Below are 72089 nucleotides of genomic sequence, written 5' to 3' on the forward strand. Positions count from 1 at the left end.
TACATGTGCCATAATTCATATCAGATGCCATTTCGGGCAATCAAAATACAAAACCCATAGGTTTTAAAACTCTGATGTGACCAGGAAATTAAACAGTCTAAGTCCATTTACATCATGACAAAACAGATAGCGTAATATGATTGATACAGTTCTTGTAAAGATGAAAGACAGAAAATGCATTTTTCAACAGGAATTATCTGTGGAATAGATATGCATCTTTGGTGCTGAATTGATGTATTGCATCAATATTGATGTAAAATTGTTTCTCCTGCGGGAGAGACCTGTAGCATCTGAGAGCCCTGTAGCATTTGAAAGAAAAATCAATGGGATCATCTTTTTCAGTACAATGCATCCCGGTCAAAAGAGAAATAGAAACTTTATATTGCACCATCTAATGAAGAAGCTAATAAAAAGTCCCTCGTAGAGGGCACTGTTTATACCCAGTGGCCAAGCAAACAAGTTAAAATTACACAAAGGAGAAATATGTAGTCATGCAATACTGCCACAAAAAAATAATCACAATTGTTTAACCTTTGAAGGATCTATCTGAGTGTTAGTTCACCCAAATTTGATGGCATATGAAGGGTCTGTACATATTGAAACTATATTATGAAATTTATAAGCCTATATAACAAAAATTTACAAAAACACTGTGAAACACATGCATAGAGGAAGTTTAACCCGGATTTGGAAGGTCCTCCATATCAAAAGTGTTCTGCTCCCATGTGATCTCTAGATACCATCTGTCAATGCGACCCTGCGAACCTTTTTTTGATATTATGTCTGCTTCGTTGTTAAGACACATTCCAATATGTTGGATTGTATATCTATCTTGACATTTCCATTAGAGTTCGATTCTTTCCATCCATCCTTGAAGTCTGGGATTGCTGATGGATGCCCTCCCCAATACTTGATCAATTATGATATTTGAATCACCATATATGTGTAAAGTAGGGTTCCCAAGGAAGCTGTTGAACCGTAGGAGACCCCAGAGAGCCACTGCTTCAACTTTTGTGTTTGTACCAACACCACAGTTCCAGTTCATCCTGTATGTCAAGTCAACATTTATGGCAATCAAAAAACCACAAGCACAGGTGTTCCCTTGTGCAGCCCCATCAAAAAACCCCATAGGGTAAGTGAATTGAATATCATCCTTCATTTTAGGACCATCTTTAGAGCATATTGGTTGAGTGGAAAAGAAAGAAAGATTCGAGGCAATTTTTTCAATTATCATAGAGAACTCCTCCCTAAAGTTCTGGAAGATGCTTCTATTCTTGCAATTCCAGATTGCCCAGAAGAGGAAAAGAGGAATAATTTTCCAGGTAGACTTTTGCGTGCTCCACCATTTCAATGAATATCTAATGCAAGTGTGTTGAATATATGGAAAGCCAAATAGGGAAGAAATATTTTTCCAAACCTGAGTAGTGAAGAGACATTTTAGAAAGATTTGGTCATTATCTTCTGAATGATTTTTGCATAAGCAGCATATGCTAGGGCCATACCAATTCCATTTTTGCAGGTTTTCCCAAACAAGATTTCTGTTATGATAAACAAGCCAAATGAAAATTATAATTTTGATTGGAACTTTAGTTTTCTAGAAGGCATAAAGGGTATGGTGCTCCCCTTTCCTGGCAACCTTGTTTGATAATGCCTGGTAGGTGTCTGCCACAATAATGTTATCTGAAAACATTTTGCCTTACCATATAATTTTATCCTAGGTTCCAGATCGACAGATGCCTAGTTGTTTCATTTTTGAGGTGGTTTGAATCTATTCCTCTTCCAAGTGGCCAGTTAGCCCCAGTTCATAGGCATTTTTTCACATGGGGAACGTACCCTGCCAACCATTTATGACTTGGCCCTAGAAAAAGAAACCATGGTCGTTCAGGTGCTGAGTGATAATGTCAGAAATGGAGAAGTTCAGTTTAGCACCCAATATTGGGTTAGTGCTAATAAGAATGTTATTTCCAGTCTGGAATTTCCATGCTAGGCGCTGAATGAAGCATTTCTCAATTTTTAAGAAACTTAACCAGATTGCAGAGCCATGTTTATACCAATTGAACCAAAATGGTACCAAAAAATGAAGCCTTTGTTCTTTCAATATTTATGTTGTATAATCTTACTCCATGTGCTTACTCCAAATAAACCCCTCCATAGTGATTTGATAAGTAATGCCTCACCAAAACGACTAAGATCCAAAATTCCCCATCCACCCATGTCCTTTGGAAGAATTATGTTTGATAATTTGGTCAGATGGAAATTTTTTTACGGTGTGTGCCCGTCCAGGTGAGATTTGCCATAAGTCGATTAATGTCCGTGGCGGGAATATGAAAAGATGTGCCCAATAGACACCTAGTTGTGATAGAACAACTTGATTCAGGATGGCTCTACCCCCTATGGACAAACATCTAAATTCCCATCCAGAAATTCTTTTATAGATCTTTTTAATAAGCCATTTCCAATCAAAAATTCTATAACATGATGGTTTAAGTCTATGACCAAGATATTTCAATCCATTTTGCATAGGTTTAGCCTCAATTCCAAATAAGTCTTTAATATATGTAATAGTTACCATATCAGATTGACTATAATAAAGAACAAATTTATTGGAATTCATGCACAGACCCGAGGCATTTGTAAATCTATTGAAAATATGAAAAAGATAATACCAGGAGAAACGACAAAGCATACCCATTATGAGGATGTCATCAACAAAGAGGTTATGAGAGATACATATGTTGTTCCCCAGCTTCAGTGATTTGAATTGATCCTCCAGGACCGCTTTTTTGATATTCAAACTCAGGCAGTCCATTTACAGGATGAATAATAAAGGAGATAACGAGCATCCCTGATGAAGACCTCTACCAGCCCGAAAGAATCTTGTTGGAATTCCATTAATAATGATGGCATAATTTACATTGTCCACATAGGCCATGATCCAGTTAATACATCTAGGCTGTAAACCAATCTTGTTAAGAATTAGTCTGAGAAAACCCCAATCCAAACAGTCATATGCTTTATGGAGATCAACTTGAAGAATAGCCGCGTCCATGTTTTTTGTGTGGATGGAGTGCATGCTTTCCTGTGCATTTGCCACATGATTCTACCCGAAAGGAATCCATGCTATTCAGGAGATATGAAAAGAGAAAGAGTCCTACGCAACCGCCTTGCAATAGTCTTCGATATGATTTTATAGATGACATTGCACAGAGAAATAGGCTTGTAGTCCGAGAAGCTCTTAGCAGATTTGTTTTTCGGAATGAGAGTGATGTATGTGGAGATTATGATGAATGTAGCCCATATTTACGGATTCCTCGATCATACCCAACATATCCAACTTGATAATTTCAAAGAAATGAGAGAACAGTTCGATAGTCTATCCATCACGACCGAGACTTTTGTCACTCTTAAAAGACTTGAGAACCCCCAATAGCTCATCCTCGGAAACTTCCTTGAAAATATCATCATTTTTCTCCAGATCAAACATGATAGTGTATGGATCAATTCCCCAAATCATATCTTCCACAGAAGAATTTTCATTGCTTCTATAAGCACTTTGAAAGTAGTTTACAACAACATCACTTATTTCTTCTTGAGTTTGGGATATTCGTCCATCTAAGTTAGTGATTTGCCACATGGAATTTATATTTCGGTGGAAGTTTGCATATTTGTGGAAAAATTTTGTGATTCGGTCACCTAATTTTAACCAGAGTGCCTTGCTCTTTAGTCTCCAAGTAGATTCTTCCATCAATAGAATTTGCTTCTTCCTATGTTCTAGTGCTTGAATGTTGGCTCCGATGTGATCAGGGAAGAAATGAGTGGACATGGAGGCCTGAAGAGAGTCCAGATGTTTTTTAATTTTCACGAGCTTCTTTCTGCTGTCTCTAATTTTATCCTTCTACCACATTTTTACAGTTCCCTGGAGGGAGTCTAGTTTCTCTAGGATATTGTGCATAGGAGAGGATCCAGAGACATTTATACCTCCCCAAGTGTCGTGCACCAGTTTATTAAAATCAGGATCCTCTAATATTGTTCTATTAAATTTGAAGGGGAAGCCCGGGCGAAGTTGCCTTTTCCTCCATTGTAGAGTGATGGGCCTATGATCTGATATAAAGTTGTTGATGGTGTTAACTCGAACATCTCCCATGCGATCCAGCAAATGCTCATGAATCAGGAAACGATCCAATGTTTTGGCAACATAGGTAGAACCAGAGCGTCTGTTGTCCCATGTTGGGGCAATTTTGGAGGGAAAAAAATCCACGAAATTGTTCATGATGATGGCATTATAGATTTTCCCAGCCAGAGGGTCAGCTTTCCTGAAGCAACCCAAAATTTCATCAAGATTGATAGTACAGTTTAGATCCCCTGCTATAATGAGCGTCTCTAGGTCCATCAAACCAGATGATATGAATTGATCCAAAAAGTTCCCTCTATCTCTGTATGGGGCATATATGTTTAAGATATGTGCATGACCCGGCAGGCCACGAATGCTACCTTTCAGAAGTATACCAACGAAACATTCTAAAGCTTTAAGGTTGATCCATCTCAGGTCCCATAAGGCCACCAAACCACCCGAGAGACCTATAATAGCGGTTGCAGATATGTGCCAGGTTGGAAACATTTTTCGAAAATATTGAATAGTGTCAGGAACATTATGCATCATTTCTTGAATGATGATGTAGAGATAACAACAGGTTTTTGAGGGCTAAATATTTAGGGGCAGTCCCCAGACGCCAAATATTAAGGGAGATGATGCACATCATGATAGGTATTTCTCAAGCATCCATGCTCTAAGGGCCCGTGAGGGGGAGATGTCAGCTATGGGAATGTCAACAAGAAACCTATCCAAAGGGGAAGAAAATGGATTTTTATTGGATCGTCCCCAAAAGTGGCCACTGCCATGATTTTGCTTCCTGCGCACTGTAATATTTCCTGCTGAGGTTGGGCTGATGTGGGAGGATGAGCTGCCTGTCGGTTTATGGATAGTGAGAGTATGGAGATCAAGGGTATTCCTATGTAGGAGGAGGTCCGAATCACTCCCGATTGAATTTGTCAGCGAAGCAGCGGGAGAATTTGGTGGAGTAATATTGAGACAAGGGCCTTTATCTTTTGATTGTCGGCGGGGTGGAGCTAGAGGTGCAACATATGCAATTTGCGACGTGGATGGGATATCCAGGTAAGGATGAGGAATGTAAAGGGAATTGGAATATCCTGGAATGTTGCAGGCTCGGGAGGTGGATGATACATAAAAGCTGGTGGGCTGTCAGACGAAGGAAACTCCGATTTGGCTGAATTTATTAGTGATGATGGAATGGTAATGGGCGAAGAGACAATTGATCCAAAAGCATGTGGAAGATGGGATTTCTGGCGAGAGTGTATTTTTGATTGATGAGGAGGATGCTTATGTGTCATGTTCTCTTTGCCTTTTAGACTCTGACGACCCTGATGACCCACATCCGAGAGAGGTCCCGAGGCTCTGTTATATCATCTTCTGCCATGGAATCGTCCGCCCGGATGGAAGGGGCATTGTTCACGCATGTGACCAGTTATGTGACAGAATGAGCATCTAAAAAGTACCCCCCAATAATCCAATCTTTGTTGGAGGAAGGTGTCCCCCCAATGCAGTTCAATGTGATCAGGGAATCCCCCTCTATAATCCTTTTCAATGAGGATCCAAGCTACCCTTTTGTCCTGTGCACCCAGACAACGAGGGTCCATGTAGGCATTGCCGATGTCAGCAAGTGCCTATTTTGTCCATAATTCAAGAGGGAGACCTGGTAATTTAACCCATACCAACTTGTTGGAGGGAGTATTACGAAGGGGATTGTACCCAATGTACCACTTATGGAGGGCAAGGAAATTTTTTCCATGAATCCATGGGATAACTATAATTTCTCCAGATCTTCCTGACTGAGGAATTGAAATTTGTACCACCCCTTCAAAAGCCTAACAACCGTTGGCATGTACCCTAACATCGATTTCCATTTCTTATCAATCCATTTACTTGTTTCAGAGTCTTCCATCTCTCATCTCTGATAAATACCATCTACCAACTAAGGCACGTTTTTGTAAACTAGTAATGCGGTCCACCAGGGTATCACTGTCCAAAGTCAACGCTGGAGGAGGTGGAGCGGTTAATGGAGCGATGTTTATAACGACGATGTTGATATACAAGTCCGCCACCCAAAAGATCAGGAGGCCTCTCAGCGACATCTGACACATTTCCATCTCCTCAGATACTGCACCACGCATCAAGTGAGCGTGGGCTGCTTTGGCTGACATGGATATCAACACCAATCCGACGGGATTCAACTCCTATAGTGGCACGAATGAGTGCAGAGGTGGCAGAGACGTCAGAGGGATAATCCGCCACGAGATGAGTCTTTTCACCAACGATGTGGTTCTTGCCAGAAATCCTCAGTGCATGAGTAGCTAAGGTGTTGAGAACACCTAACTTTTGAGCAGGGAAATGATGAGACCTAACATGAAGATACTACTCGGTATGAGTTTTCTTCCGAAATACCTGGTGTGAGAAAGAACCATCATCCTTCTTAGAAATAAGAACATCAAGGAAAGATAAGTTGTCATCGAATTCACAGTCCATAGTAAACTTTATGGAGTTGGACTAATTGTTGAGATGCTGGAAAAAGAGATCCAACTTTTTACGACCATAAGGCTAGATAACACATGTAGGTATCATCCACGAATCTCTTCCAAAGCTTTGGTTTGAATTGAGCAGAGGCCAAAGCCTCAGATTCAAAGTCCTCCATAAACAAATTCGCTGCTATATGGAAAGGGGAGAACCCATGGAAACATCACATGTTTGTTCATAGAATTCTCCTTCAAAGTTGAAGAAAGTACAAGTAAGACAAATCTCAAATAATTTAGCCGTATCAGGATCCATTTTGCGATTAACAACTCCAATGGCCTCATTGATAGGGATATTAGTATAAAGGGAGACTATGCCAAAAATTACGAGAATATATTCGGGACCAAAATTAATACCCTTTAACTCATTGAAAAACGATGATAAGTCTTTAATAAAGGACTTAAGGCCAAAAAGGGGTTTTAGATTTTGGGCTAAATATTTTGCAAGAAGATATGTTGGCCCTCCTATAGTGTTGACAATGGGTCTTAGGGTAGCCCCCTCCTTATGGATCTTGGGAAGCCCATAGATCGTGGGAGTGATAGGGCTACTTTTGATGAGTTTATGGCTAAAAGAGCCAAAAATGATGCTGGATTTTATAGCAAGGGAAATTGTTCTAGAGATCCTCTTTAGGGGGTTCTTACTAAGATTCATGTAGTTCCCATTGTTGCAGAGGTGATCTAAAATCTTTCTCCTGTAATCCTCCTTGTTAAGGATAACTACAACCCCAACTTTGTCATCTTTGAGAACAACAATGTCTAGATCCTTGTTCAATGATCTGAGTGCATCAAACTCATGCTTGTTAATGTTGTTCTTGGGGGGCTTCGCCTTCCTAAGGATCACAACAGAGTCCTGTCTAATGATATCTTAGTGTTGTCGGGTAAATCCTTGATCCCATATTCAATGTCACAAATAATCTCTTTCACCGGGATTTTTATTTTATTTATTATTATTATTAAACTTAAATAATATTATTTATATTTGTGTCAATATTATGATTAGACATAAATGAATAAGAATTATAATTACGCTGTAAGGCGTTTCCTCTAGGAAGAACTCCCCTCCCATGCCACCTATCTTTTTGTGTGCCATTGATTTAGGTCTTAAACAATAGAAATAGATTGGACCATCAAATTGTTTTGACCGGTATTATTAGTTATGAAATCCATCGACCGATATTAGTTAGTTATGAGCAAACCTCCCCTGCACAACATGACGCAAACGACTCTAAAAATGAGCAACTTGGTTAATTATGGGTAGGGTTCGAGTTCAAGGCTGTTAAACCTGAGATTCTGGTTTGGGGTTCTTCTCCAAAGAGTTCTGCACTTGGATAATCTAAGGCGATGATGTTTCGATTATCCAAGGGGATGATGTTACCATGGAAGGCTTTTTTATGAAATGTGGATTCCATACCAATCTCTTGACGAGGAAGAATGTTCATTTACCCTATGCCTGGGTAGGGAACTCCGAAACTCAATGCCCGGGGTAGTGCGCATCGACGGGATGATGATTAACATCCCCACTGTTGTTGTTGGAGAAGTGACCAATCCCTTTAAGACCGGCTACTTCCCAAACGACACTGTTGCACCTATGGAGGCTATGTCTGCGTGCTCGGGAATATATGGAAAAGGGGCTTATCCGGGGTTCCCTAGGGAGTTATTGGTGGATAAAACGATCTGGGGAAGCTACAATTCTCAAATAGATGATGGGGGATTTTCTCCTTCCAGCTATGTGGGATCCTATTACCCGTTCCGACAAAATATTAGTATTAATACTATATTAGTTATATATATATATTTATATATATATAGTGTAATTGGATTGGTTCCAAATGGCCCTAGACAGGTAGATGGAAGGGGTAAAAGTAGCTTTATGCGCGGCACAACTTCTACTATATATGCGCTTCTATATGACATATTCTTTTGATTTTTCCGGAGTTTAAAACATGCTATTTTATAGCGATGTTTTCCAAACTAGCCCAATCCTCTTGTTGTTTGTTTCATTGTGCTTTAAAATTTGATTGATTTGCCACTGTCATATAAGCTTGTAAACAATTTGATAAAATAAATGAAAACAAATAGTCACAGTAATATCACTTAACGCTTGCAATTGCACGAATATTTTCTTACTCTACGCGAAGTCTTTCGTTTCCAAACCTATCATGTAGACTGACAATTTTTACTCGACGTGAAGTCTTTTGTTTCCAAACATATATGTTGATTGACGGACAAGGAAACGTGGTATCATGATGTCATTCTTCTTTTGGACAAATTGTATACTAAATTAATTTAACTAATTTCTTTATTTAAATAATATATTTAAAATTTATGTTTTCAAAACTATTTTGAAGTTAATATGATGTTTTATAAGACATTTCCAATTACAAATTAAATAGGTAGCTGAGTGATATAATAAGAGAATGTCTAAAAATGATAATTTTGGAGTTTTGTTTTTTTAAATCTTGATTTTTGTTGTTTAAAATTAGTTTTGACTGTATATAAAAATTTAGCATTGTGGAAAATCTCTATAATATTTAGAATGTGGATAGTTCACAACTTAAATTTGTGATTCCAATCAGTCCTTGCTAGGTTTTAGAAAAATCAAATTAAAAAGTAGACCGAAAACCCTCCAAAACTTATAACCAATAAACCCTCCAAAACTTAACCAATAAAATACTAAGATTATTATAGATTAAACTACTAATATTTATATGCTAGATGAATTACAATTCTTAAAATTTTTGCAAGAAGCTTAATCATGAGAATTTTCCCACCAAGCTACTTTTATTTAAAAATGCCAAAATTATTAAAAATTTTGCAAAGATTTTTTATCCACTTAGTGTTGTCAGTTTCAATATATCTAAATTTGTTTACCAAGCTTCCAAGTATTTCTACTTCTTTAAATTTGTTTACCAAGCTCTCGAGTTTGGTTTTCTGCTTTCTGTGAATACATGTTCTTGCCACTCCCCTGATTTGTGTAACTTCCATCACTATCATTACTTTTAGTAGTTATTTCTTGTTAATTCTACCTAAACAATTAGAATGAGATATGTCTACGCAATAATAAATTTGGGTCTGTTATTTTTCTCTTTAATCGTTCTTTGATTATAACTGCAATTAGGTTATTTGTGGAAAATCAAATACCAGAAAATTGTTGTAGAACTGGGGGTGGTGATACCAATTTCTTGATGATTAATCAACAATCTTTCTATTCATAGTGATCATGTAACATATGCTATGTAATTTCCATAATTCTTAGGATGAGATATGTCTATTCAATAATAAATTTAGGTTTGTTGTTTTTTTCCTTAATGGTTTTTTGGTTATAACTTCAATTAGGTTATTTGTAGAAAATCAAATACCAAAGAATTGTTGCAGACCTGACGGTGGCAGTACCAATTTCCTGATGATCAATCAACAATATTTCTATCCGCAGTGCACATTTGATCATGTAACATATGCTTTAGAATTTTTTTTATTTCTCTTTCACTTCCGAATCCCTTTGCTTCTCTTTCTCATTAACAAATTGAAGTTATAGCTGTTGTTTTACATGATTGGAGGAGCGTTGTGTTTTTATTTATTTATTTCATATCTGGTTTTTATTTGCGGCGATCTCCATTCCAATTATGCAGATGATGAACAATGGAAAAGAGGGGGCCACACCCTCGATTTCCGTCCACTGCTTTTCATGATCATTCTAAGCTGGAGAAAAAGGAATGTTTTGATAATTGCGAGATCCTTTACCGTTTCGTCTCAAATGATCTTCAAAAATTCTTGATGTAATAACATACTTAACCTTATACTTGGAGACGTTTATTGACTGACCACTGACCGAGGACTAACGAGGATACGACAAAGATGAAATATAAGTGTTATATATAATGTGCTAAAAGGGAAAGGGAAATACAGTTGTTAGATCATTTTCATTGTATATAATATATGTTTATCAAACTAGGTTTGCAGTTTTCTATTTGATTGAAAAGCATTGAGCTACAACCTGGCTCCGAAATTAGAGTCTCCTCCTATCAGGTAGGTAAAAAGTATAATTAACTCGCCTAAAAGCATTGAGCTACAACCTGGCTCCGAAATTAGAGTCTCCTCCTATCAGGTAGGTAAAAAGTATAATTAACTCGCCTAGGGAGAGATTTCGCAAGCTTTTTGTGTTATATTTATGTGTTTATTTTGAAATTAATCCTTTATTGATTTGCTAATTTGAAAGATTTATTTCCTTGAAATAGTTAGTCAACGGTTTCAAAAAGAGTGTTTCGGGCATGTAAGGTCGTGAAATTGATTCAAAGTCTACCACTATTTAACGAAAGGTTTTCCAATTCTAAAATAACTAACACAATCACATTTATCAATGTGGTTGATATACGCCGATAGGTGTAAATCAAATACATCTACAACCACATTTATCAATGTGGTTGATACACGCCAATATGCTTATCTCCACCACCCATCACATTAATAAGCCGATATGCTTATATCCACCACCCATCACATTAATCACTGTTATGTGTATTTTGTTGAACTTTAATCTGATTAGTAATGACTATATAAATAATAATAGCCATATAAGCCCCAAGAGTTAGTTCAATCGATCAAATCAAGTGCCCATTGCTTTGGAGAGAGGATGAGTCAGCTAGTGATCTGACTATTGTCCTCTCTCTGTCAGTTCTTGCTTCCACTTAGAGACTAAGAGCCTCTTACTCATCACTTAGTCGAACTCAGCAAGGCAAGTGTCATGGAGGAAGATTCTGGAAGCTTCCACAGTCTTTACACCTCGCACAAGAGACCCTGCCATTTGTCATTTCCCGCTCAACGCACCCTGGTAGTGCAGTTGGGTGCGTTGCAACGCACCTAGCTAGTGTACTGGGGTGCTTTGCAACGCAGGTGGCCAGTGTAGCCACTGAAATGATCCTGATTTGACTTGTTTTTGAGCAGTTTCTGGTGGAGAACTTCTGTGAATTGCTGTGGTTTGCTGACCTTGCTCCTCTAGGGGTAGGAACAACATGTTTAGGGACTTTGGATCCCTTGGATTATGGACATTTCATGCTTAGAGCTGTAAGGCACAAAAATGTCTATAACAGTTGCCCCCTAAAGTATGAGGCCGTTTATCGGGTGAAATGCTTTATTAGGAGGATCTGAAGTTCTTTCAATGCTGGGAGGAGACCTGTAATACAATACAATACAATACATTATTTTTATACTTTTTTCATGATCTAGTTGAGGCGGGCATTCCCATGCTCAGCTTTATAAATTCATTTTCATGTACATATAACAGACAATCGTCTGATGATAGACTGATGATTCTGATAGAGCCATCATCCTTTTGGTAGGATGATTATCTGTGCTGCAAAGCTGTACATTTCCATGTCTTTATTTTCTGAATACATATCGCAGCCCGAATGGATGAAACTAGATCCGGGGTCTTCAATCTCGTCCGATCTTCACTCTAAGTACAAGTCGATCCATGTGAGAATTGCTCTGAAGTCGAACATGGAAAGACATCGCTTGATTACCAGTCAATAATGTAAACTGTTAACAAGCACGAGAGGAATCACCGATAATGATGATGACCCTCAAGGTACTGCAGTACAATTCACGTGGTGTGAATAGAGGACTTGGCGTCGAACACCACGCAAAATCTTTCGGTCGAAGGTCATTGATGTATACCTGTCGCCAGAAGTGAGAAACTTGCCATTGAGGCATGCAAGCTTCAAAGTACTGACGGGGGTGTTCCTAGATCAACTTCTCGGATAATGAGCTGATGTCGACAAGAAGCGATCCGTCAAAGGAGGGCCTTAATGAATCCCACATCGATGACACGGAACGGAGCTAATGATTTTGATGGAGGTGAAAACGATCTGATGATATATGATTCAGGGTGGCGATCATGAAAGAGTATAATGTATGGTAGTGGATGGGACACAGGTGACTTCTCTGAATGACTTCTCTTGAACATATGGCGACACTTATGCGATGGATTGGTAGCATTACCCCAAATATGGATGGTATGGCGAGACCATGGTGATGTGGCCAGTGAATGAAACAACCCAACCCGATTGTGGTACGGAGGAAAAGTGTCATGTTCAAGAGCGACTTGCTACCATCAAAGTTTCTTTGAGTTTCTCCCAATTTTTCCCCAGTCATTGCTGACCAGTACCTCTTTATTTTTGTCAAGCTTGAGGAGGATAACATATGCTTGTTCTATAACTTTCCCTTCGGGCAAGCCCATCGCTATGTTTTAACGAGCCTAGCGATAGTGAAACTCGTTCTCGTCTAAAGACAAGTTTGTCGCTATTTAATGCATTTAACGAGTCTAACGACAAGGATAACTCGGTCCTTTTCATTTTTAGAGAGTCTGAAAAGGTACATAAAGTTAACTCCAAAAGTCCTTTTTCGTCATCTAATCCCTCAAGTCCGAAAAAGTATAAAACAATACAGAAGGGATGAATTTTCGATCTCTTTAACGAGCCGAACAAGACAAGCGCTCGATCTTTTTGTGCAATAATCCCTCAGGTCCAAAAAGATTAAAATCTAGAGGAGGGATAGCTCTTCCGGTCACTTTAGCAAGCTGGAAGGCCAAAACTCGGCAATATTTTCATATTTTACGAGTCAGATGAAAAGAGCTTAAAGAAGACTCGTCTTTTGAGGAACGAGTGATAAAATGGGTAGCAGCTGATTCCAGGGAAGGATTGGAATTTCCAAATCACGGCAGTGTCACAAGGATGGCTAGTGAAATCACTCTTCGCAGCTGTTCCTCAAAATGGGTAAACAATCATATGGAGGTGAATGATCGGCCAATGGAAAAGTGGAGGTGATGGGCAAACACGACCAAGGCTTTAATGGCTGAAGTACTACATTCACGGTGGTTATTTACCGGAGGATAGTTCATTTTTTAACGAGCTTAAACGCGGGTGGGAATATTTGCTCGATCTTATGTTTATTTTTTAACGAGCATGAACTATGTGTTAAAACTGCTCGGATCTTGCGTTTATTTTTTAACGAGCATGAACTGTGTGCTAAAACTGCTCGAATCTTGCGTTTATTTTTTAACGAGCATGAACTGTGTGCTAAAACTGCTCGATTCTTGCATTTATTTTTTAACGAGCATGAACTGTGTGCTAAAACTGCTCGATTATCCAGTCATATGATAAGAAAGTCTCATTAAAGATGCTATTTTTTATGGAGCTTAGATCTTACAAAGCTTTGCTCCGGATCCTTTCTTTATGCAAGCTCGGAAACGACTAATCCTACAAGTTTAAAGGGTTAGCCTACAGGTTTAAAGGGAAGACCTAAAAATTTAAAAAATAAATAGCCGCCCCTTGCTTGCACTCCAAAAGGTTTGCATGCCCCCAGGTATAAAATATGATTTCAATGTTACCCCTCAATTTGCAGATAAAACATTTGTTCTACCAGGAAAGGCCTACCTCTTTCAGGTTACCCAAAGATTGTCTCACTTGCGCAGCAAACAAAACACTTCTTCGGCGATGTCTACCGAGATAGACAAAGGTGAGTGGCAACGAGCACCAAACACATAACTTTGACAAAAGAATCTTATTCTAGAATAACCCCTCTTCCAAGACGGACGGGGTACAGACTAGTCATATTCTCCCGCGGAAACCTACCCTATACCCAAATTTTTCCTGCCGAAGCAGGCCAGGACGCATGCCCCTTGGGTTCCAGTCATATCCTTCCGAATCACTCGCGCTCATCGGGAAGACGGACCGTGGGTCGAGACATTTCTTGCGTGAAGAGACCATTTAGGGATGGTATATGACTATTTGCGATGCGTGATCCGGGAAATGAAAGCTGGTCCACGAGCTTGACCACTCTTCCTTCGTGCGGAAAACACATTACTCTAAAGAGTGAGGAGACGATGGCTCCCATGCAATATATATAGTCTCATCCAAGGAGTAGGTTATAATCCAAGGGTCCTTGAACGACCATCACGTTCATTTGAACAGTCTTCTCTTTCAATGTGATAGGCACATTTGGGAGGATCCCTAAAGGTCGGCTGGTTCCTTTATCGAAGCCTGTCAGATTTCTCATTTCAGGCAAAAGCGTTGGCGAACCAAGCGCTTTCCAAGCAATAGAGGAAAGGATACTCACAGACGCCCCCTCATCAATGATGGTACCAGCCATAACCATTCTATATATTTGGACGATAATTCTGAATGGTATGCTTGCTGGTAAGCGGGGTCTGCCTAGTTGATTCCAGTCGAAGGATACAACTAGGTTGCTTGGAGGAGGGACCGAGTAGATGGCCGGGTATGGCTCTGACGAAGTTCCTTCCTGCGATAAAGGAATGGGCAAATTGCCCCTTGTTCGTCGGAGTCTGTGTTGATGAAGAGAATTTGGACGGTGTCGTCTTTATTCTCTTCTGTGATGGTATCATTCGAAGATGGAACCTCTGAAGGAAAGACGGGGTCAACTGCCGCCTCGACCTTTTGACTTTTGTCAGGTATGGATTCAGACGGTTCATCTTCAATGATAGGTGCTTCGGCTGACCACCTGAGCGGGCCAGCCGGGTTCTCAACTGGTGAAGGACTTGGCAGGAGTTTTTGATATCCAGGAGGAAGTCGCGCTGGTAAAACCGGACGATCTTCTAAAACTCTTTTAGCCTCGTCTAAGAAGGGACAACGGTGGATGGCATGGTCGCCTTCACACAGTTTGCATGGAAATCTAGCTTTCCCTCTCTGTTTTGTGGCTTCACTTTCACTAGTTGACCATGTGCTGTCAACATGGCTATCAGAGGTTGACACCACCGAATTGTGCAAGCGGGGAGACCAGTCCCTTAGTATCCGAGGGATGCAAGGACAATCTCTGTGAAAGTGGTCTCCCTTGCATATGACACATGGCGATTTAGGCCTGGTCAGTGCAGTGTGTGGATTTTCATTAGATGCCATTCGTTTGCCCCCAGCCGCCTTTGGTTCCTTCTTCTTCTTCTCTTTCTTCTTCTTCTCCTTTTTCTCCTTAGGAGCTTGGCTTTTGGCTTTGCCAGCTCCGTTAAGCGAAGGGGAAGGAGGAGAGGAAGAATTAGAGGAAGTGGAAGGTTGGTGGGCAATTCTAGACTAGTCTAACTGCTGATTCGATTATTCAAGAGTAGTGGTGTTTTGAACAACATTAGTTGAGAAGAGCCAGACAGGCAAGCCGATTGTTAGTCTTGGAAGCGACAATGTGGCCATATGGGGCGCTCTAACATCTCCCCAAGAGGAGAAGGGACTAGGATTTCCTCCAAGGGGAATTCCTTGGTTGGAGGGCCCCATTTTCTCAACTGAAAGATCAACGCGGGAATAAGGGTGATTAGTATTCCGTTTAAAATAATTTTTAATGACGCTTTAGACACAACTTGTTTTTTCAGTTTTAAAGAGTCGAGAAAAAACAAAAGATGACTCTAGTCGCCTTCGATGTTTTAACGAGCCCGAAGTGACAAATGCTCGGATGGACTTTTTCCGTTATAGAGTCTGAAAAATACCAAAAGGAACTGCTCTAGAGATCTAGGTAGAGGGTGTGCCAAAACAATCACAAAACTACAGAATACGTTTTACGGTACGGTAGTCAATCTTCCCGAATGCTGTGTTCGGTGCATTGCGATCAGTAGGGCGGTCGACACGGCTTCCTAAGGATAAAGGTTTTAAGCCTATAGGGGTCTCCCAATATATACGTGACGGTACGTGGGAGCACAATCCGTACTAGCACTTTTGGTCCCTCAGGAGGAATCACCCAACCATCAGCGAGGCCAACAGATACCAGGTTTTACGACGCCGGAACACGTCTCTAGCCTAGACCTCTATGTTGTGCGTTATGTTACAAAGCGTTATTAAGTTCATTCAGTTTATTTTATGTTGATCTTTCTTAGAAGTTTGCCTTTTGAGGTTCACCACGAGATGTAGATACAACTCCTAAATGCAATCTAAAAGATGATAAGCAAATTTTATCTCTTTTTCAACAATGAAAATCCTAGCTACAAAGGGAAAAGAAAGACACCATCTTTTCTCAAAGAGCAATCAGCACACTCTAAATGCACTTTTCCTAAATCAAGCATGCAAACTATCAAGATGCAAATGCACAATGCAAGTGTTTGTTTTCCGCTTTCTCAATATTGATGCCTAAAAAGAAAGCTTTTTGCACAACTTTGAATTTGCTTTTAAATGACAAATATAAACAAGTTTGCTTTTTCGAAATCAAAAGGGTAGAAGAGATTACAACACTTAACGATTTTCGAAATGGACACTTGTTTCGACACTTAAAAGAGACAAACTCAAACCAAAAGCAAAAATGAACGTATAATCAACTGTGAACAGCCAATGAACTCTCTCCTAAGATCACAATCAACAGATCTGAATCAAGGGCTACAGGATGACTATTTCACTCTTGCAATGAAAAACTGTAAATGACGCCACAAACACATAAAAACACTCACAGTCTTTTTGTACAAAAGGAGGCGAAATTAAAGCAGAGAAAAGGGGTTATCAGACAGGTATCTATGCTGGTTACAGGCTGTAGAAATCAGAGATCAAAACAAGGCAAAACAGAGCAGAGAACCCCAGCTGCACAAGGCCTAAGCTGGATCAGCGCACCTGTATAATAGAGAAACTGAATTGCAACACAGGTAGCCTTCATGGGAACTGCGTTGAAATGCAGAGTCTCTTCACAGAGCCTGCGCTGGAGTAGAAACAAGAGTTCTTCTCTGGGTTCTGGGTCATGGTTTGCTGATTAATCTACGGTTTCAAGCCAAATAAAAGAAACAAGCAAGGTACAATCAAAGGGATGATTTGAAGGAGAGCTAAGATCTATCACAAAGGATCATCAAATCATTTGTGAGTCCATCGTTCAGATCATAGACAAATCTAGTGATTGGATCAAAGCAGCAGTTGTCTACTTTGCATCTGAAAATAGCAGATGCAGTTCGAGTGCTGCTCTTGAGTCTATGAAACAAACAACGATAGAGACACAAATAAAATGACTAAACAGATCTCCCCAGTGGAGTCGCCAATTTGTTGTGGGGAAAAATGCCTATGCAGGACGATCCTATCCACCTAAGGTGTGACAGTGCCTTAGCAACAAACAGAGACAGCTATTCTAATATTCTTCCTTTATGAATTGAGAATGAAGAGATATGGATGGAATAACCGGTGTCTTCCATTTGTCCCTCGATCCGGTTTCTCTTCTCTTTGGGAGCTCCCAGCTACTTGCCTTCTCACTCGCCCAGCTTCAACAGGTTCCTGCAAGATCACAACAAGGGAACACTACACAAAGACATAGATTCATATTCATAACTAGTTCAGGATTAGAAATAAACTAAACATACTAATGCAATCATACATCAAAGACACATCAGCATGTAGGAGAAACCAAAATAACTTTATTGATGAAATAACAAGGTTCAGGAGGAGATACAACCAAGAGAGTTCCAATCCAGCATCTACCTCCCAGCGAATGAAATCCTTTCTTCACCTCCCTTCAAAGCATTAAGCACCCAATGATCTCAATCTCAAACCAGCAACAATTCTTTGCAATAACAAAATTCCAGCCTCCAGATCTCATGGAGAAGAGATCCATATATAGATGTTTGGAGAGAGGATGAGTCAGCTAGTGATCTGACTAGTGTCCTCTCTCTCTGTCAGTTCTTGCTTCCACTTGGAGAATAAGAGCCTCTTACTCATCACTTAGTCGAACTCAGCAAGGCAAGTGTCATGGAGGAAGATTCTGGAAGCTTCCACAGTCTTTACACCTCGCACAAGAGACCCTGCCATTTGTCATTTTCCGCTCAACGTACCCTGGTAGTGCAGTTGGGTGCGTTACAATGCACCTAGCTAGTGTACTGGGGTGCTTTGCAACGCAGGTGGCCGGTGTAGCCACTGAAATGATCCTGATTTGACTTGTTTTTGAGCAGTTTCTGGTGGAGAACTTCTGTGAATTGCTGTGGTTTGCTGACCTTGCTCCTCTAGGGGTAGGAACAACATGTTTAGGGACTTTGGATCCCTTGGATTATGGACATTTCATGCTTAGAGCTATAAGGCACAAAAATGTCTATAACACTCAGGGCATTATCAATATTATAAACTCAAAGGATCAAGAAAATCCAAGAAACTAATATTACAAATAGAAAGGATTAATAAACCCTAGGAATCAATATTTTAAACCCAAATAATGAATAAACCCAAGGGATTAAATTATAAACCGAACCAATTATCAATATTGTAAACTCAAGGCACAAATAAACCCAAGGGTTTAATATTATAAACCCAAAGAATTAGTAAACACAAGATACTAAAATTATAAACCCAAGGGATCAACAAACCCAACATATCAATATTAAAAATAGAAGAGATTAATAAACCCTAGGAATTAATTAAACCCAAGAGATTAATAAACACACTTGACTATTAATATTATAAACCGAAGCAACTAATAAACCCAAGAGTTTAATATTATAAACCCAATGAGTTAGTAAACCCAAGGAATAAATATTATAAACACAAAGGATCGAAAAAGCTAAGGAACCAATATTACAAACACATCATATGAGTAAACCATAGGAATTAACATTTTAAACCCAAGGGATTAATAAACCAATCAGATTATTAATATTATAAACCCAACGAATTAGTAAACCCAAGGGATAAATATTATAAAACTAAGGGATCAACAAACCCAAGACATTAATATTAAAAATCCAATGGATTAATAAACCCTAGGAATTAGTATTTTAAAATCAAGAGATTAATAAACCCAAGAGATTAAATTATAAACCTAAGGAATTATTAATATTATAAACCCAAGGGACTAATAAACCCAAGGGTTTAATATTATAAACCCAAGGGGTAAATATTATAAACTTAAGGGATAAATATTATAAACCTAAAGGATCAACAAACTCAAGGGATCAATATTAAAAACCCAAGGGATTAATAAACCCTATCAATTAATATTTTAAACTCTAGGGATTAATAAACCCATAGGATTATAAATACTAAAACTCAAGGGATTAAATTATAAACCCAAGGAGTTATTAATATTATAAATGTAAAGGACTAATAAACCCAAGAGTTATTATTATAAACCCGAGGGATTACAAAATCTAAGGGATAAATATTATAAACATAAGGGATCAACAAACCCAAGGGATCAATATTAAAAACACAAAGGATTAATAAAACCTAAGAATTAATATTTTAAACCCAAAGGATTGATAAACACACATGAATATTAATATTATAAACCTAAGAGTTCAATATTATAAACCCAATCAATTAATAAAGGCAAGTGATAAATATTATGAACATAAATGATCAACAAACCCAAGGAATCAATATTAAAAGCACACCAGATTAATAAGCCTTAGGAATTAAAATTTTAAACCCAAGGGATTAATAAACCCATGGGATTATAAATATTATAAACCTAGTGGATTAGTAAACCCAATGGATAAATATTATAAATCTAAGGGATCAACAAAGCCAAGGGATCAATATTAAAAGCCCAAGGGATTGATAAACCCTATGACTTAATATTTTAAACTAAAGGGATTATTAAACCCAAGGGATTATTAATATTATAAATCCAAGGGATTTAATTATAAACCAAATGAATTATTAATATTATAAACCCAATGGATTAAATATTATAAATGTAAAGGATCAACAAACCCAAGAGATCAATATTAAAAACCCCAAGGGATTAGTAAACCCTAGGGATTTATATTTTAAACTCAAGGGATTAATAAACCCTAGGGATTATTAATATTATAAAACCAATGGAATTATACATATTATAAAGTAAAGGGACTAATAAACCCAAGGGTTTAATATTATAAACCTAAGGAATGAGTAAACCAAAAGGATAAATGCTATAAACCCAAGGGATAAATATTATAAACCTAAGGGATAAATATACCTTAGGATAAATACTATAAACCTCAGGGATCAATAAACCCAAGTGATGAATATAAAAAACCCAAGGGATTAATAAACCCTAGGAATTGAGAGGGGGAGGCTGAGTGATGGCGGGTGCTCGAATGATTAGGGTTACAGAAGGATCGGTTTGTGCCGCCGCCGCTCCCAGAGATTAGCTATGTTCTGGAACACCTTGGAGCCTGGCAGCCGGGATCACAGAGCTCGATTCTCCATTTTGGATTTGGCCCAGATCTTTTGCTGGAAAGGAGTCCCATGGAACGAATCAAAGCAAACAGGGGCCGGAGGAATTTTCTCCCTTCTTGGCTCAGGACGGTTTTCTCAGGGCGGATCTGGGCACCATTCCTCAATGCCTTGGGCATTTTGTTTCAAATCAACTAGACCCTACCCTATTTTGGGTAGCTGTGCTCTCCTACACAGGTGATTTAGTCTGGCTTAGAAGCAATGTCTGTGTCATTTGGAAGGAGATGTGGCTGTTTGTTCCTCTGCCTCACCTCGGACTGTCGCGGGAAGACCGAACTGCTGCTCTCTGGCATTTTTTTAAAGGTATGGTCGACGAACAAGAAAGGGGCGGGAGCTTGGGACCGTGTTTCTTGCAGTTAGAGGCTCCCCTGTTCACCTCCGGATAGATGTGGGCGGTTGACATCACGGCAGCGAAGAAATTTATGCCCTGGACAACCCTTTTCAAGAATACCATACGTAGAGAGGTCAGGGTTTCCCTGATTCTCACAGGTCCTCTAGATATTTTAAATGAGCACCGGAGAATTGACCTTGGCAAGCCAGCACCCCTTCCTGCTTTGGAGAACCAATTAGCAGAAGAATCCAGGCAAAAAACAAATCTAGCAATCAAGGACCCTGGCCATGAAATGATACAAATCTTCATCAGAACCCTGTCAGGGAATACGATTTGCAAGCAAACCAGAACAGGGATGCTGATAAAAAATTTAAAGGATGAAATACAAGAATTTTTAGGCATATCAGCAAACCTGCTGAGCTTGGTATATGCAGGACACATTTTACAGGAAAAATTTACAGTGCAGCACTATGGAATAGTGAGAGATTCAACCATCTTTCTGAGCACGAGGCTGAGAGGTGGAAGCTTTGGATCTAGCTCAAAGGGCACAGGTTCTTTCAAGGATGTTGTCAAAGGGAAGGGGGAAGCCATCAACAAGCTAGCACCAACACAAGATCTACCTGGTCCCTATATAGTGGAGCAAAGAAAGCAGACACCAGTTTTGACAATCGATTTGCTTGAGGTAAACAATTTTCATACTGATTTCTCTTCCTTGGCTGTCATTTTTAGATTCAATGGATTTTGGCCTAAAACAGATGCTTTACGACAATGGATCTTTTCCACATGGTCAACAAACTGTGACATCCATTTATGCTCCAAAGGATTTTTTATTGTCAAATTCGACACAGTCAAGGAAAAAGAATATGTCCTCCATGAGGGGCCATGGTTCTGGGGCAATGCAGGACTCTTCATGACCCCCTGGTTCCCGGGTTTTGACCCCTCCTCTATGGTGGTTTCCAAAATGCCGGTTTGGGTCAGGCTACACAACCTCCCGTTACACTTCTGGCTTCCCAAAGTTTTCGAAGCAATGGGGAATGCAATAGGCAAATACATCAAGCAAGATGTGGAAAGAATTGCTAGATGCATACATACTTTTGCCAGAATCTGTGTCGAGGTTGATCTCAGTCAAGGGCTACCTGATAGCATTATTCTGATCCATAACAACACACAGTGGAAACAACCACTAGATTATGAAAACACGACCTTCAGGTGTCGAGGTTGTCAACAAACAGGTCATCTCTGTAATAACTGTCCTCAAGTCAAAAGAGAAAGCAGAAGGAACAAGAAACAAGCACAAAAACCAAGAGGCTGGCAACACATAGTGAATCCAGAAGAAGAAACAGAAGATGAGGAGGCAGCTAACCCTCCACCTGAACATGATGATGATCCAATTGGGGACGAAGCCATGGCAACCACCCCCATAGCAAACAATCAGACACATAAGTCGCCAGAATCTGAGAAATTGGCAGCTCAGGGAATGATGGCCTCTTTGCCGAAGAAAATTCCAGTTCTTGAGGACACTAGCGGGGCCAAAAGACATCATTCTCCAGAACACTCCGATACAGATAAGGACAATCCTTGCATTGTGGAGGACTCTTCTCTTGTTCTTTTTTCATCCTCACCAACTCAAGGGGAGTGGCGAAAGGTTGAGAAGAAAAAGGGGAGAAAATCATAATTTCCTCCCTTTTTTGTACATTACTTCTTCTGGTTTCTTTTTCTGTTTTTGTTTCATGTCCTCCAGTTGAGGCTGATGCGCTGGTTCTATGTCAACCAGTTGAGACTGTTGCGCTGGTTTTTGTCAACCAGTTGAGACTCTTTTCTTCTCCCTTTTATAAGGCAAAGAACGAGTCTTTCCGAAATGCTCTGCATATGCTCTGTAACTCTCTATTTTTTATTAATAGATGGTTCACTTTTTTCTGTGGAAAAAAAATAAACCCTAGGAATTAATATTTTAAACTCAAGGGGTTAATAAAGCCAAGGGTTTAATATTATAAACCCCACAAAATTAGTAAACTTGAGGGATAAATATTATAAACATAAGGGTTTAATATTATAAACTCAATGGATTAATAAACACACATGATCATTAATATTATAAACCCAACAGATTATTAAACCCAAGGGATAAATTTTATAAACCTAAGGTATCAACAAACCCAAGGGATTGAATATTATAAACCTAAGGGATGAAAAATCGAAGGGATCAATATTAAAAACCCAAGGGATTAATAAAACCTAAGAATTAATATTTCAAACTCAAGGGAATAATAAACCCAAGGTATTATTAATGTTATAAACCTAAGGGATTAAGTTATAAAGCCATGGAATTATAAATATTATAAACCCAAGGGTTAAATATTATAAAACCAAGGAGTTAATAAACCCAAAGGATAAATACTATAAACCTAAGGGATAAATATTATAAACCTAAGGGATAAACAAACCAAAGCAATCAATACTGTCAGACCAGGAGGTAACTCCTCGAAAACTGAGACTGCATTATTCATTTAGGTAGTTCATTATTATATACAAGAGGGGAGACTGTTCAGTTTCATCTCCCAATGACTCTCCATTTCCTTTATTATTTATTCACACTAATTACAGTTGTTCACCCAATCCCTATGATTAGGTGTCAACATTCCCCCCCTAATCTGAAGGGATGTTGGTGAGTCCAAGCATCATTCTGAATATTTCAAGCTTTTCTCTTCCAAGTGCTTTGGTGAAAATGTATGCAATCTGTTCATTAGTGGAACAATGACGAAGATGGATTGTTTTGGCCTCAACATGATGTCGAATCAAATGATATTTTGTATTGATGTGCTGAATCATTTGATCATGGAAATTTGGGTTCTTGGCCAAATTTATTGCCGAGGTATTGTCAATCATGAGTGGAGTCGATTGTACTCATTTTACCTGCAAATCTTCTAGAATTTTCCTGAGCCACACAATTTCTTTTATTGCCTCAACTGCTGCCACATATTCCGCCTCTATTGTGGAATCCGTTGGAACTGATTGTTTGCGTGATCTCTAGGAGACAGCTCATGATCCAAGACTCATAGCATAACCAGCAGTAGACACCCCATTTTCTTTTCTCCGTCGAAGTCTGAATCCGAGTATCCAATCAAGGTGAAGTCCCCCACTTGTGTATACTTGAGGCCAAAGTATTGAGTTCCCTTCAAGTACTTTAGAACTCTTTTTGCAGTAGACCAATGTCCCTCACAAGGCTTTTGCATAAACCTGGAGAGGATTCCAAAAATAAACGAAATGTATGGTCTGGTAGTAGTTAGGTAGTTGAGACTTCCTACAAGCTGTCTATACTTTGTTGTATCCTCAAATTATTTTCCTTCGATGGATGTGAGCTTTAAGTTTTTTTCCATTGGAGTAATCAGAAGATTGCATTCAGTCATGCCAAACCTGTTCAACAGATCTCCAATGTACTTCTTTTGAGAAAGGAATATGGACTTCGGATGTTGAGTTACTTCAATACCAAGATAGTAATGAACATAGCCCAAATCAGTCATTTCAAAACCTTTCCTCAATTCCTTCTTTATGGATGCAATGTAGCTCTCATTGTTCCATGTCATCAAAAGATAATCTACATATACCACAAGATATACAACTGTTTTTCCAACCTTCTTGACAAACAAAGTTGCATCCTCAAGATCATAATGTTTGAAATTGAGTTTTAGAAGATGCTCAATTAGTTTTTCATACCAGGCTCGCGATTCTTGTTTGAGGCCATACAAGGATTTCACAAGTTTGCACACTTTATGTTCATGTCCTTTCACAACAAATCCTTTAGGCTGGGACATAAAAACATTCTCTTTTAGATCTCCATTCAAGACAACAGTTTTTACATCCATTTGATGGACTTTCCAACCGTTCTGAGCTGCTAGGGCAAAGAGTGTCTGGATGGTAGCCCATTTTGTTATGGGGGAAAAAGTATCCTCATAATCAACCCCTTCCTTTTGTGCAAAACCTTTTGCCACAAGCCTGGCTTTGTGCTTATCAAGTGAGCCATCAACTTTATACTTGTTCTTGTAGACCCACTTGTAGCCAATTGGTTTGGTACCAATGGAGGATCAACCAGCTTCCAAGTGCCATTCTTTCTCAAGGCATCATAATCCTTTTGCATTGCTTCTTTCCATTCATCATGAGAAGCAGCTTCTTTGAAGGAAGTTGGTTCAAAATCCGTAGACAAATTCAATTCACAATCATAAGAAACATCCATATCAACAGGTGAATTAGAGTCATCTACATCACCTCCATTTTGTCGGGTTTAATTTCTAGTTCTTGTCTTTCCAACCTCATCAAGATGAACACTTTCAAGTGTCTTTGTCAACCACTTTGGGGGACCTTTCTGAGATGGTCCAGGCTGTTCCGTTGATTGAGTTGCGACTAAATCAAGATTGAGTCTCCCAATTTTGTCAATCACATCACTCAAAGTATCATCCGTTGTTGGAGTTTCATGTGGGGGAGAGAGTGCTTCAGAAGAACATTCCACAGGTTGATATATAATAGGAATCCCCCCTTCAAGATGTGGAATCTAATTATCAAATTCTTGAAATTATTTTTCATTTGTGAATATATCCAAGTGATCAAGTTGCCGCTCAACAACATTGTCAGTTTTGGATGATTCAAGAAAGATTACATCTCTAGATACAACAAAATTTTTATTGACTTCATCATAGAGATGGTATGCTTTGGAGGTGTTTGAATACCCCAGGAAGATACACTTACGACTTCTTGCACCAAGTTTATTTCTATGTACCTTTGGTATCAAGGCATAACATGTGGAACCAAAGACCTTGAGATGCTTTACCGAAGGAATGTGCCCATACCACATTTCATAAGGAGTCTTGTTTCTAATAGCATTATATGGATATCTATTCTTTACATATACAACACATAGAACTGCATCAACCCAAAACATCAATTTTACATTTTTGAAAAACATCATGGAGCACACCATATTTAAGATTGTCCTATTCATTATTTCAACTACTCCGTTATGTTGGGGATTACAAGGCACAATTGTTTGATGTTTGATCCCATGTTGGCGAAGATAGTTTTCAGATTCATTTGAAGTGTATGCCTTTCCATTATCAGTGCGAATAGAGTCGATATGAGATTGTGCATCATTTTCAATCCATGTATGAAAGTTCTTGAATGTTTGAAAAGCAACAGATTTGTTCTTCAATAAATAAACCCAACACATTCTAGTGTAGTCATCAATAAATGTCATCATATATTTATTTCCATTTGCAGAAGGAACAGCCATTGGACAACATAAATCTGAATGAATGAGTTCAAGTTTTCTATGTGATCTGGAATGTGAATCATGAAAAGACTGTTTGCTATGCTTTCCTAGAATGCAAGCATCACATTGCTTAAGTTTCCTAGGAATTGTAGGCAAACCAGTAACACCATTTTTCTTCAACAAGTGGAGGCTGTCATAATTCAAGTGTCCAAATATAACATGCCATAATAAACTTGATGGAAATGTACCTTCTTCATAATGAGAATTGTATGAGAAATTTTGTGCACGAGCAGAGGTACCCTGCAACTTGAGAAGCCTTTCTTCTTGTATCCCCGTCATTACAAGTGAGTGGTCTGATGCTTTTCTCACCTCAAGCTTGCCATCAAACATATGAATGGAGTGTCCTTGCTGGCAGATGTGGACCAAGGACAACAAGTTTCTCCTCAGTTGTGGGAGATATAAAACATGATGCAAAAGCAAGTCTGGAAGACCAGGCAATTTAAGCCTGATATTACCAAGCCCTGATGGCTTGAGTTTTGATTTTTCTGCAAACTATACTGCTCCATCAACATTGTCAGTAAATTCTTCAAAAAAATCTCTTTTAAAAGTCATTGGCAAGTTTATCTTGAATCAAGCAACCAATCATTTTTCCTAGAAGCAAGTGAAGCATTAAATAAGCCTTCATTTACTCCAATATTACAGTGTGCCACAACATAGTGAGCAGATTCAGGTGCTTTACCTTTCTCTCTGTCATCAGTTTTACCTTTGGGTTAGCTTCTTTCCTGCTCAATTCTGTCCCAAGGCAACTTGCATGTGGATGCATCATGTGATCCATCTCTTTTGCAACGTATGCTGTGCAAATATGACTTTTCTCCTTGAGAGTGTCTGCCCCCCCTGCCTCTGAAATTTCTTCCTCTTCCTCTTCGACCACCTCTTCCTTGGAAGAATCTTGAGCAAGATTCTTCTCTCTATGTGCAAGACACACGACCTCTTCGGAAGACTGAGGAGCTGTCTTCTTCCCAAAAGCTTTCTCTTTTTGCAATTTTTTTCATAAGGGAGTCAAAGGTAATATCTTTGAGGTTTCCATTTGCTTGCAATGAATCAAGATAATTTGAGTAAGTGGGGTAAAGTGCCTTGATAAAAGCTATCTGAGGAATGTCCAGTTCAACATTAGTGACTTTGATATCATGCATAATAGATTTTTCTTTTGATGCAAGAGCAAGAGTATCATCATTTTGTAATTCAAGTGTGAACAATTTAATCATGAGTTGGACAACTTCAAGTGCAGAGTGTGAGTCATAGAGTTCCTTCAGTTTTTGTAAGGCTTCGAAAGCATTTGAATATGGCGAAATATGGTGACTCACCTCTTCATTTACTGATGTTGCAATCAATGCATAAGCCTTGTTGTTCTTATTTTCCTAAATGGCGAATTCCTTGTCTGAGGTAGGCTGTTCTGGCTCTTTGTCTCCATCTCCAACACACACTCCTTTCCACAACTCATTAAAAATGAGAGTGTGTTTGATTTTCCGAGACCACTCAAGATAATTTTTCTTTCCGGTGAGAATCACTCCCACAATAGATATCAATGATTGCATTTTAAAAATCTGTGTACTGTAAAAAAATGTACTTTTGCTGCCAATATATATAAAAAATGCACTTCTCTTGGTTTTTTTCTTTTTGAAACAATTCCGGTGATTTAAAAAAAATGCAGTAAGGGCATTTTTTTTAAAGGTTGGTATATGGGGGAGGTGTTATATGGGAAGGTATTAATGAGGAGGGTGTATCTGGCAGAGGGCATTCAACGTAGGTAGCGGATATATAATAGTGAGGAGAGGCCATATGAGGAGAGGCCACGTTGTAGGAGGAACATATATGGAGGAGGGGTCGTATGGAGGAGAGCGTACCAGAGGAGGAGGAGCCGTATGTGGAGAGGCTGAAATTTCTCTATCCAGAGAAAGAGCTGTCACAATAGAAATACCAGCAACAAATTTCTCTATTAAATCATCCTCTGTGAGATCAAGAACCTCAGGATCAAATAGCGACCCATCACCATATTCAGTCTTCGCAACCAATCCATACGAAAATGGCCTAATGCCAAGCTTCGCAAGCAAAGCTGCCTCGGAAGAACCGACCTTGTCTCCCTTCTTAATAAGCTCCACAGGTGTTATAATTTCAACAATACCCTTGTTAATCTTTGTGGGAATATTTAACACCTGGAAGAAAGATAGCACATGGAACAACTTACCGCACCAGAGGTATCATCACGCTTCTGCTTCATCGCTCGTCATGTTTCTGTACAAGACTCAAACAAGGGACAACTGAAGGGCCTACGGAAGTTGAAATGTTCACAGGAAGAGTGGTCACTAGTGCACATTCTTCATTAGATTTAACGTAGAGGATTGGAGGCTTGATGGAGGCCGAGCATAGTGGTATGGAGACCTGGAGGCCAAGCACTGTGTGTGGAGAACACCCTCTGGGTCTACTCCAAGCACAATAGAAAATGCATATGAGATTGGAGACTTGACACACGGCGGTGGAATGGAAAACGCATCTGAAGGTGTAGGTAAGATGTGTTCAGGCTTCAGGGTATGGTAGAGGTGTCAGTTATGAAAAATAGGCAGAACATAGGCAGGAGGGAGTTACAAGGGCAAGAATGCTAAAAATAGAGCTGGCTCTGATACCATGTTAGGCTAGGAGGTAACTCCTCAAAAAATGAGATTGTATTATTCATTTAGGTAGTTCATTATTATATACAAGAGGGGAGACTGTTCAGTTTCATCTCCCGATGACTCTCCATTTCCTCTAATATTTATTTACACTAATTACGGTTGTTCAACCAATCCCTATGATTAGGTGTCAACAAATACTAAAAACCCAGGGGACTAATAAACCTTAGGAAGTAATAAACCCAACGAATTATTAAACCGAAGTGATAAACATAAAAAACATAAGGGATTAATATTAAACCCTAGGACTAATATTTAACCCTTAATATTAAGGTTTAATAAACATAAGAGATTAATATTACCAACCTAAAGAATTAGAAAACTCAAGGGATTAATGTTATATAGCCTAAGGTCTTATGAACCCAAGAGAATAATATCAAACTGAAGTGATTAATATTATAAACCCAACGTATATAAACTTTAAGATAAATATTGTAAACCCCAAAATAAACATGATTTACCACAATCCATTTTCATATTGAGACAAATTTTGTCACAATGTGACGTTCAATCATAGTTGATTTTCATATTGAGAAAATATTTCTCACAATGTGACATTGGACAATGGTTGACCATGGTTGAACATGATTATAAACACAAGGGATTTATATGAAATCCAATATTAATATTACAAACACTATGAATAATTTTATACCATAGGAATATGAACCCAAGGAATTTAATCCCTTGGGTTTATAATTTAGTTTGTTGGGTTTATTGATTATTTGGATTTAAAATATTACTTCCAAGGATTCATTAATCCTTTCTATTTGTAATATTAGTCTATTCGATTTTTTTATTATCCTTTGAGTATATAATATTGATAATCCCCTGAGTTAATTATAGTATTATTATTTTTAATTAATAGTAAAATATTTTTTTAGTTAAATATATAATCTATTTATAGTTGATGTTTTTATTATATTTTAAATAAATATATGAAGCATATTAACAATTATATCAATAAATATATAACCATTGTTCACTATATTGAGGAGATATAAATACTTATTAAATAATAATAATAAAACTATTATTATGCTATATTTGGATTATATTATAGTTTGAGTTACAAGTATTTAAATATTAACAAAATTTTATAATATACAATTAGTATATATATATATTCTAAAGTAATAGTATAATATATTTTGGTTTAATATATTGTGTGCATATAGTTAATATTATTAATATATCCAAGTAAATATATAAAATATATTGATAATTAGATTCATGAATACATAATAACTATTGACGATAATATAATGGTGAAAATAAATACATATTATTAATAATAACTAAATGTTATTATTATGTTATTTATGAATTATATTATTATTTTTAAATATAACTATTAATATATTAGCAAAATTTTAAGTAATAACTAACATTATATTAATATAATAAATATAATTATATAAATATAAAATAATATGACTATTATTATTTATATAGTTATTAATAATGAGATTAAAGTTCAAGAAAATACACATAACAATTATTAATATGATGGGTGGTGGATATAAGCCGACGTATATCAACCACATTGATAAATGTGATTGTAGATGTATTTCATATACGCCTATTGACGTATATCAACCACATTGGTAAATGTGGTTGTGCTAGTACAAACACTATGAATAATTTTATACCCTAGGAATATGAACCCTTAGATTAGTAAAGCCAACGAATTGATATTATAAACCCAAGGAAATAATAAACCCAAGGGATTAATACTAAAATCCAAGGGTTTATAAACTCAAGGGAATAATATTAAACTTAAGGGATTAATATTATAAACCCTAGGTATATCAAACCTTAGATAAATATTATAAACCTTGAAGTAAACATGGTCAACCATGGTTTAGCATGCTTGATTTTAACATTCAGACAATCTTTGTTAGAATGTGATGTTGGACAAGAGATGACCATGTTTGGCCTTGGTTGATTTTCATATTGAGATAATATTTGTCACAATGTGACTTTGGACAACGGTTGACAATGATCGGACATCGTTGACAATGGTTGACAATGGTTAACAATGGTTGGGATGATTTTCATATTATGACAATCTTTGTCATAATGTGAGATTTGACCATGGTTGATATTTATATTAAGACAATATTCGCCATAATGCGACATTGGACCATGGTTGACCATGATTCACAATGGTGATTCTCATATTGAGGCAACCTTTGTCACAATGTGAGATTGAGCCATGGTTGACCAAGATTATAAATGCATGAGATTTATATTTAACGATAGGAATATGACTATTAAAAGCAAGAAAATGATATTGCACCCATCATTATAAACACAAGCAATTTATAAACCGAAGGGTTAACCATCATTATAAACCCAAGGGATTTATATTGCACCCAAGGATTGATATTATAAACCCTATGAATATGAACCCTTGGATTAATAAAGGCAAGGGATTGATATTATAAACCCAAGGTAGTAATAAATAGAATGAAAAAAATACTAAAACACAAGGTATTATAAACCTAAGGGAATAATATTAACCCCAATGGATTAATAATATAAAGCCAATTTGTTTAAACCCCAAGATAAATATTATAAACACAAAAAAAACATGGTTGACCATGCTTAACCATCGTGACAATGTTTGTGATATTGTGACGTCCAATATATTCTTGTCACAACGTGATAACGTAATATTGCAACAATGTTTGAAACATTGCGATGTTTGTTAGATTGGTACATTTGTCGCATGGCTTCACCAAGTTCACCATGGTTGAATATGGTTTGACTAATTTAACCATGTTTGTCCATATTTAAACCCAAGGGTTTATAATATTAAACCTAAGGGTTTATTAATATTATAAACCCAACTGATTAGTAAATCCAAGGGATAAATTTTATAAACCTAACGTAACAACAAACCCAAGGGACATAAGAGATTAATATTACCAACCCAATGAATAAAAAAACTCAAGGGATTAATGTTATAAACCCTAAGGTATTATAAACCCAAGGGAATAATATTAAACTGAAGGGATTAATATTATAAACCCAACATATATAAACTCTAAGATAAATATTATAAACCCTAAAATAAACATGGTTGACCATGGTCCATTTTCATATTGAGACAACCTTTGTCACAATGCGACGTTGCACCATGGTTGATTTTCATATTGAGAAAATATTTGTCACAATGTGACGTTGGACAATGGTTGACCATGATTATAAACATAAGGGATTTATATTAAACCCAAGGATTAATATTACAAACACTATGAATAATTATATACCCTAGGAATGTGAACCCTTAGATTAGTAAACCCAACAAATTGATATTATAAACCCAAGGGAATAATAAACCCAAGGGATTAACACTAAAAAACCAAGAGTTTATAAACCCAAAGGAATAATATTAAACCTAAGGGATTAATATTATAAACCCTAGGTATATAAACCCTTAAATAATACTATAAACCATGAAATAAACATGGTCGACCATGGTTTCACATGGTTAATTTTAGCATTGAGACAATCTTTGTTAGAATGCGACGTTGGACCAAGGATGACCATGTTTAGCCATGGTTTATTTTCATATTGAGATAATCTTTGTCACAATGCGACATTGGACAAAGGTTGACCATGATCAGCCATCATTGACGACGATTGACAATAGTTGACCATGGATGATTTTCATATTGTGATAATATTTGTCATAATGTGACATTCGACCATGGTTGATATTTATATTAATACAATCTTCCCCACAATGCGACATTGGACCATGGTTGACCATGATTCACAATTATTGATTTTCATATTGTGACAATATTTGTCACAATGTGAGATTGGACCATGGTTGACCAAGATTATAAATGCATTGAATTTATATTAAATCGTAGGAATATGAATATTATAAACCCTATGAATAATATTATACCCTAGGAATATGAACCCATAGATTAATAAAAGTAAGAAATTGATATTGCACCCATCATTATAAACACAAGCGATTTATAAACCCAAGGGTTTACCATCATTATAAACTCGAGGGATTTATATTGCAACCAAGGATTGATATTATAAAACCGATGAATATGAACCCTTGGATTAATAAACACAAGGGATTGATATTATAAATCCAAGGTAGTAATAAACCGAACTAATAAATACTAAAAACCCAAGGGATTATAAACCCAAAGGAATAATATTAACCCCAATGGATTAATAATATAAACCCAAGCTATTTAAACCCCAAGATAAATATTATAAACCCAGAAAAAAACATGGTTGACCATGCTTAACTGTCGTGAAAATGTTTGTTAGATTGTGACATCCAATATATTTATGTCACAATGCAACAATGTAATATTGCAACAGTGTTTATGATAATGTGACAATATTTGACATATCACAATGTTTGTTAGACTAGTACATTTGTCACATGGCTTCACGAAGTTCACGATCGCTGAATATGGTTTGACTAATTTAACCATGTTTGACCGTATTTTTTTATGATAAGAGTATGCTTATCTATATTGGTAATGGAAGGTTATAGTTGACCATGTTTTACCATGGTAACCTAATTAACGATATTAACTATGGTTGGTGATGTTGAGCAAGGGTTCAACATGTTTTTAAAATGTCGATTATGGTCATTATGATTGACCAAATTTGACAATGGTTGACCTAGGTTGTCCATGGTTGAACATGATTGACCATACTTGACGAAGGTCAACCATGGTAAATAGAGTCAACAATGGTTGAACATTGAATTTTCAACAAATATATGGGAGTAGATAATGGTATGGATGAGTTTCACTAACTTGGTACAATATTTAGAAAAAATTGTGAATTGTAGGGTATCTCATGACAATTTAGTGGCCACTCAATTCTCATCAAGGTTTGAATGATGATTGAGGAGCCACCCTATACTCTCTCCTAACTCCATTGGTTCTCTTTAAACACTTCACTAATTTTATGTTTAATAAAATGCTTGCATGAAGTTAACTATATCAATAAAGAAATTTGCATCATCTTATTATCTCTTTCTATTCAATTTCCCTTTTTCAATTACTTCAAATTTATTAAAATTATATTTAATATGTTTTTTAAATTTATCCAATAAAATTATATTTAATATATTTTTTAAATTTATCCAAATAATATTACATGAAAACTATAAAATAAATAATAATGAAATGGATAAATTGAAATATAATTCTAAAAATATTTTATTGCATTAAAAATGTCAATTTATTTGTTTTTCATTTCATAATATATATTAATTATTAATTATTTTATACTCTATTTATTTTAAAATAATTAATTTTATTGATAAATTTATTTATTTATTCTAAATAATTAAAAATATAAATTAAATTAAATTAAAAATCCAATTATTCATAAAAATTAAATATATTTATATCATAAATACTTAAAAAAATTTGTAATTTTATGTTTTTTCTAAATAAAATTTTCATAAAGTTCAAAACCAACTTTTCTTATAATTTAAATATTTAAAAATCTAAGGATATAAGTAATCAACAACACCAACTCTTAATCCTTAAAGAAATCTCATCTAAACTTTTTAAACAAAATACTTTAAAAATAATTGATTAATCTATATTTATATTAATTATTATAATTATATTTAAAAACTAAAAATAATTAAAAATACTATTTTTAAAATTTAATTAATTAACAAATCTATATATAAATCAATTATATATATTTTAATTATTTTATGTCAAATTAATATTAATATTAGTATTAATAATAATATTAATCATAATAAACGTTAATAAATCCGAATATTATACTATATTTAACCTTATTATATTATATTGAAACCTAATATACCTTATTAAACCATAATTTATTGAACTCATATATTATTAAACCCTATTATATTCAACTCTAATAAATCTTTATATTATATTGAAAACATGAATATTATATTGCAAATTTAAATATAAATTCAAAGTCATAGAATAAATTTAAATATTAAAAGCGAACCAATTATTATAAAAGGTTATATTAAATTCTTTTTTATTAAAAGGACCATATTTGAAATTATTGATTTTTTAAATAAATTTAATATGTAAACTTTTACTATTATATAAAAATATATGAAATATATAAGGTTCTATATCATACTGTCTATGTAAAAATTCTTTCCAATAGAAAAATGCTTCACAAATGAATTTTAATAATTTTATTTTAATTAAGAAGGTTTTTTCATTTAAGAATTATGTGTTAAGTTTTTTTTTTTTTGGGACATATGTGAATATAAAAATTTTTTTTTGGGACATATGTGAATATAAAAATTTATATTATATTCAATAAGTTTATTTAATTAGAGAATTATATATTATATAATAATTTAAAGTCTCCATTCTTATTACCATTATTAATGAGGATTCATATTAAAAGGTGGTATGTTGTATTATAGTTTTATGGCTTTCATAATATAAGTTGTCAGGATTTTCACTTGATACACAATATTCAAGGGATTTAATAATTTAAAGTTTTATCATTATTAATCAGGATTCATATTAAAAGGTGGTATGTTGTATTATAGTTTTATGGCTTTCATAATATAAGTTGTCAGGATTTTCACTTGATACACAATATTCAAGGGATTTAATAATTTATAGTTTTGAATGGTTATATTTAAATTCTTAATGAATTTCTTTAAGTCTAATTTGGGTACATTATAAACACTGAATAATTTTGTGGTGGTGGCAACTACTTTTATATCTCTCAAATATATTACTATTGGTAATGCCATTTTTTAAGTTTTAATCTTCTATTGATATTTAAATTGTTAGATATGGCTTTAGTTTCTGAGTGATGTTGATATATACTTCACCTGGCATTTTCAAAATAGGGAAAAAGGATTATAAATACAAAATTAGCTATATAACCCCTCTGTATTGAGACTAAACAAAATTTGAAGTTTGAAGATATCTAATGTTTTGTGGTTTTGAGTATGGCATGTGTGGCTTTTGTACACAATCTTATTGTATGTAAAAATGAAAAAAAAAATGATCTAATTTTATTTTCTTAAAACATTCTTTTCAATAAATTAGAAAGCATAATAGTTTATTTGTTTTCAATTTTTTTTTACTAGAAACTTAATATTATTTTTTAATAAAGACAAAATAATTTTAATTTTAAATTTAAAATGTTAAATATAGTTTTAGTTTCTGAAAAATGTTAATATATACCTTACCTCAGCTAAAAAAACATAAGTATAACCTCTCTGACTAACCAAGAAAATTTGCAGTTCGAAGATATCTCATGTTTTTTGGTTTTGAGTATGGCAAGTGTGGCTTTTGTATGTAAGCTGGGACAACGTGCGATTTCTTCTCCCATCTCCAATTCAGCTCTGGTGATTTGGAATGGATCACCACAACGGCATTGGATATGTGAAGCCCTGTAATTCTTTGTTCCACTCCATATCCTCGATCTCTATATCATCGTAAGACAATTTTGTTGGCGTCGGCTTCGATGATATTTGTTGTAGAATGAACGCAGACGGAAAGGATGGATGAACGAATTCTCTAATTTGGTTGTAAGAAAACCTTAACGACCTCTTCAATTTCCATGGGCTTAAGTAAATGGTAGATTTTTTAAGTCGATTGGAGATTCCTTGAATATTTGAGAATTAGATGGACATAAAGGAAGCTGTGGTCATCTCTGGAGATCTTCTTCGGCATACACTGTCTGTTACAAGATTCTATAAAGAAAGCTTTCTTTTGGTACAGCGAGCAATTGGAGTCATGCAGGACAATATTCATCATCTCTGTGTGGAGTATTTGGAAATGGCGCAATAGTCTCATATTCAAAGGTAAAAGCCCATCCCTCCAGGAAATCCTCTTTGATATTTCTTCTCTTTACGAAGCTATCCCTATTCCTCCCCTCAAGCATAAGAAACAGGTTGGTATGGATCCTTATATGGAAATCTCATCTATGACGAGGGCGTTTTTTGATGGCGCTGAGCAAAACGGACCCTATTCCTCCCCTCAAGCATAAGAAACAGGTTGGTATGGATCCTTATATGGAAATCTCATCTATGCCGAGGGCGTTTTTTGATGGCGCTGAGCAAAACGGATCATGTGGCTGTGGTTTTTATATTGTAGTAGATAAAGACACAAAGTTTTTAATCTTTTGGAACGGGGAAGAGGCTCCAACAATTTGGCCGAGGCAATGGCCCTCGCTGGCCTTTTATACTTCTGTCTTTTTCTTAATCTTCAGGGTGTTTCTATCTACGGCGATTCAAAGATCATGGTGGAATATGTCCAAGGAAATAATTCCATCTCCAGTCCTCACCTCTTTGGTTGGCTAGACAGGATAAAGTTCTACTGGAATCTTCTCAAGGATGGCTCAATCCAACACATCTACAGGGATAAAAATGTGTAGGCTGATGCTTTGTCAAAGAAGGGTCTTCTTGAAGCTCCTAGTCTTTGGCATCTTCAGGTCTCCGTGAAAAGCAATATCTACTTCATTCAGGATTTTTATCCTTCTGACTATTAATTTCTTGCTTGCAGGTCTTTAAATCTTTTTAGTGTTTTGATGCTCCAGCCTTATATATCCAAAGGTCTGTTAGTCTTATGAAGCGATTTTTCCACAGGAACACATCTTATAACTTCATATTTTTTGTGACCGATATGCTTTGGCTGTCTGCATTATTTTTTGATGCTGTATATCTCCACATGGGGCCGATCTGCTTATGCGGATCTTTTTCTTTGTTTCCGGTCTACAGTCTCTTCAGTCTTTTTCAGTTGGTGGGAGTTCCGGTTTTTTTTTAAGCCGTGTCTACCCAGTATTATGTCTATGGTTTTATTCGCTGATCCAAAACTCTTTCCGGGGTCATATGCTTTGTTCTACATCATGTATATGAGACTTTTTATATATCTTATATAAATATATAATGCTTTTTCGTCCCGAAAAAAAAAACACCATAAAAAAACGTGACTATGTCTGTCCAATTCCGTATATTCGAGGAATCTCCAATCGCCTTAAAGATGCCCCTTCAAGTTGCAGAGCAACCGATTCACGTGTTACTGAACTTCGGATGTAAGTTTCAATTTTCATCGTTTATATTAAAATTATTTAAATAAATTGACCTCGTTATTGTTTCGAATTTATAATTGGTTTTCATTAGCTTATAATCACAAAACTTTATATTCCTCTTTTCCTTTTTATTTATGATCATGCTTATTTGTTTTGAATTCATAATTTTATGATAATGCCTATATATATAAAATTTATGATTGTCTTCTTTTTCTTTTTTCTTTTTTTTTAATTTTTAATTTTAAATTTCATGTAAAAAATGGTTTTTCTTAATTTTTATGCAGGAAAAAGATATTACATGGATATATTTTTGAATAATTCTATATTTAAATTAATAATATTTAAACTTAATAATAATGGTTATAGATAGATGATTTTCTTAAAGCAGTTGAATTTCAAAAAATGAGATTTAATATTTAAACTAACAAATTAAAAAATAATATTATTTATAAATAATAAATTTTTAGTGTGAGCCATAAATAAAATATTTCAATTTTTATATTAAATAACATAATTGTTGTTTCATTCTCTAAAATGGAGATATGTAAATGTTTGTAAATATAAATATTATAAGTGTTTTAGTGGGAACATCCCATATGTTAATATATATTTCTTTCGTACAATCACTTCAACTCAACCTAACAAAAATATATATGTTCTAATTTTGAAAAGTTTTCATTTGTATGAATGTATTACTAATAATAAAGTAGTATGAAAATTTCATAATAATTTAAAATTATTTTTGGTAGCATCTTTTACATGAATACATGGTCGTTTATTTAATTGTAATTATGTTGATAGACAATTTTCCCTGTAAAAATCTATCTATTAATAAAAATATACCATTATAAAAAACCCTTAAATTTTAAAACCAAAATACAACTTTTTCAACTTAAATTTATCTACGATTGAAAAAAAAAAAATACAATTTCTTCAGCTTAAAAAACCGATGTGCCTCTCCTTGCACCTCTTAAGGCCATTGCTAGCAGGGTTGGAATTTGACAATCATTTTACTGGTTAAAAGGCAGTTTGCCCGTTAAATACGTTTAAAATTCATACACAAACGTTTTTCATGATGTATTGTGAATTTTTTTTTTTTAAAAAGGGGGTGGCTAGTCCCCTGAAGAATCATTATATTAGGCTAAATTGTATAAATTTTTACATATATATATATATATATATCACATCCATCAATCAATCATCAAATACACATAATCGCTACACAGCAGCATCGCAAATTGAGAATCAAAACTGGACTAGGAGCGTGTAAGCCGTCCGCCCCCATTGAACCATGCACTCGCGTATTAATATTTCAATCCAACCTGGACTGGGGTCTCCGTATGTCACCAACTTATAACTGACCTATAAAAAGTATGCTGCGTCACAGTGTCCTGGACCGGGGCCAGTATATCCTGCAACAAGAGTGAACAAAGCAACTAGAGGTCTGGTTACACGAGGCCTGGGGATTTTTAATTCATTTGTTTGTATTTATAAAAATGGAGTTAAGACCACTACCAATAGCTATGGACAAGGTAATTTCTTTTAACTCCCTTTGAAATTATATAAAAAGTTATTGCAATTGTTGCATTGGTATTTAATAATTTTTCAAACTTCTTGTTCCACATGGTGTGAAAATCATTTAATTTTATATCGTTGAATACAGTTAAATAATGATTTTATTTAGAAATTTATTTCATTAATATTCCTGAGTTTGGGAAGGTAGACGCTCTACGACTTTGGATTTTTTTTATTATATTTAAATCAGTGTTTTACAAAACGGACTCGGATTCGGACTCGGCCGAGGATCGACTCGGACTCGGACTCGGAAACGGCAATGACTCGGCCGGCTCGATTTCAATGACTCGGTCGTTGTAAAAAATACATTAAATATTTATTTTTTTTATAAAAAAACATAATTTTAAATATTTTAAACATAATTTTAAAGATTTTCATTCAAGTTTCCAAACACACAACATTATAATATACATGGAAGACAACATATGATCAAAGTAGGCTCATGAACCAATCCATTATATCAAAATGGTACGGTGTACCCAATGGCAATAGTAAATACATAGTCAACTGTAGTCTGTCATACATGATCAAAGACTCAAGAGTCAAAACAAAATACAAATAACCAAGGAGGCTAGTAGCTACTGGCTACTACCAGAGGAGCCAAGATCATCTCGACCAATCTCTGGATCATCATCATCAGAGTCAGACAAGGGGCCCCATGGCTCCTCATCATCATCATCGTCTCCAACTGCAACTGTAGAAGTGGTGCCAGTACCAGTACCACTAGGCTGTGCAGCAGATGCAAGCTGAGATAGAGTACAAATGCGGCTGCGCTTCTGTCGTGGCTGAGCAGAGGAAGGCGAAGCACCTACAACTGGAGTCCTACTAGCTGGCTGTGAGACTGAGGCTGGTGGATTGGGATCTGCATTCAACTGAACACGCTGCAGTGGATCTCCAACATCAATTTCATCAAGATCCTCATCAGGATCAAACTCTGGTAGACGACTCTCCACTACCCAATCTGATGTTGGATCAATGTCTTCCAACACAATGGGATCTGAATCAGGTCTTTTGTTCAGCAATTGGTTCCGTCTGAGCCGAAGGTTGTATTGGACAAAAACTAGATCATTCAACCGTTTTTGCTCCAAACGGTTTCTCTTCTTTGTGTGAATCCTCTCAAAGACAGACCAATTGCGCTCACACCCAGATGCACTGCAAGTTTGACTCAAAATACGAATTGCAAACCTTTGCAATTCAGGGCACTGGCCACCAAAGGCCTCCCACCATTGTGCTGCAAAAAACATAGGAGTGTAATGAATTATGAGTTAGATGAAGGCTGAAGCTCAACAAAATTACAAATTATATCTAACTTTCAAATTATAAATGATTTAACAAACTTTAATAAAAATAGTAAAACCATTAAGAAATTGAAAATTGAAATTTTTGTTTACCTGGCTCATCTGCTTCTCTTGCAATCTTTGCTAGGTTCTTCCCAAAGGTACCTGTTGCATTGCTGAAGGATGTGACCTGCTGATGTATCAGTAGCTAATCAGACTCCGATGGGACCATGCGCTCAATGCAATCAACCAGTCCATCTCTGACCTCCCCCCTCAAAGCTCCTGACTCCTTAGCTTTATAATGATACCGTGGGTTCAAAAAATACCCAGCTGCATGTATAGGGCGATGGAGTTGATTGTTCCATCTTTCATCAATGATTGCCCAAATGGGCCCATACTTTGCCACTATATCCTTGTATGCTGCCTTTATTTGCTCCTTTGCTTGATCCATAGCCTCATAAATGAAGCCCATAGCCAACCTTTCCCCATCCACCAACCGCAACACCTTAACTAGTGGCTCAGCAACCTTCACAATCTCTGTTGCCTTTCTCCAAAAATTTTCATCATGGACTTTCCTTCTCAATTCTCTGCCTTCTGGTTTGTTAGACCAACTGCTTTTATTCCAATCATCACTGGAAAACATCTTTTGCAAGTTTCTATGTTGGGAAAGCATAGATTGCAATGTCAAAAAATGTGTAGCAAATCTAGTGATGGCAGGCCTAATAATATCCTTGCCTCCAGTGTGTTTCCTCATGAGACTCAAAACCAGTGTATGATTGTAGATAAATTTTGTTATGCTTTTGGCATTATCTACAGTGTTTCTGACCCAATCTAATTTCCCAATATCCTCAAGCATGAGGTCTATGCAATGTGCAGCGCATGGGGTCCAAAAGATGGTCTTGTGTTTTTCCTCTAACAGTCTACCAGCAAGAACATAGTTAGAGGCATTGTCTGTGATGATTTGAACAACATTAGCCACCCCCACACCCTGAATAACCTCATCCAATAGCTGAAACAACAAGTGGCCATCTTTTACCTTATCAGATGCATCAACTGATTTTAAAAACATGGTTCCCTGTGGGCAGAAGACAAGAAAGTTTATGATGGTACGGTTTCTTTGATCAGTCCATCCATCTGACATGATGGTACACCCTGTTCTTGCCCATGATTCCTTGAAATCTTGCAAATACTCATTAATTGATGTAATTTCTTTCTGCAAACGAAACCCCCTTAGCTCTTGCATAGTAGGGCCTTTGAAGCCTTTTCCAGCAGCATGTATGGCCTCAAACATAGGCTCATAATATGGTGAACGAGCAGCATTAAAGGGGATATCAGCATCATACCACCATCTAGCTATGTTGTCACAAGCAGTCTCCCTCAATTCTTTCTTCCAATGGTCATCTAAAGTGGGCTGAGAAAGACCTTTACTAACTTCAGGACCATGTGCATCTGATGGAGAGGAGCCTGAGTGAGTGAAAAAACTTTTGATAGTCCCATCACCCTTCATTCTACCCTTTCCCTTATCTTGAACAGAAGCAAAAGAGGGAGGAACATAACGGAAAGGGTTTGATGCATCAGTTTGAGGGATAGAGGAAGAACCCTCAAACTCATAGTGGGGGTTGGCAGCCATCATTCTTTGTATCTCCCTCTTCCTCCCAATTTCAGCCTGTATCTCTTTTTGCCTAGTCTTTTCTTCTTGAAATTTTTCAAAGCTTTCCAACAAAGTCTTTCTAATCTCCCCAATTTCCTCAGATTTACATGCAGTAATATTGCCTTTAATCCCTGCCAAGTGTTGTTTCAGCCTATGAATCCCCCCAGGACCTGACTTAATTTTCCTATGGCAAAACTTGCAACACATCTCATCATCAACCATTTCAACATATGCCCAAGCAGCATCTTTTGCTCTAGGTGCCATTTTTTGACTAGGAAAACAATCTGAAAATGAAAAAATAAAATAAAAATTGATTCAATGTTCATTTATTTGACTAAAAACACTCTCTAAGCTATCTTGATATGCACCTAAAATTTAATAAGTAAAAACAGATTTATAGAGGTGGAAAAAAATACCTCCAGGCACAAACTGCCTCCTCAAACTTGCTCCAAAAATCAGCTCCTCAATGCTGCTCCAAATGGCTGCCCAAGATGCTCCTCACTCCAGCTACAATGCTCCTCCAAGACTCCTCACTGCTGCTCCAAAACAAGCTCAAGAACTGCTCACTAACTCTCAAAGAAGACTCTCACTCAAATGCATAAGACTGCTGTGAGTGAAATGAGAGCATTTGGCTGTCTTAAATAGAGTTTGGGAGGGGGAAATGGACCCCAAATGCATTTAACAAATCACAATAACCTTTTCATGTCCACAAACCCTAACTAACTCAGCAAAAAAGTGTTTAATTTTTGGTTAATACGCTGCCCAGCCGGTCTTGAACGAAACGGCCGTTTTTTGACGGGACCCGGCCGGGTTGACCGGGTCAGCTATGACCCGGCCGAGTCATTGGCTGACTCGGCCGAGTCATAGCTGACTCGGCCAGCCGAGCCAGGTCAAAGGCCGGGTCAGAAATTTTTTTAATGAAACGGAACGAAACGGCCGTTTCCGTTTCGGTACGGCCGTTTCGTAAAACACTGATTTAAATAACAAGTGTAAATTTGATTTTTGAATTTATAAGAGAGACTTTATTGGAATTAAATGATTTATTTAATGAAAAAGATTTTTTTTTTTTTAATAATTAAAAATAAATAAATCATGAAACATTAAATTTATTATTTTATCACCTTCCCCCAAATCTAAATCTATTATGCTATGATACCTTGGCCCGACTCAAATAAGCTTTTCCCTCATCTTGAAACAATAATGGAATATATATAAAAAATAATTATAAAATTATAAAACTAGTAAACCCACATGATTCATCCCATCAAACTTCAATTAGGTAAAAATCGGAAAATATTAAATCTATCCTGTTTTTATATATAGACAAAGCATTTGATACAAGTGTTAAGCATTGTTAAATATGGTTAAATCTTACATTCAGCTACCAAGCACTTGGATCAAACAATAAAGGAGACTAACAACAGACTGGATTACCTGTGTCTAGTATGTAAAGGTCGTTGTAATTTATCTCTTCAGATTCATCTTGTGCTTTTCCACAACCTCCAAATATAAATAGACGGTGATCAATGAGTGCAGCACTGTGCCCCTCACGAGCTGCTGGTCCTTAAGCACTTACTTTAGGTTGCACCCATGTATTTGTAGCTGCAAATTCAACATATTTCTCAAAATCTTAACTAAATTGGTACAAAGTAACTGAGGAAATAAGACCAAAACAAACAAGAAGATTTGTGACTGATAGGAAGAAGTTAGAAAAAGAGGAACTTTCTTAAACAAAAAAGGTACCCTTGATCTACACCAAAATGATGTTTCTAACATAGTGAATATATCTATTAACTCAATGAAGATTCAAAAGAAAACTAGCAACTGAAAAAACGCAAGGTTAACTGAATATGAAACTGATGCGACGTATCAGAATGAGGGGAATTAAGTGCTGCTTCAGAATGAGGGGAATTCTGATGCGACGTATCAGAATGAGGGGAATTAAGTGAGGTTAACAAAGAATTGTATTATTAAACTTTCCATAGTAAAACAATAATCATCAATTGATATAATGAGAGAACATGGAGTTCTTCATCCCAATCCCTACCAAGATGGAGAAGTGGATCGCTGGAGCAAACTGAAAGATCACAACTCTGCACATTGACCAGCCTTCATCAATGATGGGTATAAGTTCAAACATTCAAAAACATAACATGTCACTTCAAAACAAGAATGGCTACATGGCCTTACCCGAATCCAAGACATGAACATCGTTGGTCTGGCAATTGTCCTTGCCATATCCACCAAAAATATAGTCATTCTTGACCGAGTTGCAAGTGTGGCCCCATCACTTGCCCGTACCCATTATACCGCCTTTTTCTTCCAAGGGATTTTGTACCCTCTTGAATCTTTATCTTCAGCTTCACTCTTTCCATTTATCGCAAAATCACAGCAACCTGTTGTACGTAAGGAAAAAAAGAAAATAACCCAAAGGCTTCTCCAGCTGCAGCTCCTCTGCATTCCTGAAAACACATCATTACAACCGAACAAACCACACTTAAATCACCAGCTGCAGCTCCTCTGCACTCCTAAAAACACATTATTACAACCAAAAACATAGAGAAAGCGGTCATTCTTGATTGAGTTGTAAGTGTGACCCCATCTCTTGCTCGTACCCATTATACCACCTTTTTCTTCTATGGGATTTTTTACCCTCTATAGCCTTTATCTTCAACTTTACTCTTTCCATTAATCTTCAAGCGAAGCAAAATCACGGCAACCTGCTGTATGTACAGTATGTGAGGACAAAAAAAAAAGCCCAAAGCCTTCTCCAGCTGCAGCTCATCTGCACCCCTGAAAACACATGGCCACCCTTATGCCGTTTGCAGGTTCAATAAACCCGCTGACATGGAAGTGTGGACCCATCCTTTTATCTCGGAGTAGTCTACCCAGGCGGCAAAGTTGCCCGGATGCTGTCGCCGACCGGAAAAAAATTATGTTTACGATGACGGAGAACGGCGAGGCAATGGTGGGTCGGACTACGGAGAATGTGTTTCTGGCCGGCTGGGGATGAGCACTGACGCGCATAATTAATTACGTACCTTTCTCCGGAGTCCGTCGTCTGACTCGCTACTCCCAGCGCAAATCATGAAGCCGCGCGATTCACCGATTTGAATTTGAATTGATTTATCGTGCCAGTTTCATTTTCATTTGCAGTCAATTTCCGGGGATTGAATTGTGGAGTTTGGGTTGTTTTGTTAGTGTCGTAGAATCAGTGGAATCAGGTCTGTTTGACGTTAAGGAATGCGCTGGCATGGACAAAACCTCTATGGGGGCGTGGGGCCTCTTCTTCCTCAATCACTTTGGACTGGTAAGAAGGGTAATTCACATGTTAGAAGTTGCTTGAGATGGTTGGATCGCCAAGCTCATTATTGCAGATGCCTCAGTTTGTTGTGATGAAGGGTTTGCTCTTATATAATAATGGAAGAGTTTGCATCAACAAATGTGGGTAGGATATTGCAGAGGCGTACTCTTCTTGTGTATGACACTTGCCAGACACTTCACCTCCCGCAGAACAAGTCTTTGCGGGAGGAGAATTTTGTGGCCAGGACTTTGAAGATGCATGGGATGAGTTGGTGACACAGGCAAGATGACAAAAAAAGTCTTAAATTCTTATCAAATCATTTATAGTTAACAGTGTGGATATGAGAATGCAGATATTAATGGTATTAATCTTTTGGTGTTGTGATATCGATTGCACGGATTATCGGAAGAGATTTGAGAGACTTTTAAAATCTTCCATGGTATTTTTCGAATGCAGATGAGCTTAGAAAAGCAGTAAAGAAGTGTGGAGCTTTTGAGATTGGGAGGCTGCAAGTGTGCGAGAGGATGCCGATTATGGGTGGGGAAGATTTTGGAGTAAATTAAGAACCCAAAAATGTTGGGCTGTGTGAAATCCAATCTGTTGAAGAGCTTTGTGGGTGGTTTGGATGAACCCTGCATTGGCAAAGAATCTACAGAGATTTTTTTCAGGTTTTTGTTCGTGAGAAGGTCTTAGCGCTTCTCCTGTGCAATCCACTTTCTAGACTGTCACCTATACGGTCGCTTAACTTATAAGAAAGTAGTAGACAATGTCTACATAATCATTTCAATTTTTATATGAGAAGGAATAAATTTACGTGAGAGGTAATCCTTTTGATCAACACATGTATGTGGAGTTGTAATACTATTTAGTCTTGTTATTAATAAACAACAGGGCCAATCTGTTACAAGGACATGGTTACAGGGAGGAGGAAGCGCCTAGTCTTTTGAATTTTGATAATAAAATCAAAATTGGGATTTTTTTTTTTAATTATATTTTTAAAATGCAAATCAGATAATCAAATCCCAATTCCTTTCTTGTCAATTCAAATTTATGAAATATTTTGAAATTTATAATTGTGTGACCCTCAAGTCAAAGTTAGTAAAATCGGGCTTAAAGGAAAGCCAATAATTAAACCTGCCGATTGTGTAAAACTTGCTAATTTTGTAAGCCTACCCATGAATTGTTTTTTATTTTAAAATTGGTGGTTTATTAGGTACATTTTACTTTTTTTTTTAATTATTTGAGATATAAAAAACTAACAATCAGTTGTTCTTTATTTTAAAATGGGTGGTTTATTGAGGATAATTTATTTTAAAAAAATATATTTCGGAGATATTTAATTTTTAATTATGTTCTGTGGAGACAGGGTTGGAATTTGACATTGATTGTATTTTACGTTAAAAAAAAAAAAAAAAACCGTTTTTGTGATGGGTTTGCAAAGTTATAAAACGTATTTTTTACTGTTCACTTTTTTAAAAGACGTCATTACTACCCTCTCAAACAACAGTCTTGGAATCTGATCCTCGTAATATATTTTATTGACTGGTCAATAAAGAAGTGCGGTAATATTGTTCTATAATATTTGTTTTTATTGAAATAAATTAATTTCATATTATTTAAAGTTATAAGTGTATATTTGATAGCACGTATTTAGTCGTAATATATTATATTGAGGGGTTAATAATTAAGTAGTTTAATATTTGGAATTTACACTATAATATTTGTTTTTATTTAAAGTTCTAGGTGTATATTTAATAGCACGTATTTAGTCGTAATATATTATATTGAGTGATTAATAATTAAGTAGCAGAATATTTGGAATTTACATTATAATATTTGTTTTTATTTAAATAAATTAAATTCATGTTGTTTATATTTAAATAAATTAAGTTTGTTGGGTTTACTAAAAACTTGAATTTCACCTCAACTTCATGATATTATGATGGTGGAGAGGATGGGCACTGTGGAGGATAGTTTTTGGTGAACTCTAAAGTTTTTGAGATTGGAATATTTTTTTCTGGGAATGTTTTTTTGTTTACATTGGTGGAAGAAATCTATTTGTTTTTACTGAAATTGCAACATTTAAATTATTTAATAGAAATCCAAATTGAGAAATTAAAATAGGATGAGCTTGATTGCAATAACAATTGTGAGTAAAATAGATTTCTAGATTTACTCATAATTTTTGTATCATGTGTTTGTGAGAAGCACTGAATCTCGATGGTGGTTTGGGAGTTGTGGATCTCATCCATGAGTAAAACAACCTTTATGATTCAACAAATTTGTTTTTTCTAATTATAAATGTGTGAGAAAAATTAACACAGTTGTGTGATTGAAAAATAATTTTTTAATTAAACTTTTATTGATGAAGGGTCAATTTATTATCAAAACATTTTGATTGAAGGGAAAAAATTTTAACATAACGTTCCTTGACGGCCAACATAAAAACCCAAAATAAAAAAAAATAAAAATATTTGACGAGTAATGAAGAATCCAAATTCCAACCCTGTGTGGAGATGATGAAATGGATTCATAGTAAATTATAAAATTATTTTAAGTGAACAACATTATTTTAATTATAAAAATAAAATTAATTAAAAATATTATTATTATTATTTAATAGTTTTTGTTTGTTTTGGAAAAAAAATGGTATATAAATATTTTTAGTTAATTTATTCATTTTTTCAAATTTTTTTAAATAGTAATTGACGAATGTTGTATTAATAAATAGTTTATAGCAAAAATGAACTATATTTTTATAAGTGATGTTATAAGGAATTTTATTTATAAGTAAGTTTATTAGGAATTTTTAATTATAAGTGTGTTTATAAGGAATTTTTAATTAAAATTAAAATTTAATCTGATAAATGTAATTGATGAGGACCCTTTTAAGTGATGTGATTGAGAGGATTGGAAGGTTGAATATTGATGCAACCCCGTCTCAATTAGTGAAGAAACCTAAACCATCTCAAAAAGGTCCCCCAAAATGGCTCACCAAAACACTTGAAAGTATTCATTCTGATGAGGTAGAAAAGAGAGGAACAAGATTAGGTATTTAAATTTTAATTAGAAATTAGTTATCATATTATATATTGATTGAACATGCTTAGGTTTTATTAGCAAATTTTGGTATGAGTAAGGTTTCATTATCTTAAATATATATTGGCTTCATTGGCTTGTTATATTTGGTTTGATTTTCATAGATATCATATTTACTACGTGATAATTCCAGTACATCATTGAATTTGTATTTTTACATAGCCATAGATTTAAGTGTCATTTTTTATTTTTTATTATTATATGTCCATTGTTGTTTGAAAATTAGCCTAATCGATCAAATTAATCAAGGTAGTGGGAGTGCCAGTCACAAATTTTCTAAGAGAAGAAGGCCCCAACCTCTTGAAAACTTTGTCTTTTTTATCTTAAACCTTTCAAACACCATAGTTCTTTGCTTTCATTTACTTCTTCTAGAATACAATGGTGATTCAAGTACATGCTAGTTAAAGATATGAGTAAAAGACTATGAGCACTCATCTTCACTCTCATAGATGCGGAAGGTTGTAGTGCATTCTCATCCCTATAACTAGTTTGGCTCTATATTGACTAAGTTGAGTAAAATATTGATGGAATGTCCACTTGCCTCCACCAACAAGGAAGGCCCTAGTGCATTAGTTAGCCTTTTTGATTGAAAACCCCTTTGATCATTTTCCCATATTTGAGTGAAAACTTGGAATTTTGGATATGATTTCATAGAGAAGTTGGATTTGTGTGAGAGATCCTAGTATATGCCTAGTCTGAAGTATTCTTAAGTCAAGTAAGAGTGATTTCATTACAAGCTTGTGTGAATATGTTAAGAGTTATGTTTCATGATTCTTGAATTGAGTTGCTAGTTTTGATTTACAAGTAACAAATAATCTAACTTAACACATATTACATACTATAGTGTGCTTCAAAGTTTACAAACTAAATTGATATAAAATCATGTCAACTCACAAACACCCCTTCAAATTAAGGGGGGAATGTTATAGACCTAATCCTTGGGGTTTGGTTAAATAACTTGTAAATATGTAAATAAAAGGAAATATGAGTAGTCAGAAAAGGAAGCGAACTTCGAAGATGAAAGAAAGGGTCACTCTTGTATGTTATATAAGTCTATTTTCATCAATGCAATATCAATATGATTCATGACTCTTATTCCTTGGCTCAACAAATTGAAACAAGAAAAACCATATAATTCTTCTCTTGAACCAGAAATGGTTGATCTTAGATGAGTCATTAGTGATTTGGTTAAGCAAAGGCATAATGACATTCATTCCATGGCTCCACCCTCATCTTCTATGTTAGGTTATCTAATTGTGTCAATTTAAGCTTGTAAAATTATCGACATAATAGCCCCAATAAATATGTTGGAGTCTAGATGATATTCATGGTAGAAAACACAAGTTTCTTGGCCTTATTAATCAACTTTTGTTATAAATTTTAAAGTCTTAAATTTCCTCCCCTGCAACAGGTGCACAATGGCAGAACCTCCCCTCCCGCTTTGCTAGTGTGGTAATGCATCAAATTTAAAGCATCGACATGAAAAACATCTAAAAAACGATCAACTGGTTGATCACCTCATAGTTGTGACTAGATATGCAATCTAAGTTATGGAAGACATTGTTGAACAAATTAAATTTATGTCGGATGGTGGAAGCGTAGATATAATTGTAATGCCCCACTTAAATCTTATCATGCAAATTTTATTAATGTTTACATTATCTGAAAATGTTGAGAAATATTGGTCTAATATAAAATTCATGATTTCTATTATTCAAATTCCCAACTTACCTTCTCAAATTGAATCTTAGGTAGGATATGGTCTCCTTCCATTATTTCAATATATATATATATATCTCACATTTCCCAATGTACCCTCACTTTTACTAGAGAAGAGACATGGTCCTCTCCATTTAATTACATCTCACGTTCCCCAATGTACCCTCACATTTACTTGGGAGAAGACATGGTCCTCTCCAACTAATTATCAATATATATATATATATATATATATATATATATATATATATATATATATTCATCTCACATTCCCCAATATACACTCACATTTACTTGGGAGAAGACATAGTCCTCTCCATATATATATATATATATATATATTCATCTCACATTCCCAAATGTACTTTCATATTTACTTGGGAAAAGACATGGTTCTCTCCCATTAATTTCCCAATTTTATATTCATGTCACATTTCCAAATGTACTCCCAGCTTTACTTGGGAGAAGATAAGTCAACTGTAAGGATGGATGAGAAGTTAATGACATTAATGAGAGGTGGTTGAGATAGAGAAGAGAGGTGTAGAAATTTTGAATAATTTAACACATATTCAACAGAGATTATCCTGATCATGTACTATTGCAGAATACATACACAATACATAATCTCCTCTACTTTGATCATCAATATAGCAGCATCAATAACAATAAAACATCAATAGCATTAACACAGTATGTAACTCGGGGAAAGCATCTCGCTAAAAACCCCACACTATCTGTATATTAATGATTGGGAACATGTAACATTACAAAGTACAATGCTTATCACAAGCAATTCATTACCAGCTCCACCTATTACACACAATACAACTCAGATCTGATCTCCAAATCTATTCCACTGCTTGCCTGCCTCACCAGCTCAATACCTGCTCAAGAACTGATGAGAATGGTTTACCAAACTCGTATTTCACCTGCAAAGAATCACTCACACTCTATTGGACGTGAGCACAGGCTACAATTCTTGATATTGGCCAATTCATTGGCATACCCAATCCCTCTGATTGTGCAAATCATCATGCACAACTATAGTCACAACTGATAGCAATCTGATCCTCTAACACCTGTCCCTGCTGAACTAAACATGCACTGACACGCAACTGAGTTAACTGATGTATTCTATAGTTGCATTATGAGTTAATAACTTGTGAATTAATTAATAACTAATTCACCCAACTCATCTCTAGTCTATTTGCCAGTTAGAATAAATACAACCAGTTTAACAAAGCTAAACTGAACACAAATCCATCAACTGCACCTCCAGTCCACTAAACTCAACTCACTTGAGTTCTAACTGAAGTCCTGCATGCAAATATTAGTCATCCCATAGGTAACCACGTATTTCCTTCTGGGATCTGCATGTACCACATCCGTAGCTCATCCTGAAGTGCTCCAAGAGAATAAGATCAAGTTTATAGTCCAAATATTATTATGAGACAATAATATTTGACTTTTCTATTTTTGACAGACAGTCTAAAAATAGACTTTGATCACTCACACTGTGATCACTCACACTGTGGTCACCCACACTGTGATCACTCATACTGTGGTCACCCACACTATGATCATCCCTGTTGGGATCAAAAATAGAACTTGCGCCATAATTTGCCTGCGGGCCCACTTAGTGAAGGCGACTCTTTTCACTAAGCTCCATCATCTTGTTGCAATCTCAACACTCCCTCTCGAAAAGATATGGATTATCAGCAACCCCTATCCTGCCTCGGTGGTACTCGAATTTGCTCTTGGTGAGAGCCTTTGTCAGAATATCAGCATCCTGATCCTCCATTGGAATGTATGAAAGCAACATGATCCTTCGCTGCACACAATCTCTGATATGATGGTACCTAATGTCGTCCGTTGAGCTCCATGCCCAATCTGCATCCTCTTGTCTGTACCAAGATCCATATCCTGATGTGCCTCTCAAATAACGCAATACATGCTTGCCCACCTTCCAGAAGAGTTTGGTAGGCTTAACCATAGCTTGTGAAAGCTGGTTAACTGCATAGCATATATCAGGTCGTGTATTGACCAAATACATCGGCGACCCCACGAACTGTCGGTAAATAGTGGCATCTACTTCTTCTCCCGAAGTGGCATCCTCCTTCCTCCAACCTCCAGGAAGAGGAGTATCAACAGGCTTGCAGCCATGCATGTTGAACTTCTCCAGTATCTCCCGAGCATACTTGCCCTGAGAAACAAACAGTCCACCACTGCGTTGCCATATTTCCAATCCTAGGAAATAGTGAAGGAGGCCCAAGTCCTTCATCTCAAACTCTGTAGCAAGATCCTTCTTGCATGACAGTATCAACAGCTCATCACCCGTTAGAATCAAATCATCAACATACAGTACAATGATAAGCAACTTACCTTCCACCACAATCTGGTATAGGTTAAGATCTACCTCGCTCTTGGAGAATCCAAGTCCTGTGAAATAGCTGTCTATCCATGTGTACCAAGCACGTGGTGCTTGCTTCAACCCATACAGCGCTCTCTTGAGCTTGCACACATGCGACTCGCTGCTGAAGACCTCAAAGCCTTCGGGCTGCTCAATGTACACCTCCTCCTCAATGACTCCATTGAGGAACGCAGTCTTCGCATCCATCTGATGAATGTGCCATCCCATCTGCGCTGAGAGAGCAAGAATCGTCCGGATGGAAGAATAACTTGCGACAGGTGCAAAGGTCTCCTCATAATCGATCCCCTCTATCTGTGAAAAGCCTCGGGCAACAAATCTTGCCTTGTACTTCTCCACACTCCCGTCAGCTGCCTGCTTAACTTTGTAGATCCATCTCGAACCCACCACTGATTTCCCTTCCGGTCTAGGAACAATCTCCCATGCACTGTTTCTGACAATAGAATCATACTCTTCCACCATGGCGTCTACCCGTGCAGGATCCTCCACAGCTTCCTCGAAAGAGGATGGCTCAATCACAACACACTTTCTCATAAGAGCCATGTATCCATTGTAACGATCAGGTGACTGTCTCTGTCTGCGTTGGGCTATAGGTGGTCCTACAACTTTCTCCGCATCTTGAGCCAGTCGCTCAGCTTCTGTCAAGCGCTTTCGCCCTCTGATGGTTGGCGCTGCATGAGTGGTCTCTTCCACTCCATGAACCTCGTCCTGTGGCTGATCCACGTCCCGAAGCTCATCCTTAGGAACTAATAGCTCCTCATCTGCATGCAAGTATAGCTCGCTCTCAAGCAAACACTTCATGGCTTTCTCCTCTTGAAATTTTATATCCCGTCGCACGACAGTTTTACCACTGTCTGGCAAATACACACGATAGTTGTGGGGCGTATCAGTGTACCCCACAAATATCCCAACCTCTGCGGTCGGTTCCAACTTCTTCCTGGCATCCTTCGTCACATGCATGTAAATGTTAGCACCAAAAATCCTCAGATGAGAAAGATCAGGCTTCTTACCAGAATAAGTCTCCTCGGGTGTACTCATGCCAAGTATCCTATGAGGAAAACGTTTCTGCACATAAACTGCTGTATTGCATGCTTCCACCCACAAGTGAAGGGGTAGGCCCTGATCATGCAACACTGGCCGTGCAGCACCCACAATCGTTCTGTTCTTCCGCTCAGCTACCCCGTTCTACTGTGGGTTATGGGGAGCTATGAGCTCTCTACGAATCCCTTCTGCCTTGCAGAAATCCTTGAACTCGTCCGAGATGTATTCAACACCATTATCACTCCTAAGAGCCTTCACCTTCTTCCCCGACTCCTTCTCGACCAGTGCTTTGAATTCACAAAACTTTGAATATGTCTCGCTCTTCTTCTGCATGAAGAAGATCCAGCACTTACGAGAGAAATCATCAACAAAAATCACATAATACCTGTGTTTTGCTGTCGAAGCAACTGAGAAAGGTCCACACACGTTTGTGTGAATTCTCTCAAGGATCGTCGTGGCGCGACTATCCTTCTCGTGAAAGGTGGCTTTCACAAACTTCCCCAAAGTACACCCCTTGCACTGATCTGACTATGCAAGTGTGCCTTTAGGAAGCCCTGCAGTGATCTGCTGCAGTATCTTCAAGGCACCATGGTGAAGGTGACCCAATCTCCTGTGCCACAACTCGCCATCATCCCGGCTCACCAATCCTTTTGCCTTGCCTGCCATTGCTGCGAATCCATCTACATGCAACTGATAAAGGTTCCTCACTCGAACCCCTATCTTCCGAGTCTCACCAGTTGTCTTGCTGTGCAGGAAAGCCTTTCCCTCGCTGAAAACAACATCATACCCCTTGTCTTTTAACATTGCCACTGAGATAAGATTCTTCTTCAATCTTGGAACATGCATGACTTCCTTCAATATGAAGGGTTTACCAGACTCCCTCTCAAAGGAAATGGTACCGATACCAGTCGCACTGTATCTACCATCATCGCCCATCTCGATGTGCACTCCAAGATCTTTGTCCTCCAGATCAGAGAACAAATCTCTATCTCCTGTCATGTGAAAATATGCACCACTTTCCAAGAACCACACTGATCCCATCACACTTGAAACCAAGCATGCGATCAATGAAAAATCAAGCTCAAACTGTGAGGCTAGAGCCTCTCCTGCTGAAGATCCAGCACCCTGCTTGTTCTTCTTCTTCTGCGGACAATTAGTGGCACAGTGTCAGTGCTGGTGACAGTGAAAACAATTCACCTTGGACATATCCTGCTTCTTACCTTTCGCACCAGACTGAGAAGCTTTCTTGTTCTTCCCTTTCTTTGCTTTGGCAGCTAAAGCACAATTCTCTTCATCAGCTCCCTTTGACGAAGATCTGTCTCTGGTACTCCACATGATCTCCTCCTGCACAAGATCTGACCATAGTCTTTCCCATCCTGGCAATTTCTCCTGACCATTCACAGAGTCCTGATAGGAATCCCAACTCTTCGGAAGACCAAGGAGAGCTAAGCTCACCAAGTCCTAATCAGACAGTAACCCCCACATTTCCCAACTCATCTCGACACTGATTGAACTTCGTGAGATACTTGGGTATACTTTCACCCTTCTCGAATTTGATGTTTCTGAGTTTATCTTTGAGAGCCAGCTTCCTCTGATCGCTCTTGCTTTGGAATAATTATGTTAATGATTTCCACATCAAATATGGAGTAGCCTTTCCATGGAGGCTGGACACAATGTGATCCTTCACGCCCTCCAACAAAATCCTTCGACATTTTGCGGTCTTCTTTTGCCAAGCATCAACTTGAGTAGCATCAGTAGGCTTTGGGATATCCGTATCTATGAACTCCTTCAGCCCGTTATCATCCAATACTGCCTCCATCCCATCCTTCCATGATATAGTTTGATCTGCCCTCAAGAGCATACTCCAATCGCAATCCGTTGAAAGACATTGCTGCGTTGTCACCAAGAAAACACTGCTGCAAATTCGAATTCCACCAGCAACCAACTCAACCGCCTCGGATCTAAGATTCGTGAGAACACAATATTTCTCGTACAGAGATTGATTGTATGGGCATTCACCGGATATCTCACCTTCCAAAGGAAGGATGAATCCAGAGGCTACCTGGCCCGATTACAGACTCTGCCTGAAGAAATAGAATGTAAACACTTCCTGAATAGTAGATCTGATGATCAACAACTCTGATACCATGTAGAAACTTTTTCTACAATTATCTAGCTTGCTCTGATACCATGTAGAAATTTTGAATAATTTAACACATATTCAACAGAGATTATCTTGATCATGTACTATTACGGAATACATACACAATACATAAGCTCCTCTACGTTGATCATCAATATAGCAGCATCAATAACAATAAAACATCAAGAGTATTCACACATTAACACAGTATGTAACCCGGGGAAAGCATCTCGCTAAAACCGCACACTATCTGTATATTAATGATTGAGAACATGTAACATTACAAAGTAAAATGCTTATCACAAGCAATCCAGTACCAGCTCCACCTGTTACACACAATACAGCTCAGATCTGATCTCCAAATCTATTCCACTGCTTGCCTGCCTCTCCAGCTCAATACCTGCTCAAGAACTGATGAGAATGGTTTACCAAACTCGTATTTCACCTGCAAAGAATCACTCACACTCTGTTGGACGTGAGCACAGGCTACAAATATTGATATTGGCCAATTCATTGGCATACTCAATCCCTCTGATTGTGCAAATCATCATGCACAACTATAGTCACAACTGATAGCAATCTGATCCTCTAACACCTGTCCCCGCTGAATTGAACATGCACTGACATGCAACTGAGTTAACTGATGTATTCTATAGTTGCATTATAAGTTAATAACTTGTGAATTAATTAATAACTAATTCACCCAACTCATCTCTAGTCTATTTTCCAATTAGACTAAATACAATCAGTTTAACAAAGCTAAACTGAACACAACTCCATCAACTGCACCTCCAATCCACTAAACTCAACTCACTTGAGTTCTAACTGAAGTCCTGCATGCAAATATTAGTCATCCCATAGGTAACCACATATTTCCTTCTGGGATCTGCATGTACCACATCCGTAGCTCATCCTGAAGTGCTCCAAGAGAATAAGATCAAGTTTATAATCCAAATATTATTATGAGACAATAATATTTGACTTTTCTATTTTTGACAGCCAGTCTAAAAATAGACTTTGATCACTCACACTGTGATCACTCACACTGTGGTCACCCACACTGTGATCACTCATACTGTGGTCACCCACACTGTGATCATCCCTGCTGGGATCAAAAATAGAACTTGCGCCATAATTTGCCTGTGGGCCCACTTAGTGAAGACGACTCTTTTCACTAAGCTCCATCATCTTGTTGCAATCTCAACAAGAGGGAGGGTAGAAAAAGGGAACAGGGAAGGGAGAAAAGGGGGGGATGTTGGGTCTTGCTTATGATTTTGGGGTTGGTTGTGATTTTAGGATTTGTTGTGATTTTTGGAGACCTTAGGAACTTTTGGAGGTTTCTTGGGTTGTTAAGAGGAGGGAAATATTGTTCATATTGGTCTGGATCATTCGTCTTAGACACACACACTACATCTGGTTGGACATGGGCTCAGAGGGCTAGGGAACCTATGGAGGTTTCCTAGGCTAGGGATTTATTTCCTAGTTGGCTGGGAGGTAAATCTAGTTGGGTTGGTCAAGAGGAGCATTCAGCAGGGGCAGTAGCTCAAAGGCATCTCCACCAGCCACCAGTATAGGTATTCCTCTATAGATTACTCATGTAAATTTATTAAAATGAAATGTTCACCATAAGTTATAAGGATTAGAATGTAGATGGTAAAATTTTCATTGTTTAAAAGTCTTGTAAGAAAGTAAATTATCTCTTCTTATTGAATTTAAATTCTAGAGAAATAGATCTGTTAGAAGACTCTAGGATAGGGTTCTTACACATGATATCAGAGCCAGGTTCAAAATCTGGACCCAAAACCCACTAAACCCAAATTCCGCTATAAGGAGCTTGTAACCCTCATAAAGAACAAAAATGTTAATTAAGAGGACACGAAGTCGCACTTTTGACCTGGGAACTAAATTGATTATTTAGCAATCGAACATTTCTTTGCAGATGTTCAACTTGAAGAACTTCAGTTAACATCCCAGCCCCCAAGCTCTCCTATTCAATCAGCCATGGCCTGTCCAAACCAGAAAAGCAAATCTCCTAATGACTCCAGCTGTAAAACCAGAAAATAAATCCTCATAAAGTAATTATTTACTTAAAGCTGAAGTTTCTTTTAAAACAATAAGTAAGACATTTTATAGGACATGCAAAACAGAAATTCGAACATATTCATAATGACATTTGTTGTAAACGAATGAGCAATTAGAAGGTTAGGAGAACAACCTTACAACCCTGTTGGGAAGTTTGTAATTTGTACACATTCTTCCAACTCTTATGATATGTTGATCTTCCAAACCATGCATATAAGTATCTTAGCTACTATATAGATCATATCCAATTTTATAGAGAAGATACACACTCCTAGGAGCAGACTTCACCTCTGTAGCTGCCTAATATAGCAGGTATCTTGAATTTCGCTCATATGCAAGTTCATATTGATACTTGCGGAAACTTCAGTAAGAAAATATGGACAACTCTTCATTTATTTTAAGAATTTCTCAATTTCTTCAAGCATCAAAATCAAGATTTAACATCTGCCTCAGATTCTTCATGGTGGAGGCCACATCCAAAGAGAATCCTTGCATCTTTGCTCGAGGAGGGATATATTCTGGTTCATCCCTAGTGGGAGAAGGGGGCGCTAAGTGAGAACCTCCTATGGTAGCGACAATTCCAGCTCCACCAAATGTAATCATTATTCGAAGGCAGCCACTCCAGGGAAACACTTCTCAGTTGTCGCATGGAAAATTTTGGCAATGGTAATGAGCTCGGTGGAGGGGAATTTTTGTATACGGGTCCTGCCGAGTTCTCTATCATGTGGAGACATTGAGAGACTACACAGACCTTTTTACCTATATCATCAAGACTGAGAGCACCCATGGCTTAAATAAATAGTCCTTTTGAACTATCTTTAGGATTCAAAGGAATCTTGACAGCCCCAGGCTCGTTTGATTTAACTTCACACCCAACTCGCAAAGCCTCATTACTGCCTTTGGGAAGATGATTGCGATCATTCAAATCTGGAAGGGTAGAAGCCAACTCTAGTCCTGATTCCTTCTTCTTCAAGCCTCCATAATCTGGTGTGAATAGTATTCTCTCTCCCATGTCACAGTCGTTGTGCATTCCATTTATGTGATCTCTTGTCTTACTTTCGAGATATGCGTTGTTGTGTCCCTTGCCTATGCAGTTGTTGAAATCCCCAAAATTGGTGCCTTCAGCACGTGGGAGGCTTGAGGCACCATCATGACGAGAAATAGTGGTACTCTTTCCATAAGATATATCAAGAGAATCAGACTCAGAATTGTCTAAGTCCACTTCATCTACATCCTTTGGACAATCATAAGCATCAGCGTTACTTGCAATTGGTGACTCGCTAGATACTTTTGAAGGATTCTTGGCAACAAATTCTACCTTTGGGGTCCTATTAAGAAGCATAATACCCTTTACTTCTGATGAATTATCAATTCTGGCAATATTTTTTTTCCTCCATCTTTCATTACAGAGACTGCTTTCTTGAAAATGTTTTTCTTTTCCTTGGTCTTTCTATGAGAGGTTGCAAATTCCTGCTTCCCCAATCCAAGCCCAGTACCATGTTGTGCCTTTTGTGACCCACTATCGACCCTGACGCCTAATCTCAACAGCACACACAGCCAGATGTGTGGTAGTGGTACCTCCAATCTGAGCTCCAGAATGATGCCCGCGAGCAACCTAAATCTCTCGGACACCGGATTGTTTTCTAGCAATAATCACAACACCAACAACAACAATAATAATCTGAGCAATCTTCTAGGCTTGAGTAGCCTTGTTAGCCCTCGACTACCCGTGCCATTAAATTTTAGCAGCCCGAAGATGCTTAGACACCTTAAGATTTGCGCCCCAATGGGTGCTCAGCCTACTGATATTAGTCTTGTTGTAGTTGTTGTCTGTGTAGGCGAACATGGAGGCTTGGGCAAACTTCTAGTTTGTGGTTCCATCTTGTGTCAAGGGATTACCAATATAAGCCTCTGTGCTATTGGCCTTGGCTGCCCAGCTCTAAGAGTTTTGATTCTTTGGAACTGCCCATCAGTTGGTGATGCAGGGCTAGCTGCAATAGCGAAGGGCTGTAAGTTATTGGAGAAACTTGATTTGTGCAAGTGCCCATGAATAGGAGACAAAGGTTCAGAATCTGTTGCTATGAACTGTCCAAACTTATTGACCCTTAATCTAGAATCATGCCCCCAGGTGGGAAATAAGTCCCTAAAATAAATTGGACAAAACTGTGTCTGACTTCAATCATTGAGTATCAATGACTACTTCCTTGTCAGTGATGAAGGGGTTATTACAATTCTATCTAATACCAAAACGTGATGAAGTTAAAGCTGCAGGCTTTAAGATTGACTAATACTACTCTTGCTACAGTTGGGCATTATGGTAAATTTTTAACTGATCTGTCGCTTGAGAACCTATTTAATGTCACAGAGAAGGGTTTGTCCTATTCTATTTCTACACCTTATAACTGCAAGAATTCCAACATCTGTTTAGTTTCTAGTAACATAGGATTTTGGGCACTAAAATGATACAGGTTATCATATAACTTCATTTCCTCACTATTCGAAAATAAAACCTTATATGGAAGAAATCCATTTCACCATCTCGTTTGTTTCAAGGAAGGCATGTTGTGCATGACTTCCACATGCAACAACATTGTCTATATCTTATTCAAAGTAAGACCTTTAATGATTCAAGTGACATGTTAATTTCGGGATATCTTCATGCATTGGAGACTACTTTTGGAGATTTTGACTCTATTTGAATTGTGTGGTTGAGATGCAAAGACCATGTCATACTTATTGAGCTTAAATTTTTTATGCACAATACAAAAAAATCACTGTTAAATAACTAATTTTCTTAGGATTTGATCCATTTGTATCCTTTTTTATGGTAGTCAGTTTTGTTCGCAAATGTTATTAACCATCTCCTCACAATCTTCCTCTCCCTTTCTGTTGAGGCCCGGAAAATCGGGTCGACAACAAGGGGGATACCCACCCGGTCCGGACCTTGGTTGGCAGCTCCTTATCCGTTTGGTATAGCGGGTCCGACTGGGGATAATGGGACCAGTTTCCCAATCTAAGGGTGTGTGTGTGCAGAGTTGGATTATGCTGATCTAAGAGTTCTGATCTAAGTTATTTTAATCTAATTCTATGCTATTGTAATCTAATAAAAGCAACACATCTAATCTATGCTAACCCGGGGTGTATTTCTTCTATTATGCGACCTAAAGAGATTTCAAACAATAACTGGTAATAAAGATCATTCAGCTATCATAAGAATATAAATCAATTAAGATGAACCACTTTGCATAAAAAGTTAGGCAAAACAGTTGTGAATAACATATCGCATAATAAGTTATTCATATATCAAACATAAATAAATGACTCCACCGTACAAAAGTGCCAAATGGTAACTCATACATTCATGCAATAACATATAAACAACTGAAAACTGTATATCACTTCAAGAATATAAGCAGAAATGGCCAAGAGATAAAAGTACCATTTATGATTGGTCCTACTCATAAGCTTCAAGTAATAATGATTTATCTCTCCTTGTTCTGATATCTACTAAGAGTACAAAAGTGCAACATCAGTAGCAGACATCAAATGCAAAAATTAATAAACCTTGATCCATTCATTCATCAAAACCTCCTCTGAGGGTGCAGAAGTGCATGTTCTTAGGACAAGTTTTTGACAAATTTCCGGACCCTTCTCCAAATGCATGAGAAGGGTTTAAATACTGCTAACTAAATAACTTAATTACATAAATTTCGGATACGGTTTAAAATGACCGCCCTTTATCTAAGTAAACTTATTTCTAAAAATTGAATCTAATTTCTAACTATTTATGCATTTTCTCCTTAGTGCTGTGAATATGCAACATTTTCCTGGGAAGAGTCGGCTGGTCGTCTTCTGCTTTTGTTTGAGCTACGAAAATAGAAATGACAAGCGCTGGCACCTCTTTTTAGTAAACTGGAAGATATTTTTGAGAATCATCTTCTAGTTGAGTGAATTTACTGCGTGTATGATTGGTAACAACCCAGATTCCTCTTAGTTGCCTATGCTTTTACTATTTAGGCTTCCGGACTCGTGGACGACTAAGCAAGTTAGGGACTTTTCTTTCTGAACAATTTTCTAGGCGCTAATCGCGCATCAGAAACTGCCTCCGTTTTTTGATCCAGGCCTTTCTGGTGCGTTTTCCGCCTTTAGCGCTTTTTCCTTTTCCGGGCATGAGCTTCAGAATTTTGTAAACATGCTGCTTTTGTGAGTTTCTTGACCTTGACTGTCGAATCGCCTATTGATATCAATACTTGTTCAGTAACACTCTAAAATCTACATTTCTGTTGTATGCGGCATCCGTGTATGAGAGCATCTCTTCTCTGTTCTCTGAGCATTGGCGCTTTCCCCTTTTTCCTTAGATGTTTCCTGCAGTTCGCGCAAAGGAAAAAGTAATGATAATAAATTTTGACATGAAATCTTCAAGTTCTACGAATGTGTAAAATCATGACACCCATAGTGAACTGACTCTTCGAAAAACCCAAAACTGTCCTTCATGAATACCTTGACGTACATTCATTAATTTTCTTTAAGCCGTGCGCTCCATTTTTTGGTTTAGGGACAGCTTTTCTTGGGTGCTGAGCCGAGGAAAATTTGCGATGGGTGATTTCTGTGACTCGCAGATCGCAGATCGCATAGATTGCATATCGCATATCGTAGTTATCGCATAGATCGCAGTATTTCATATCACATAGATCGTAGTATTGCGGCATCACAGATCGCGGCATCGCAGCAATTCGTCAAGTTATTCGTGTGCTGCTTATGTGATGTTGCGCATGATGTTGCGATATGCGATATCGCATATCGGCCATCGGATATTTTCTTAAGATTAGTCATTTATGGGCGCTTCTCAATGTATGCGATGTGATGAATTTCGTGTCGCTTCTTCGCAGTTGTTTTAATGTGCTCATAAAGGAATGCTTGACTCTTCTTCGTGCGATGCATTTTTTAGAAGTATAATACAAAAATTTTATAAAATCTTTTTGGATTTTTTATTACTAAGTGTCCCCACTTCTTTAGCGTTATTTCTAATACTAAAAAGAAGTAGGGGGGTTGTTGGTGGCCACAACAATGGCGATTCACTTGGAAGAACCAGTTATCTCTGCTTTTCTATTGAATTCTTTAAACTTCCAAAACAGAAAAATTTTCATAAATCTAAACCTTGTTATGGACAGACAGAGTACATTATGCCTTATTCTATCAATGATATTTTGTTTCAACTTATTTCTTTTCTAATTGTTTGCTTCCTCAGTCTTGTCCTTGTATCTACATCAGCCATTACTTGGTCATGTAAAGAGAAAAATAAATAAATAAATAAATAAAGTTTTCTCTGTGTGCTAGCCTTAAAATATGCTCGTTTGCCTTAGGTAGAGCCTCTGCTGCCAGCAGGCGTCCATAGCCTCGACAGGGTTACCTGTTACCCAGCAATGATCCTTTATCCTGTTTAAGGTTATCTACAACCTTCAAAGAAAAATCCATTTTGACACTTTTTCCTTTTTTATACTTAAAGAACAATGTCTTGGTTTGGTAGCCAAATTATGACACAGTCATTCACTTGATTTACACTTTTGCTGAACAAGCTGGCTCGTGATGAGACCCCTTGTCTTTTGATTTCAATAATCTTGAGTCATTGCCCTGTTTTGATGGACAGTGTTCGGCAAAGTCAGCAAAGTTATAATATCTGTGATCATGATAAGCCGGCTCGTGATGAGACCTCTTATTCTTTAAGATATAGTGTTTCTTGGATTGTCCCTCTGAATGCTGCGATTTTCCTTAACAGGGAGGATATCATTGTTTTCCTTAAGAAAGCTCTGGACGACAACAATAGAGTTTGCAAATAGCAGTTTTACAGAGAATCTTTATTTTTTTATTGATACCTTTCATTGTGCTGATATAAAACAATTCCTTCGCTAAAGGTTGCTTTCATCAAATTTTTTGAAGTTGAAACTAGTATCATATCTAGGCTAAAGTTTTTAACTGTGTTTGTCAATAATAAAGATTAGATTTTCAAAAAAAAAAATCTTTTTATACAAGCGAAAAGTTCAAAATCTGAAAGATAATTGGTGCGTTTTTCGTGAATACCGATAGTAACCATTAACAGCCGGTTTTATTATGAAAGAAAGAAAAAGAAAAAGAAAAAGAAACTATTCTACAAAATAGAAGAATAATCTTCTATGGAAAATATATTTTAAGGACTTGACCATTCACAGACAAAGAATCCCTTCTACCTACTGGATCCTGTAAGACAAACGTTGATGGACCTGTGACTTCAACAATCTGAAAAGGACCAAGCCACATATTTTGAAATTTTGTATGCTTGCCCTTTTCTTCATGAGCTTTATCCCATTTTAAAACTAGATCTCCTATCTGAAAAATTTTTCTGGTCATTTTGTTTGAATCAAAAGAGGACTTTATTAGCGCTTGATGATGAGCATGGGTTCTTTTAGCTTGTTCTCGTTGTTCTTCTAATTTGATTATTTCAATTTGTCTTAGCTGTATGGAAGAAGTAGGTACTTCATCAATGTACTGTATTAAAGACAAAGAGGGAATGACTAAGTGAGTTGGAAGAACCGCTTCTTTCCCATAAACTAAATTAAAGGGGGAAGTGCCGATCGAATCTTTTTTTGTTATTCTATCTGCCCATAAAGCGTTTATCAAAGCTTTATGCCAATTCTTTTGGTTCTGGTCAACTGTTCTTTTAATAATCCTGATTAGGTTTTTATTTGTTGACTCAGCTAACCCATTACCTTGCGGATAGTAATTGGCCGAATATTTAAGTTTGAATCCCCTTTTAAGTGCGAACTCAGTCATTGCATTTCCAGAAAAGTATGATGAATTATCAAATATTAAAGCCGTGGGCAATCCAAACCTAGTGATTATAAATTGATCTATGAATTCGATAATATTTTCAGAATTAGTTGTCTTGAGAGGAACTACCTCTACCCATTTAGTAAAATAATCTGTTGCCGTGAGGATGTACTTATGCTGCTTAGAAGAGTGAGGAACGATCTCACCTATTATGTCCAAGCCCCACTGGCTGAATGGTTGCTCGATGTTTACCGGTTGTAGTGGCAGGGACGGCTTCTTTTGTTTTCCAACAGTAGTCTGGTAGCCCTGAAATTTCCTCACGTAACTGTGTGAATCTTTGAACAGCGTAGGCCAGTAATATCCTGCACGTAAAATTTTATGTGCAGTAGCATCTCCAGCATAGTGTCCGCCTGCTGGTCCATCGTGGAGTTCCTGCAAAACTTTTTCGGCTTCAGTTTTTTCAAGACATCTAAGAAGAACAGAATCATAATTCTTTCTAAAGAGAATATCATTTATGAGCTGATATTGTTTAGCTTTCAATCTCAGAGCTCTTTTCTTAGTGTGATCCAGGTGTGATGGAGCATACCCGTTCTTAAGATAATAAATGATATCAGCATACAATGATTCTGCATCGTTCAGGCTTACCTCATACATTTGTACCTCTTCAGATGGAATTTCAGGGATTTTCGATGCTCCAGCTAACATCTTGCAGAAGCCTTGACCTCTTACAATGTTTGCTGGTTTGATCTCAAGATCATATTCCTGTAAAGCAGTGATCCAATTCTCTCTTTTCTCGCCCATATCCTTCTGTACTAGAAGATTTCTTACCGCTGGAAACGACACTATGATCTTAATATGGGTTTTGAGTAAGAAAGGTCTGAAATATTTAACCGCTTTGAAAACAGCATAGGCCTGTTTCTCTACGTCTGAATAATTGAGTTCAGCACCTTGTATATTTGAGCTAAAAAATGCAATTGGAGCTTCTGTTTTTTCTTGATTGGCTTGGGTTAGAATCACAACATATGATTTTTCTGAGGCAAATGTGTATAAAACAAAAGATTCTGAAAAATTCGGGGTTGCTAAAGATGGAGCATTAATAATAGCTTGTTTGATCAGGTTGAATGCTTCATGTTCATCTTGACCCCATTTGAAAGTTGAATTCTTTTTAATCATGGTTTGCAAAGGAGACACAATTCGTGAAAAATCTGGGACAAATCTTTTTACAAGATTGATTTGACCAAGGAAAGGTTGCATGGCTTTTTTATTATGAGGTAGGGATATTTCTGAGATTTCTTTGATTCTGTCAGGATCAATGTGAATACCAGACTTTGACACTATGAGTCTTAGAAGTTTTCCTTCACTTAATGCGAAAAAATATTTCTTCGGGTTAAGTGAAATCCCATACCTTAAACATCGTTGAAAAATTTGCTTTAAATCTCTGAGATGATCGCTTCTCTTCTTGGAATACACTGTTATATCATCCAAATAAATCACTACAGATTTGTTGACTAAACCCTTAAATGCGATGTCCATGGCTCTTTGAAATGTAGCGCTAGCATTAATCAAACCAAATGGCATCTTCTGATATGCGTATGTGCCCCATTTAGTTCTGAATGTGGTTTTCAACTGATCATTGGGATGCCCCAGCACTTGATTATATCCTGAAAATCCGTCCAAGAAAGACATTAGTTCTGAGCCTGCTACTGCCTGTAATATCTGTTCCATAGGTGGAAGAGGAAAATTGTCTTTTTGACAGGCTTTGTTAAGATTCCGAAAATCGATACAGATTCTAATATCTCCGTTTTTCTTTCTAACGGGTACCATATTAGAGACCCATTTGGAATGTCTGACGGGAAAAATTATTCTGGCTTTTAATAACTTATTTAGCTCAGTCTTTATCTGATTTTCTAAATTGGGGTGGATCTTTCTGAGTTTTTGTTGGACAGGTTTTTCGTTGTCAATCATAGGAATAGTGTGTTGAATGATAGAAGTGTCGTATGTCTTCAGCTCATCGTAATTCCAGGCAAAAACATTTTTATATTGTCTCAAAAGATGAATATACGCTAGTTTTTCTTTAGGGGCTAGGCCTATGCCTAGATTAATGTTTTGTGGTTTATCTTCGGTCCCTAGGTTTACTAATTCGTAGTTCAGAGTTGAACTGTAGAGCTTTGAATTGGTAGACCTTTTAAACCATTTTTTCAAATCGTACAAGTCTTCTAACTTAACCACCGATTTAGGTATAGCATTATCAGTGCTATTTTGTTGTGTTTGTCGATCGTGATGGTCTTCGTCAATTATCTGATTGGAGTAGGATCCTTCAGAAGTGAGGAAATTTACAATATCAGGATCGTCATTGAATACTCTCCAATTTGTAATGTTGTCAGGGATGGATGGTCTAAACATCAATTCTATTGAGAATCTATCTGGATTAAAATCTTCGGAGGGAATAAGCCTAGAGGCTACGTTAGCCAAAAGGTCTGCACTCACGTTTTGGAGTCTCGGGATTGAAGAGATATTAAATGCTATGAAATGCTCAGTCAGATCTTGTACTAAAGATTGATAGTGTTTTAAATGACCTGATAGGAAATGTATAGTGTTACGTACCTGTTTGACGATAATCTCAGAGTCTCCAAAGACCTGAAGATACTTGAAGTTTAACCCGATTGCTTTGTATAGGCCTTGCACCAAGGCCTCATATTTTGCTATGTTGTTTGTGCAATTGAATTTGAGTCTGCATGTAAGCATGGTCTTGTTTCCTTCTGGACTAATCAGAACGCATCCTGCTCCTGCTCCTTCGTTAGATTTAGAGCCATCGAAATATAATTTCCAAAACAAAGATGTATTTATAGGTTCATCTACAAAATTAACACACTTTGAACTATCAGTCTGGGAAAAATTTTCGACTTGGGACAAAACTGAATTTTCTAAGTAAGGTGATGGGTGAGCATTGAAATTACCGAGAAAAGAATCTACCGAGTAATTGCCTATGATACTGCTGTTATATGATACTGCTTCATTTTCTCCCTCTAATTCTGTTACTATGTACTTCTGGTGTAATTCTCGTTCAACCTTTATCTGATTCGGTTTACCGTTATAGGGTAACCACATGTGCGACCAGTCGGTTTCAAAGTATCCATGGAGTTTCTCAGACCAATCCCTGCTAATAATTAATCCATAGAATTCTGGGATATCGGCCACTAGAATGTCAATAACCTGACATACCTTTGGGTTAGATGACAATCTTATGGTTACTTGATTAATTTCACCAATCACTTTGACTTGAGATCGATCAAGCTGAACTATACGCATTGTGGATTTTTGTGGTTGAACATTTAGCTTAGCACATATTGATCTGGGTAAAATATTCGAAGAAGCACCAGAATCTACCAAACAATTGTGCACATTTTTGTTGAAAATCTCGTAAGTGAGAAGAAATGGGGGAGTGTGAGATCTTGATCTTCCTCTAATTAAGGCGATATCATTTGGCTCAATCTTATTGATCGCGTTAGTTGGAGGTCTTCCCATGTTATAGGAAGCTTAAGAGAGTACAATGGCAGGCAAAGGTACAATAGGCACAGCATGTAATTCTTTCATCATTATCTTTTGTTGATGCTTCAATTTGCTCAATTCATAAAGGGTAATATTAGCCCTAGTCTTTTTCATGTCATCAACAATATTGTACTCCATTTCATCCGACACTATCAGTGTTTTTGATGGAGTTGTTTGATCTGCTTGGACTGGGCTAGACTGAGTCTCTTTAGTTGTTGCTTTCTTTGTTGCGAATTTGTCTTTTGTTGTAGGGCTTGCGCCCTTCTGCTTAGGGGTAGTTTGGGGAGGATCAAGCTGATTTTTGCTTCGTGTGCTAACCGGAAATATTTCTTGATCCTCTTCTTGAGGGAGGATGAAATCCTACATTCCTTGTAATTCCACAACTTCTTCGTCATCAGTTTGCCATTCAGTGGCACTTTCTTCTTCTTCCTCTTCCTCAGTTTCAGCATTGGAGATACCATTGGGTGGTTTTGTATCCGTTGAAGGACCTCTTTTAAAAGTTCTGTAGGGCTTTTTTAAAGAAGTTTCTGCTACTTGTTTTTTATGTCAATCATCTCATTAGACATGGTCTTTAATACTTTCTGCAATCCTTCCAAATCGAAAGGGTCTTTTGTTTGTTTCTTCTTGGGGTCTTCCTTGAAGGTGACTTTTTTAGACTTTCGTTCCTCTATCGCAGATCTCTTTTCCAGGGCTATTACGCGTTTCTCTACTGCTATCGCCTCTATCATATTTTCAACTAAAGTTGTTTTATTTGCTCTATCCACGAAGATTGCTATGTTTGATGGTAAAGCAGTAATATACCATTCACATCGTACTTCTTCGCTGGGTTGGCAAGCAGTAGGAATTTTGTTGAGAATTTTATTGAACCGTAAATCGAAATCTTTGATAGGTTCTTTAGCTTGGGCCTTGAGATTGGATAGGTCATTGATTAATGTTGTTGTTGATCTGTCATCACCAAACTTGATAAGGAATTGATTGTGAAAGATATCTCAACTTGTGATAGACCCGGAAGGTAATGAAAAATACCATGACCTGGCTGTTCCTTGCAGAGTGTATGGGAAAAGCCGAAAAACAGCATCTTCATTAGTAACTCCGTTGAGATTGATAGAAAGCATGAAATTGTTTATGTGTTCTTCTACTAGCATGCCTGCTTCTGGATTGAATTTAGGCAGCCATTTCTCAGGATGGGCTGGTATTGGGCTCAAGGGTGCAGGCATCAAGACTGCCCCAGGGTTGTTCCATGGAGATTGGGCCATCGTTGAGCTGCTAGTAGAGAAAAGTGCAGGAGATGATCTCTGCGGTTGGGAAGATGAGGATACTATGATCGTGGATGATTGAAGGGGGATTGTGGTAGACGGATGAATGATGGTTTGGAATGGAGGTGTGGGTGGTTGACTTCGCAGTGAGGTAGTTGAAATGGGTGATGTAGACGAAAGAATCTCACTGTCAGACTCTTGTGGTGATTTCCTCGCTCTTTTCCTAGTGGGAAGAGGCAACTCAGTCGGCTGGATGCCAAATTTTTCACTTTTCAATCTGGTTAGGGGATGAGCAGGATTGTACTGCGAAGTCACACTGCTTTGAGATTTATCAGACCTCTGAGGAGAAATGGAAAATCCCTGAAGTTTGTGAATCAGAGATTCGACTTCGGAAGGTTTAATGGTAGATTGGTCTAAAATATCAAGGTGTGTAGCAGCGATTGATACTCGAGCGACTTCCGACTCTGGATTTAAATATACTGGAGAAGTCGGTGGAGATGATAAGGGCGATTTACTCTCAGAATGGTATTTAGATTTTGATTTAAGTGCCATTCATAGTTCGGGCCCTCCTTCTAGTGCCAAATATGTTGAGGCCTCGAAAATCGGGTCGACAACAAGGGGGATACCCACCCGATCCAGACCTTGGTTGGCAGCTCCTTATCCGTTTGGTATAGCAGGTCTGACTGGGGATAATGGGACCATTTTCCCAATCTAAGGGTGTGTGTGTGCAGAGTTGGATTATGCTGATCTAAGAGTTCTGATCTAAGCTATTTTAATCTAATTCTATGCTATTGTAATCTAATAAAAACAGCACATCTAATCTATGCTAACCCGGGGTGCATTTCTTCTCTTATGCGATCTAAAGAGATTTCAAACAATAACTGGTAATAAAGATCATTCAACTATCATAAGAATAGAAATCAATTAAGATGAACCACTTTGCATAAAAAGTTAGGCAAAACAGTTGTGAAAAGCATATTGCATAATAAGTTATTCATATATCAAACATAAATAAATGACTCCACCGTACAAAAGTGCCAAATGGTAACTCACACATTCATGCAATAACATATAAACAACTGAAAATTGTATATCACTTCAAGCATATAAGCAGGAATAGCTAAGAGATAAAAGTACCATTTATGACTGGTCCTACTCATAAGCTTCAAGTAATAATGATTTATCTCTCCTTGTTCTGATATCTACTAAGAGTACAAAAGTGCAACATCAGTAGCAGACATCAAATGAAAAAATTAATAAACCTTGATCCATTCATTCATCAAAACCTCCTCTGAGGGTGCATAAGTGCATGTTCTGAGGACAAGTTTTTGACAAATTTCCGGACCCTTCTCCAAATGCATGAGAAGGGTTTAAATACTGCTAACTAAATAACTTAATTACATAAATTTCAGATACGATTTAAAATGACCGCCCTTTATCTAAGTAAACTTATTTCTAAAAATTGAATCTAATTTCTAACTATTTCTGCATTTTCTCCTTAGTGCTGTGAGTATGCAACATTTGCCTCGGAAGAGTCGGCTGGTCGTCTTCTACTTTTGTTTGAGCTGCGAAAATAGAAATGACAAGCACTACCTCTTTTTAGTAAACTGGAAGATATTTTTGAGAATCATCTTCTGGTTGAGTGAATTTACTGCGTGTATGCTTGGTAACAACCGAGATTCCTCTTAGCTGCCTCTGCTTTTACTATTTAGGCTTCCGAACTCGTGGACGACTAAGAAAGTTAGGGACTTTTCTTTCTGAACAATTTTCTTAGCGATGTGCGATTAGCGCTAGGCGCTAATCGCGCATCAAAAACTGCCTCCGTTCTTTGATCCGGGCCTTTCTGGTGCGTTTTCCGCCTTTAGTGCTTTTTCCTTTTCCGGGCATGAGCTTCAGAATTTTGTAAACATGCTGCTTTTGTGAGTTTCTTGACCTTGACTGTCGAATTGCCTATTGATATCAGTATCTGTT

The sequence above is a fragment of the Pinus tabuliformis genome, chromosome 2_1, assembly GCF_031772625.1.
Source record: "Pinus tabuliformis cultivar Carrire ecotype Pingquan chromosome 2_1, CPIR1, whole genome shotgun sequence".
In the NCBI taxonomy this organism is placed as follows: Eukaryota; Viridiplantae; Streptophyta; class Pinopsida; order Pinales; family Pinaceae; genus Pinus; species Pinus tabuliformis.